This window comes from Sturnira hondurensis, unplaced genomic scaffold (genome assembly GCF_014824575.4).
Source record: "Sturnira hondurensis isolate 20B ecotype Veracruz unplaced genomic scaffold, ASM1482457v3 Scaffold0016284, whole genome shotgun sequence".
Classification (NCBI taxonomy): Eukaryota; Metazoa; Chordata; class Mammalia; order Chiroptera; family Phyllostomidae; genus Sturnira; species Sturnira hondurensis.
This window is the reverse complement of record NW_028088915.1, coordinates 7340342-7412430: the sequence shown is the minus strand read 5'-3', so window position 1 is coordinate 7412430 and position 72089 is coordinate 7340342. Positions and strand designations below refer to the sequence as shown.

General features: G+C 44.5%; 1 protein-coding gene across 1 annotated transcript; it reads left to right on the top strand.

Moving 5' to 3' along the window:
* The first annotated feature begins 11831 nt into the window (after positions 1 to 11831).
* Positions 11832 to 51614, top strand: PROSER2 (proline and serine rich 2). The gene is made up of 4 exons (XM_037066014.1): positions 11832 to 11985; positions 29465 to 29684; positions 47962 to 48214; positions 50097 to 51614. The coding sequence occupies exons 2-4, from the start codon at positions 29547 to 29549 to the stop codon at positions 51125 to 51127; spliced, it is 1422 nt and encodes a 473-aa protein (XP_036921909.1). The 5' UTR covers positions 11832 to 11985; positions 29465 to 29546; the 3' UTR covers positions 51128 to 51614.
* Positions 51615 to 72089: the final 20475 nt, after the last annotated feature.

Below are 72089 nucleotides of genomic sequence, written 5' to 3'. Positions count from 1 at the left end.
CATCAGAGCCCAGAAGGGTGGGCAGCCGCAGGCTGGTGCTGAAATGTCACACTGCCTTGGCACACGTGGATCCTCCTGTTTCAGTTACTAGATACTTTTCACTTATTTAAAGATATCCTGCCCATGCCACTGTACGGGTATCTCTTTGCTGGGCAAGTGCTCAAAGGCCGTGTATTTAAAAAATATGTTTAAATATCCTCCCTCTCCCCGCCCAAGTTTTATGGATTTTTTCCCAATGAATTGGCTAAAAACTATTTTGCCAAAAATCATAGTATGTTATTCTATTACCTTTTTGCTTTAATAATACACTACTTGGGGTGGGGGGAGGAGTTGTGAGTGAAATGATGAAGGGGATCAAAGGTACAAGCTTCCAGTTATAAGTCAGTCCTGGGATGTGACGTGCAGCATAGCGACTGTAGTTCACAACACTGTGCTGCATATTTGAAAGTTACTAAGAGAGTAAATCTTCAAGGTTCTAATCACACACACACACAAAAAACCACTGTTACTCTGTGTGGTGATGGTGTTAATTAGACTTACTGTGGTGATCATTTCACAACGTATACAAATACCAAATCATTATATCGTACACCTGAAACTAAGATAACATTTTATGTCAATTATATCTCAATTTTAAAAAATAAAAGAAACTGCTTTTATAGCAGCTCAACCTATCAGGCAGTGTCCCTGAATTTATGAAAGTTTATTATTGAACAAAGCCAAACACTGGGGATTGGGAACCAGGTCCTTCCCCAGGTTCTTTTGGGGCCTTTCAGTTCCTCCTTCTGAAAATGGAACAGATAATGCCATCTAGTCAATGAATCAATCAGTATCTGAAAAGTATTTTAAGATGAAGGCATGAAAAATTCTGTAATTCCAGACTATAGACATAGATCATGTTAAGCAATAGGAGTATTATAGAGTGTAACCTGAATTTTCTTAAGGCAACAAGGAATTTACAACTTAAAGGCACATTTAAGTGAATGCATTTATGAAACAAAAAAATTATTTAGCCCTCTTAAACATGTTTAAACCATGTGGAATTGCTTAACACAATTTTTTAAAACAACGTAAATTAGAATGACTTGCTCTTTATCATGCCATCCCACACATGACATTAGATGACTCCCTCTTGCTTGTATATTGTATTTAGCTCTAGAGCAAGATCTTAATTGCTTAAACTATTCAATTTACGAATCCAACCAGGCCTATTCCTCTCCAGAGCTCATAGGACTTCTTCCCAGGAGAGGAAGAGAAAGAGAAAGTCAATGAAAATTAGAAGAGTTAAATTTGCTATTTTTAGTAAACTTGGGAAATGAGCTGATGAAAAACAAAGTTCAAACTTATTATGGAACTGTTTGTTTATCAATTATCCCTACTACCTTCAAGTCTTGCTGGAATATGAGCATATTTAAATACCTGTTGAGAACAATTATTCTCCATCATAATACATTGTTCATCAGGGGGCCCATCTATTCCTCCTGGGAGCACCTGCGTGAAGCGGACTGTGTTCCCCAGCCAGCCCTGCCCCTCACCTGCATCTCCTTGACTCCCTTTGTGTCATCCCTGTCAGTCCGCCTAAGCTTCTAAAGAAACCAAAGGAAGACATGAAGATGTGCAAAACGATGATGCGGTTGAACATGAATCCTGTACTATTATGCTCTCCTTGTAGCTTCTGTGGTTTTGCTCGAATGTACAGCTTTTGTCCTAGAGGAGATGATGCTTTACATATGTTCACTTTACTCAAGGAATGATTCTGTTTTTGACGTATTTGATATCTGGAAGCACAGAATCTTTTCACAAGTATGTAATAGTACTTTGTAGTAGGTGTTTAGTAATTCTTTATAAAACACTGCACGAAAATGTTCTGATGCATTCAGTCAAAATCTTGCTGGATTCTGATGTTCTCCACTTTTCTCTGGGAAATGCAGCTTCTATTTTTTGTTGTCCCTGTAGCCCTCCACCTTATCTCCTTGGCTGACTGTACTCAGATGAATATTTAATAAGATGAGATTTCCACATTTCTAATGTTTATTGCTATTCCTTAAATGCTCATAAAGGTTGTGCTTTTCCCCAGTAATAATTTAATAACCTTGAAAATAGTAAACAAGGGAGCACAAATCCCTTAATTGGCTTTGTACGGAGAAAATGAATGAAAAAGTGCTGCGTACTTGATGCGCACTGACTCCTGAAAAGCAGCTCTGGGGAAAAGCAGAAAGCAGTCAACTCCACCATCACTCTGCCGCTTACTGCATGAGAGTTTCAGCAGACCACCGAACCCTCCGAACCTCAGTTTCCTCATCTCTGCAATGGGAATGACCTCTTCCTTCCAGGACTGATGTGAGAACTAAATGTGTGTGAATGAGTTTTGTAAACTATGGAATGGTATGCAGATATAAGGCATTATTATTAATTATACCCCTGAAATGGGACAAAGAAGGACTAAAGGTCTTTAAAGAGCTTAAGGAAGAAGGTCAGGGATCTGAGAGAGAAGATTAGGAGCTGAAAGAGAAACCAGAAGGGCCACTTAGTGTGGTGAACATAGGTAGCTGGTCCCATGAATACAATAACATATATGAAGAACGAGAGACCTGATACCATAGGCTGATGTCTTGTTTGTGAATATTACATAATCTAAGCATCTCCATGGCTTCCAACTTCCTGAGGTCATTGTTTTGCTTAATATCAAAATGAAATAACTTAAATAATCATAATAGCAGAACCCCAAACACTCTCCCTTATTTCCCTAACATATTTGGAAGCACAGGGGTTTGCTTTCTTATCCTCACTGTAACCAGTTTCTCTGCTGTCCTCTGACTTCAAACCATGACTCCTAGCTCTACTTTAGCTGCCCTTGCTTTCCTGACATCATAAGATATGAACCTCTTTGTTACCCCAAAAAGCTGCTGGTGTTATAAGGTTGGGGAGTCACAGAAGGCATTACCATAAAATTTGCAAACACTTCACATTTAACATCAGACATCATTGCTCCCTTAAAGTCCACTTATTTCCCACAAAAAGAATGTCTTATAACCATGTTTCTCCATACTGCCTGGCTTTCTATCATGTTTCTAGCTAGCCCTCCCCATCCTCGCCCTTCTAGACCCTCCCATTTCTTTCTTCAGGATCCCATACCCCACCCCCAGATGCCAGGGAATTACTCCTATTTTTGTATCATGCAGAATAATTTCACTTTTAAAAAAAAGTCTACACTTCTCCCATTCCAAGCATTCTAAGAAGAGAGCCTGGACTTTCAAAACCAAATGGGCTGGTGGATGCTGATTTTCAAATCTAAATCCAAAATATAATGTTTTCAGCATATATGCTTTATCATTTCAAGAAAGGTACAAAACTGAAACAAAAAAGACTTGTGCAGTGTATGGAGAAGGTGCTATGACTGATTGAATGTGTCAAAAGTGGTTTGCAGAGACTTCCGCCAAGATGGAGGCATAGGTGGAAACACTGTGCCTTCTCCCACAACCAAGTTTGGATACAACAAAAGTTTTGGAGAACTAAGACACACCCAGAGACCAGAAAACCGAATTAGACGGAAGTCTGACAGCTACGAACCATTCAACGGGACAGTAAGAGAGGCAGAGCCAGCAGCGGAGCAGGGTCAGGAAGGACAGACCTAGGAGCGCAGGCAGCCCGGACCTAGTCGGGGTGCGGGGCATACTGACCAAGGTCGCACATTCGCACGCAGTGAGACGGGCCACGCAGGCCCCAGGGGATGAACCCAGTGGTGGAGGGCTGACAGCGGTGGCACACTCGCGTGCAGTGGAGCGGGGCACGTGGCCCTGGTGACGGTGGTGGCTGCAGTGCTGGTGGGGGTTGAGGAAGCGGGCGGCAGAGGGAAGCCATTGTCCCTCTTTGACCCTGCCCCCACATACAATGTCACAACCCAGCGACTGAGTTGCCCTGCTCTGGTGAAAACCTAGGGCTCCGTTCCTTCTACTTAACAGGCATGAACAGCCCAAAAGATGGTGCAAGAACTCAAAGTCCCAGAGCCAATAACTCTAAGCGACCAACAGATTGCCAGCCTCTCAGAAGCACAATTCAAGACACTATTTATCAGGATGCTCACAGAACTGGTAGATTACAGTCACAAATTAGAGGAACATATGAAGGCTAAACTAATTGAAATGAAGGGAGATGTCCAGGAAACCAATAGTGATGGAAAGGAAAATGGGACTCAAATCAAGGGAGTGGACCAGAAGGAAGAACGAAACATCCAACCAGAAAATAGTAAAGAAACAAGAATTCAAAAAAATGAGGAGAGGCTTAGGAACCTCCAGGACATCTTTAAACGTTCCAACATCCGAATTATAGGGGTACCAGAAGGGAGAAAGAAACAGCCACGAGTGGAAAACATATTTGAACAAATAATAAAGGAGAACTTCCCCAGTCTGGCAAAGGAAATAGACTTCCAGGAAATCCAGGAAGCTCAGAGAGTGCCAAAGAAGTTGGACCCAAGAAGGAACACACCAAGGCACATCATAATTACATTAGCCAAGACCAAAATGAAGGAGAGAATCCTAGAAGCAGCAAGGGATAAGGGGACAGTCACNTGCTTCTCAGACAAGGTCAAGTTCAAGGAGTTCATCATCACCAAGCCCTTATTATATGAAATGCTAAAGGGACTTATATAAGAAAGAGATGATGAAAAATATCAACAGTGAAAGGACAGCAAACACACAGTTATTAACAACCACACCTAAAACAAAAGCAAACCAAGAGGATAGCTAGATCAGGAGTGGAACCATAGAAATGAAGAACACATGGAGGGTTAGCAACAGGGGAGTGGGAGGAGGAGAAGGGGGGAGAAGGCACAGAAAATAGCATAGATGGTAGGTAGAAAATAGATAGGGGGGAGGGCATGAATAGTGGGGGAAATATAGAATCTAAAGAAGTTGAGACACGTGGTTATAAACTAAGGGGGGAGAAGGGTAGGGGAGGGAGTGTGCGGGTGGAGGGGAATGAAGGGGGGAATAGAACAACTGTAATGGTATAATCAATAAACTATATTTTTAAAAAAAGTGGTTTGCAATGTTTTGCGCTGGAGATTTCCCACTGGACGATGCTCCCTGGTCAGGTAGACCAGTTGAAGTTGATAGTGACCAAATCAAGACATTGATTGAGAACAATCAACATTATACCATGCAGAAGACAGCCGACATATTCAAAACATCGAAATCAATAAAGTTATTGGTGAAAATGAAAAATATGTCTTTTTATGGAAAGGACCATACAGACTTTTTGGCCAACCCAATACCTTTGGTCCTCAGTTGCAATTTTCAGACAAGAGGGAGAAAAATCCACATTTGATTATTCACAGTGGATGGTAGTAGCATCTGGTATGATTTCCCTCTTCTTTTCCTGTTGTCCATTCTCTGTGGGAGAGTTTTTAATAACTCATTTACCCATTTAGAAATTGAAATAAAATATGTTAAGCTTACCAAAGAATTGCCAATGAGATTTTTCCTCGTCGTCTCCCTCCCCCCTCCCTCCCCCCCCGCGCCAATGGAAATACAGGTCAGACCCAGAGTCTGAGAGCCTGGTGACATTCAGGTGGCCTTGATGGGAATTAAGTTGTTAGGTCTGTAAAGCTGGACGTCAGACTGGACTTTGTGGTCCTGTCTGGTGATTCCTTTGTCCTCGTTTCCTGCATTGCAGCACTAGATAAAGTGCTCACTCAAAACTCAGGGAATCCTCAAGTTCAGGGTAACATCAAAGAGGAAGTCATGGGTTAGAACAGAGTTGTATTTTTAAAAAGTCAGCCCTCAAATTTAGAAATATGCTATCATTAAATCTTTTCACTAAAATGGGTTTTCAAGAGTTCATCTTAGCAGAAAGGTAATATAAACTATCATACAAATGTTAAGTACTCCACTCACTATACTCATATTTCTTTTTTTGTTAATTGTACTTTTTCCATTACTATTTAATTCCCTTATATTTCCTTCCCCCCAGCAACCACCATATTGTTGTCCATGTCCATAAGTCCTTCTTCCTTTTTGCTCAATCCCTCCACCCCCTAACCTCCACCCCAATAGCTGCCATCCTACTCCCTATCTATGAGTCTGTCTCTGTTTTGCTTGTTGGTTCAGTTTATTCATTAGATTCCACATATGAATGAAATCATATGGTATTTGTCTTTATCTGACTGGCTTATTTCACTTAGCATAATATTCTCAAGGTCCAACCATGCTGTCCAAAAGGGTAAAATTTTCTTCCTTATTATGGCCAAGTAATATTCCATTGTGTAAATGTCCCATAGTTGTTTTATCCACTCATCTACTGATGGACATTTGGGCTGCTTCCATATCTTGGTGATTGTAAATAATGCTGCAATGCATAGTGCTTATATTCTTTCGAATCAGTGTTTTGTATTTCTTCAGACATATTCTCAGAAGTAGGATCACTGGGTCAAAAGGCAAATCCATTTTTAATTTTTTGAGTGAATTCCGTACTGCTTTCCACAGTGCTACACTAGTCTGTATTCCCACCAACAGTGCAAAGCGTTCTCTTTTCTCCACATCCTCTCTAGCACTTGTTGTGTGTTGATTTACTGATGATAGCCATTCTGACAGGTGTGAGATTGTATCTCATTGTGGTTTTAATTTGCATTTCTCAGGTAATTACTGACATTGAGCATCTTTCCTTATGCTTATTGGGCATGCATATGTCCTCTTCAGAGAACTGTCTATCAGGTCCTTTGCCCATTTTTTAACTGGATTGTTTGTTCTTTTGGTGTTGAGTTTTATAAATTCTTTATAAAATTTGGATAAAAGCCCCTTGTCAGATGTATTGGCAAATATGTTCTCCCATTCTGTGGGTTGTCTTTTTATTTTGTTGACGATCTCCTATGCTGTGCAAAGACTTTTGAATTTGATGTATTTCCATGTGTTTATTTTTTCTTTTGTTTCCCCCGCCTGGGGAGATATGTCCAATAAAATATTGCTATGAGCAATGTCCAAGATTTTACTACCTATGTTTTCTTCTGGGATCTTTATGGTTTCAGTCTGACATTTAAGTCTTTGATCCATTTTGAATTTATTTTTGTGTGTTGTGTAAGAAGGTGCTCTAGTCTCATTTTTCTCCATGTATCTGTCCAATTTTCCCAACACACCATTTACTGAAAAAAACTACATATCAAGATTTCAATGTCATGTTTCACAGACCTAGAAAAAGTATTTTTAAAAATTTATATGGAACCACAGAAGGCCCTGCATAATAACAGCAATTATGCTTTTGGGGGGCCAAAAAGGTAGAAAAATCACTCTACCTAATATCAAACTATACCATAAGGCCATGGTAATAAAACAGCATGGTACTGGCATAAAAAGTGATGCATAGATCAATGGAACAGAACAGAGAACTCAGAAATAAACCCACACCTTTATAGTCAATTACTATTTGACAGAGGGAGCAAGTTCACCTTTCCTTCCGAATGTGCTACATTCTATGTCTGGAACAAAATGGGACTGGGTCTCACTGGCTCCTGCTCTTACCTGACATTCATATCAGGCCAATTTCAGCCCATAATCAAATATCCTGAAAACAAAGTTCACTCCAAAAGCACTCAGGAGGAATGCAGGTGTTAGTAAAAGGCTGGCGGAAAGATGGTGTGTTAAGATAATTACACAGGAAATTTCCTAAGGCTGTTCTTTAAAAGTCTCACTCTCCCTCAGCAGCTAGCAGCTTTATCACATTACCCTAGACATTGCAGGCGTCCTAAGCCATTTCCAGAATAGTCAGTTTTACATACTTTATCTGTAAACCAAAAACTAGGCCAGAGGTGAACGGAAGCAAAACAAGTTGTCCTCAACCAAATTTCAACCACCAATTACTCCTCAGGTTTATCTCTGGTGGAATGTATTCCATTTTACTATTTTTATTTATAGAATCACTCATATTCTACCTAGGGATTAACAGATTGTTGGTGAATAGCCAGTATAACATCTGATTCTTGAGTGTATTGCCCCAACCCATCCCAGAATATAAATTCCATGTAGACAGGGAGCTTATGTATGCCATTCACAGTTGTGTCTCCTAGATCTTACCCACAGTAACACCTGGCACCTAAAAGACTGCAGATAATTTTTGGAAGAAGATTGAATGGGTACCATATACCCTTTTCCTGTTTGGACTTCAGTCACTGGGCAGGTCCTAGAGCTTGCATGAACAGAACTTGTTCACCAGGAACCTTTTAGAGTTTGGCTTCTTTTTCAGAACTTTTATCATTAAATTTTAGGGATAATTTACCATTTTCATCCATATTTGTTTCTTCCATTTATGTTTCTCCTTCAAATACTGACTTGGAACACAGACAAGGTAGCACATCATCTACTTGCTTTCAGGAAATATGGAATATTTCTCTATTATTTTTTAAAAGTTTTCTTCTAAACTCATCACCAAGAGTCCTTGTTGTAATTTTCTCATCTATGGAAGTTGAATAATTATTTATTTTTTTAAATCAAGAAATTTCACTAGCAAATTATCCCTGAAGTACATCAATCTCCTCTTCCTTCTATCCATTATCTATCCAATATCTATTGTATGTTTGATATAAACCAAATTCTGTTCTATGCACATTGGCACTTATGGTCTCATATAAAAAGTAATATGGCCCTGGGTGGCGTGGCTCAATGGATTGAGTGCTGCCCTGCAGACCAAAGGGTCATGGGTTTGATTCCCAGTCAGAGCACATGCCTGGGCTGTGGTTCTCTAATGTGGAGCACACGAGAGGCAACCACACATTGATGTTTCTCTCCCTCTCTTTCTCCCCCCTTCCCCTCTCTAAAAATAAATAAATAAAATTTTTAGAAAAAAATTTAAAAAATAACCAAAATTTAAAACATAAATAAACAAAAAATATATGTATTTGTCTGTACTGACTTATAAAAGAAGAGTCACAAAAAAACTGGAACATATACAATGCTATAAATAAGCACCACATAACCATGTGTTATAGAGTTGTACACTTAGAACCTATATGGCTGTATTAACCAATGTCACCCCAATGTCAATTAAAAAATTTAAAAAGTAATAATTAAAAAATCACATAATCAGAGCCAGAAACAGCATCTATCTTTTTGATATATTTACTTCTAATTTGTCTATATATAAATGCATTTTCCATAGCTGAAATAAAAATTTTATGTACAATTTTGTAATGTCCTTCCCCCACCCTTAACAACAATTGATATTTTGTTGTATTCATGAGAAATTCCTCATTTTAATAGCTGCATAATAGTTTTATTTGAACATCACCTAATTTCAGATGTTTTGGTTGTTTTAAATTTTCTGACATTATAAAAATAGACAGTGTATACTTTATGCCAAATTTTTGTGCTTATTTCTGATTATTTCTACAGAATCCCTAGCTATGGAATTATAGGGTCAAAGTATAAATATTTTAAGGCTCTTGAAACAGTTCACAAAATTGCTTTCTAATAAAGTTATATCAACTTATACTCCCACTAGTAATGTATAAAATCACCTATTTAACTGCACTTCTGCCAGTAATAAATATTAGAATTTAAGAAAATATTGTCTAAGTTAATAGGTGCAAATATTATATATTATTTTAAATTTTTATATTTTTAAATTACTAGGTAGTCCAAACACTAAAAATATACCTACACACAACACACACACAGCTAACTACTAACCATTTTTATTTTCTTTTTGAGTAAATTTTTTCATTGAGTTATTAGAGTCTTCCTGTCAACTTGTATGTACTCTCGTATTGAGGATAAAATTAACTATCAGGTTTGTTATGTATACCTCTGCAGGAGTTTTTTTCCTTTTCTTTTTTTTTTAGATTTTATTTATTTTTATACAAAGTGGATGGGAGGGAGAAAGAAAGGGAGAGAATCATTAATGTGAGGTTGCCTCTTGTGTGGCCCCCCTGGGGACCTGGCTTGCAACCCAGGCATGTGCTCTGACTGGGAATTGAACTGGTGATCCTTTGGTTCACAGCCCATGTTCAATCTACTGATTAAATTTTTTTTTAAATCTCACTTTATGTCCTTTCTCTTAGTCCTTTTGTACATGCTCAGTTGGCACAAAGGTGTCTAGACAGGGGTGCAGATGGGACTGGGAGCCAGCCTGAGCTCAGGCAGTCACGCTGGGCCCTGGCTACTACCCCTGCAGCAGCCCAGAAAAAGGGCCACCTGTTTGTCATTCCCACGAAGATCTGGGATGTGCCATACTAGCACAGGCTGGCTTCATCTCCCCTGCCGTGTCTTGGTTGAGGCCCCAGGCTCATTTTCTTCCCTGTTCATTTCCTGCCCTCCTCTTGCCGTTTTCTTTTGACCTTCTTCCTTCTTAACCTCATCATCTTATTTCTCCCTTATTTCCTCTCCTCCTGTAAGAAAAGGTATAGTGTAAAAGTAATTTTTTACACAAAAGATGAATACATTAAACCTAAAATTTTAAATCTAAACTGAGCTGAAATATGTTTATACGTTAAAAGCTTAACCAAGCAAAAAGTACACTAATAAAAAGAAAAAAAATCAGAGAAGCACTTATCAGAGATTGCCTTTATTACCTCTCACCTAGGGGTGTTTGCTATTATTTAACCTTTACTTAGCCAATGCATGGTAAATACATAGTATTTAACACAATAGAGAACATTATTGTAAAGGAAAAAAAGGAACGTAAACAGAAAGCTTAGGTCCACTATTCATCAAGGATTAAGGACTGATGGAATTGATTCTCTCCTGGATTTGGTTCAGAAAGAGGGGGATAATACTACTTGCCTAATTAACTAGCACGTTGGGTAGATTAGAGTGCTTTGCCAACATTAATTAGAGATGCTGGGAGTTAGACGAGGCCACTGTGTTATTAGAGAAAAAGTTTTCTTCCCTTTAATCAGGTATCTCCTCCTGGGGAGGGCGAAGGGATGATCTAAGGACGAAGGAATTGGGGCTCAGCCCTGAGGGCTGCCAGTGACTCAGCCCTTCTGTGCCACCAAGCACTTCCTTCCTGAGTTTTCTGTAAAATGGGGATAAACACAAAAGCATTTTGGAATACAGACGATTATAATGTCCGCCATTTGAGTACGTAACAAACCCTGCAATTAATAAAAACCCGTAATCCCTCCCTAGTGGGTTGTTCCAACCCCATGGAAACACTGGTAACATTAATTTCCATCACCTTATAAGCTTTCCACACCAGCTATTACCTCGGTCGGTATTTCCAGTGATAGAGTCGCGAAGAACATAGCACCGAGCAATGGGGTCAAAATACGCTTGGGCGAGTTTCTTCACCTCTCTGAGCCTGTTTTCCTCCGATCCCTCCTCTGTAAAACGGGGGCAAGAAATCAGAGGGCTGTTCTGAGGACTAAACGAAATAACGTGTGCACGTTAAATGCCTTGTCCGAAGGTCATAAGTATTCGATACATAGAGGTTATTATTGTCATTAAATATAATCTCTCGCAGCTGATGGGGCTGGAGGCGGGCAGCCAGGGGAATGGCCTGCTTCTTCAAAGCTCCAAACGCTAACTCCTATTGCTTTTCCCCGTGTGCTTCACTCGGAGATGGCGGGTGGAGTTTCACTCCCGAGGTCTCCGCTTCAAACCTCACTCCGGGACCTAGGCTGCTCGCGAGAGGCGGCTCCAGGCTGCACCGGCGCGGGGACCTGCCTCTCTAAAGCTCCGAGCGTGCGCTGCGTGCGTTTGAAGGGGCCGAGCCCGGCTGGTGAGCGAGCGCGCGCCGGGGCAGGAGTAGCGAGCGCGCGGCCGGGCGGTGCACCGCGCGCGTGGGCGCGCGCGCGTCGGAGAGCGCGCGGCAGGCGGGGAAGCGCGCGTGAGTGCGCGCACAGCAGGAGAGTGCGCGGTGGGACTGCCAACGCTCCGCGGGGCGGCGGGGGACTGTTGGCGAGAAGTGCGCGAGCTGACCGGCTACCCAGCGGCGCGAGGGCTTCGGGTGGCGGTCCCGGAGGACACCTGCGGTCCCCAGCGAGGGGGCTCCTGCCAGGTGAGTGAGAACTTGTCTATTGCCGAAGGGGTTGCAGCGGCGGGGTTACGTCCTGCCGGCCGGTCCCCTCGCCTGGCACGTCGGAGAGCCGGGCGGTACTTGGAGTCTGGCGAGGGAAGCTGAGGTCCGGTGGAGAGAGGTGACCCCCTGGTCTCGCGACCCGCTGCCTGCGTTTCCCACGGTCCCCTGCAGTGCAGTCCTTCCTCGGATCTCTTCTTGCGCGCTCCCCCTCTCCTCCACATCGTTTGTCCGGTCTCCTGGAAGTGAGGAAAGACTGGCGCAATGCGAGGCCACCGCGAGTGAGGCCGCCGTAGTCAACCTGGTGGCCTCACTCACGGGAAACTCGACCCCTCTTTTGGGGTTTCAGGGGTTAGCGTGCACCCTCGGTCGCGGGCTTCGGGGAGGGAGCGGCGTTGTCCCGCTCCGAGGTTGTCCTGTTGGGGGTCCGCGGTACGTGTTTGGCTTTGGGCGCAGAGCGGTCTGGATGCTCCTAACAACCCCCTGTCCCCACCGCTCTTCCCGGACCCGTGCGAGGGAGTCTTCGCCCCACTTGCCGCCGTGGCCCTCAACGTCCTCGGGAGACTCTGCCCCTTAAGAGGCGGAGAGGAGGGTGGGGGCCTGATCTTGACAGGAGGTGGCTAAAGCCACCTGTTAAACTTAGGTCCTGTTCAAAATGACCAGTAGATTTTTGTCCCCACCCCGGTTTCCCAGCCCCGGACCCCCACCAGGTAACTGAATCACGCAGGCAGGTGTAGGATCTGCCAGTGAGCCTGGGCAGGAGGGATTAAAAAGAGAAAATGTGGTCGATGTGATGCAATTTAACAAAAGGCAATAAACTCCAGAATTTCTCAAGGCTTTGAAACTTTCCCAGTATTGTTTTATGGAGTCTAAATTTAAGCATCTAGTTTCTTCTTCTTTTTTTTTAACCGCAGGCACTAACCTCAGAAAACTTTTAACTCTTTGCCAAAGAGTTGGTATAGAGCAGAAAACTTAAAAGTGAATTAAGGAAGAAAATGATTTTTTGTGTTTTTCCCTTCAAACAGAGTAAAACGGTCAGGTCTGTTGCTGGAGACTGTAGAAAGAAGGATCCTTCTAGCTTCAATTTCAATGAAGAATACATTTTTTAAAACGTGTATATCTGAAAGGTATAGAAATACTAAACCAGGTGTAAGTGTGAACTTGGGGAAAGTGCTTGCAGGAGAAACCTTTATTAAAGACACTTTACCTTTTTTTTTTTAAGCACTACACGCGTAGTGCTCTAGCATGCACTGCGAAGTTTGCCCTCCAAGTTCCATGTCTGAATGTTACAGATTGTTTTTCTAGGTGGAGGAGGTATTTTCCTTCATGAGGTCAATGTGGAAATACAAACAAATGCCCTATTTATTTGGGATTGGGTGGGAAGGGTGGAAGTTGTCTAAAATCTCTCTTGCCAAACTTGACAACGTATGTATGGAATCTTGTGTATTTTCTTGCCCAGACCAGTAATAGCCATTTTTAAGTGACTGGTTATAGATATTGGTAACAGCACTTCAAATGAGCTTTCCTTTGAAAACTCTGGATGCTGATCATTTACAAGTAACACATTTTCTCCATTACTAGAGACCAGAAAGCCAAAATGAAATTGCTAATTTAGAGAAGGCTGGGAAGAGGAGAGAGAGATGCTTTTAAGAAAGATTGAGTGTGTTTGACTCCATAATGGCCTCTTTTGGCAGGGGTGGGGGGCCGGGGGGATTTGCCTGTTTTGGTAGCAGCCCTGCTGTTCATTAATTCACTCAGCCATATTTGTAGACTAAGCGCCTATGCTGTGCCTGAGCACTGAGCTAGTCACTGAGCATATAAACATATCTAGATAATGACCATATGGCTCAAACTGATTAAAACCAGATCAAGTAAGCCTTCCTCAGGAGCTGAAGATACACCTGGTCCTGGTTCCAAAGTTCTCAGACACCTTAGAAGCCTATAGTTGTCACCCTGTGTTGATTCTAAAGATCATCTCAAATAACGACAAGAGGTGGAGTGGAGCCTTGAAGCCCGGAGGGAGAGAGGTGAAAGGCTTGGGTGGAGCAGAGAACAGTAGATTCTCTGGAACACAAACTTCAAGTGCATCTTATCTACATGGCTGTGGGACAGCTGCCAGTGGCACAGAGGCCATTGGGGGTAGGTGCCAGGGAATCCCAGGAGCATCCCAGAACTTGAGCTCTTCCCTTGGCTGCTGAAGGGCAGCATTTCGTTTTCGTTTCCATGCTTTTTCTGGTGGCAGTGGTGGTGGCTTCCTAGCTGTGCTCTAAGGAGGATGGGCCAGGCACCTCTCCCTCTGCTCTCTTACAGCATTCCCCTCTCGGATCTTTGAGGGAGTCCAGGGGCCCTTGTGCAAACGCCTCTGTTCACATTGACACAGTGGGGTCAATACAGTGGAGTCATTGGCAACAGTCTATAGAGAACTACCGTGACATTGCACCTGTCAGTAATGCCCATCTCCTTCTTTGGAACTCACAGTATTAATCTTGAAACCAATTTTAACAAAGTAGGTACTGGGTTTATAATCCATGAAGTCAGGTAAAGGAACTTGTAGGGCAGAACACTCCACCTAGCCTTATTGGAACAGGATGTGATAACTCCTTATGAATGCATATCTTCAGACCGGATATTTCCAAAGACCCTAGCACCATGAAGAAGTCATTCATATTCATGCTCTTTCTCTCTCATTGTATAATATTAAAGTTATCATTTTAAAGTATATAAATTAGTAGCATTAAGTATACTCACATCATATGTGCTTATTTTTTTCTGTAGAGGTCTACAGATATTCATTATTAATTGCATTATTCCTCACTAACTTTGTGTCTTAACATATCAATAACTGAGATACATTGAAAGATCCCACTATAAAGAGGGATTTGGCATCTCTGGTATTCTGAAATCACCTGTGTATACAACTTAATATTTTAATTTCTAACAATATGCTTCTATAAGTTTATATTGTTAGATATACAAAGTCTAAAAGGAATTAAACTTTTATAATTACAGTTACTTTTGTGACAACTGAGGTTTTTGCCTTAAAGTCTGTTTGCTTCATGTAATGTAGCCAAGAGTGATATTTTCATTGTTGCTGTTGTTAATATTTGCTTGATGTATCTTTTCCCATCCTTTTTATTTTCTTTTAAGTATCTTCACCAGGGCTCCAACTGATGTGGTTCAGTTGGTTGGGCATAGTCCCCCAAAGCTAAAGGTTACTGGTTCGATTCTGGGTCAGGGCACACGTCTTGGTTGCAGGTTTGGTCCCCAGTCAGGTGCCTATGAAAGACAACCAACCAATAGGTGTTTCTCTTTCACGTCAACCAGTAGATATTTCTCTCTTGCATTGATATTTCTCTCCCTCTCTTTCTTCCTCCCTTCCCCTCTCTCTAGCAATAAATAAATAAAGTATTTTAAAAATTATATATCTTTACTGAGGCATAACTGAAATTCAGTAAACTGCACATATCTAAAGTATAAAAACATATTCACAATGTTGTGCAACCGTCACTGCTGTCTAGTTCCAGAACTTTTTTATCAGCCCAAAAGGAAAACCCATACCCATTAAGCAGTTGCTCCCTCATTTCCACACCACTCCAGCCCCTGGCAACCACTAATCTGTTTTCTATCCCTGTGGATTTGTCTGTTCTGCATATTCCATATGAATGGAATCATATAGTATGTCACCTTTTGTGTCTGATTTGTTGCACTAACAATACTTGCAAGATACTATGTAGCATGTATCAGTACCTCATTCATTTTTATGACTGAATAATATTCTATTATATGGATATACCACAATTTGTTTTCCACTCATCAGTTCATGGACATTTGGATTCTTTCCCCTTTCAGCTATTGTGAATAATTCTGCTATGACCATTTGTTTAAACAGTTGTTTCCAGTTCTTTTGGGTCTTTACCTAAGAGTAGAATTCCTGAATAATATAATAATTCAGTGTTTAACCTATTAATGAATCAACATTTTCCATGGTGGCTGCACCCTTTTCACTCCCACCAGTGATGTAGGAGGGGTTAAGCTTCTCCACAGCCTCACCAACAATTGTGATTTTTGATGTTTTAACTAATTGCCACCCTCGTGGACATTAAGTATTGGGCTGGACAAAAAGTTCATTTGTTTTTTTCCATAAATGGCTTAGTTGCCTTTAACTTTATGTGAAATGGTTTTTATTGTATTGTGACAGCTGTCATATTAGTGTGCATTAAAAAACTTATCAAAATTGGTACATTTTAGTGTAGCCATTTTAATATTGAAGATGGAAGAAAATGAGCAACATTTTTGGCATATTATTGTTTATTATTTCAAGAAAGGTAAACACCCAACTGAAACACACAAAAAAGATTTGTGCTGTGTATGGAGAAGGTGTTGTGACTGATGATCGAACATGTCAAAAGTGGTTTGTGAAGTTTTGTGCTGGAGATTTCTCACTGGACGATGCTCCATGGTTGGGTAGAACAGTTGAAATTGATAGCAATCAAATTGAGACATTAATTGAGAACAGTCAACATTAAACCACACGGGAGAGAGCTGACATGCTCAAAATATCCCAATCAATAAAGTTATTGATGAAAGTGAAAAGTGTGTCTTTTATTTTATGGGAAAAACTAAACAGGCCTTTTGGCCAACCCAATAGCATCTCACTGCGGTTTTGATTTGCATATTTCCCTAATGGCTAATAACATTTAGCATCTTTTCATGTGCTTGTTGGCCACTTACAGATCTTCTTTGGAGAAATATCTGTTCAGCAACTTGATTGTATTTTATATTAAGCTTTAGTTATTTTTATAGGGCTCAGTTTGTATGTTTTTTCCCTTGTCAGATCTTCACTCTGTTCTTTTGGCTTTTTTTTCCCGTTTTCTCTTTCAGGTTTCTGTTGCTCCTTCTAGGAGACTAGTTGTCTGACTGGCACTTTGAAATATTTAATATTCTGCAAACTTTAGTCATTGATCCAAAGGCCTGAGGTGTTCATCTATCCATTCAGTGATATTTGTAGACTGTCAGGGCACCTACGGTGTGCTGAGCACTGAGCTAGTCATTGGGCATGCAAACAGAATCAGTCCTCCAATGCTTCTGTTTCCCCTGTTTGCAGTTTACAATTTATCTTTTTCAATTAACAGGTCAGTAAGAGACTAGCAAAGGGAAAAAGAGCAGTAGTAAACTGGACGCGAGGGGATCATCCCCAAATAGCTGTGTGATCCTAGGAACTTTCTGGAACGTGGTTCCCTGGTTGGTAAAATTTGGGGCAGGACTAAGTGATATCTCAGCACCTCCCAGACTCTGAAACTGGAGATTATGAGTTAATGATCACCACAGCTTTCCTTTATAAATCTATAATTTTGTGAGTGTATTTACAATAATTTATTTTGTTCAACCTACTTAAAGGAATTTTCTTATGTGAAAAAATGCTGATATTCTTTTATATTGTACTAGACTAAACTGGTAAGTTTGGTTGATTTCTGCCTTGCAAAATGGTGCATATGGGAGCCCTGGCCAGGTAGCTCAGTTGGTTACAGTGTTGTCCCCACATGCCAAGGTTGTGGATTCGATTCCTGGTCTAGGCACATATAACACTCAACCAACAAATGCATAAATAGGTGGAACAACTAATCAATGGTTCTCTCTCTATCCCTTCCTCTGACTCTATAAAAAAATCAATGAATAAAAAAATTTTAATGGTGCATATGGTATTTTCTGTACAGATTCAGAGGGTTTGAAGAGCTTTTGTGAACATTTAGGATCCTACTATGCATAGCACAACAGGGAGTATAGAAATGAATAAGGTGTGTTCCCTGTACTTGAGAAACTATGATTCACTAGAGCGGAGAAACTTAATGTCAAGTGTGAGTCCATAGCAGAGGCCCACAAGTCTTTTGGGAGCAAAGGACAGGGATCCTTTTTTCATGGTTGTCACACAGTCTGTTGGAGAATGTATGATTGGAGCTGGGCCACAGGGGGAGTGTACTGGAAAATTAGAATGGCAAAATTGTGGCTTCGATTAGCATAATGAAGAATTTAGCCTTGACTTTGGGGCATTAACTCCTGAAGGAGGGTGAGCAGGGTTGTGATAGCAGATCTGTATTCTGGCTTTACTGTGCAGTAAACATTTGTCTGCTGAAGGAATAACTTGACGTTGGGTGGGATGTTCAGGGTTGAGGAAAGGAGGATAGAAAGACAAATAGAGGAAAGATGGCACAGACAAGGAAGGGGCACAACCCAAGCATGTGCCCTGACTGGGAATCGAACTGGCGACCCTTTGGTTCACAGGCCAGCACTTAATCCACTGAGTCACAGAGCCAGGGCTTAAACAAAAATTTTATTTCAAGAACACTTCACTTTTTTACAATGTTAATTATCAGTTCAATTCCAAAAACATTAGGTTATCCATATAAAATTACTGATATTCAGTTATTTTTGATCTTCATAAATGACATCTTCATATGATTCAGTCTAGTAAGTGTAGGCTCTTAGGCTTTTGTACTGTGAAGGAGACCACCAGCAAAATGCAAAGATAACTTACTGAATGAGAGAAGATATTGGCAAGTGATATATCTGATAATAGGTTAATATCCAAAATATATAAAGAACTCCTACAACTCAACATAATAAAAATCTGATTAAAAATGGGCACAGGGCGTGAATAGACGCTTCTTCAAGATGCTAAGTGTCACTAATGATCAGGGAAATGCAAATTAGAACCACGATGAAATATCGCCTCACACCTGTTAGAATGGCTATTGTCAAAAAGTCAACAAAGAACAAGTGTTGGTGGGGATGAGGAGGAAAGGGACTCTCATGCACTGTTGGTGGGACTGCAGGCTGGTGTAGCCACTGTGGAAAGCAGTGGCAGTTCCTCAGAATATTAATAATGGAACTACCTTATGACCCAGCAATCCCATTTCTGGGTATTTATCTGAAGAAATCCAAAACAGTAATTTGAAAAGATATCGGCACCCCCATTCATTGCAGCATTATGTACAATCACCAAGATGTGGATGCAGCCTAAATGTTCATCTGTAGATTAATGAATAAAGAAGATGTGGCACCTATGTACAAGAGAATATTACTTAGCCATAAAATAGAATGAAATCTTGTGATTTGGAACAACATGAATGGATCTAAAGGGCATCATGCTAAGGTGGAAAAGGTCAGACTTACAAAGACAAATACCATATGAGTTCATTTTTATGTGGAAACCCCCCAAAATGAACAAACAAAATAAAACAGGAAGAAACTCCTAGATACAGACACCAAATTTATGATTGCCAGATTTGGTCTAGGGGTGCAGGTAGAATGGTCAAATAATGTGAAGGGAATTGAGGATAAAAAGCCAGTTATGAAGTCAGTCACAGGGGTGTAAAGAATAACATAGGGAACGTAGTCAATAGTGTTGGCCTTGTGGATGGTGTCCGCTGGGTCCTGGACTTACTGTGGTGATCACTTTTGTAAGACACATAAATGTCTAATCACTGTGTTGTGCATCCGAAACTAATATAATATGGTATGCCAATTATAATTTTAAAATAATTTTTAAAAGAGTAGTCAGTGAACTTGAAAATTCACATAAAAATGCAGCATTCTAAAATGTAGTACTTCTTAGGGCATTCTCACTTCACCAGGGTGTTACTTTTGTCTTGGTTTCCCAAGGTGGTGAGGTTTACCAAGAGACGGTTGTTATCACTTAAGCAATTATCAGACTCCAGCTGAGTTACTTAAATTTGCATGCTTTGTTTTCTCCCAGAGAAGTTACTCTACAGTCCTTGGACTTCTGATATTAGTGTCATTTTAAACGTTAGTTGAAGTCATCCAGTCTTTTCAACAAACATTTTGTTGTTCCCATCTCTTGAAGAAGTGCTGAAAACCTCTTTTGTCTCCTCTTCTCTGTTAAAACTAGGATATGAGCCCTGGCTGGTGTGGCTCAGTGGTAGCACTGGCCTGTGAAACCAAAAGGTCGCCAGTTCGATTCCCAGCCAGGGCACATGCCTGGGTTGCAGCAGGCCTGGGCCTCAGTTGGGGTTGCATGAAAGGCAACTACACATTGATGAACTGCTCCCTCTCCTTCTCCCTCCCTTTCTCTGAAAATAAATAAATAAAATCTTTAAATAAAATAAAATAAAACTGGGGTATGAGTTTGTGCCCCAAAGCCTGGATTTAATTGAGTGATTTGAGCAATTTCTTTCTAAGTTTCCAGGAAGTATTTAAGAAGAGTCTGAGGAAAAGGGAGCGTCTGTATACACACCCACAGGTTAAAATGTATTCCATTTCCCCAAACAGGGCTAACCAAGAGATTCTGGAAGATAGGGTTCAAGTTTGAGCAGTGGTTTTGTGTAAACTGTGCATTCCCCCAGCTTGGATTTAAATCTGTTCAATTTGAGATAAGATATGTAAGCCAGATGTCTGCTTCTAGTCTAACCCAGGGTTATAAATTTCAATGCTAAATGAACATGCTCTTAGTCAGCTTTGTTTTTGTTATGAAGATGAGTGAAAAATTTAGCTAAGAATTTGGACCTACTCAGAAAAAAATGATAAAACAAAAAGCTGTAGTTATTACTTCCAAGTAAGAACTATTACTCGTTGTCTCACCAGAGTAGCATTTAGTGGGTGCTCTTGTAGTATTTACTGAATAGATAAAGAGAAAGCACATAAACTTGTTTAAAAAGAACAGTGGAAACTGGGATTTTCTTCTTTTTTTAATTGCTAAGGAATCCAGAAATTCAGTTGGCATATAGAATATCAATTTTTAAAAATCAGCTAAAAATAAAACTTTGAAGGATCTGTCTTTGCAATGAAAGTAGGTTTTCCCCTTGGCGGTATTTGTTTGCTCCTCCTGGGTCATAATGTTTTGTTGCTGTCACCTAATCTGAAATCTAACCGGGTTGTTTGCAGGTGAAGTTTCACTTTAGGAAAATCTAATTTCCACATCTTCTGTTCAATGATAGATTGCAAACTGGTAGTAGGAGACTCCTTCCCTCAGGGCCTGTGAGCCAGCCGACCGAGGTGAGGCCTCTGTGTGGACCTTGTTGCTTAGTGGAGACAAATCAATTACTTTCATGTGGCTTATGGCCCTGAGGAAAATACTGCCTCCTATTAATAGGTGAAACTATTCACAATTGAGACAGTCTGAAATTAACCTTGTTTTTCTACATTGTTCAGAAAGAGCTTTAAAAAAAAAGATCTAAAATGAAAGCATGTAATTGCTCTGGAGAAGTTAAATTACTAGCCTTTAAAATGTTTAATTGTATTTAATACCCTTGAGTGCCTGTTAGAGCTTAAGGTCCTAAACTCTTGCAGAAGACACTTCAGAAAAAAAAAAAAGAAAAAACCTATCAGAAAAGTCAGCATCCAATGAAACAGATGCTAAACCACTGAGCACCTCAAATTTGAAAACTTCAGAGCAAAACCAACTGCACTGCCATCCCTCCCAGTACCAACCAGCCTCAAGCCAGGGCGGGTTTCCCTGGGATTTACAGTGCAGGGTGACAATCCTAGTTTGCCAGTTTACCTAGTGAATATTTTTGGAAGCATTCTTTGCTTTCCAAGGTTATTGTTTTCTTGATATTGAGAAAGAGTGCAAACTAAAGAAAAGTTACTACGTATTTATTTTATTTCAGCCTGTTTGTGTGGAGACACATTTTTTAAAAAGAGTTTTTATTTATTTATTATTAGACAGGAAGGGAGGGAGAGAAACATCAATGTGTGGTTGCCTCTCAAGTGCCCCCTACTGGGGACCTGGGCCACAACCCAGCCATGGGCCCTGACTGGGGATTGAACCAGCAACCCTTTGGTTTGCAGGCCGCCCCTCAATCCACTGAGCTATACCAGTCAGGGCTGGATACCCATTTTTGAAGTTAATTTTGGTCATGGGTTGCATCTGTAAGCATACATGCATTCATTCTGATATTACATCAAGAAGCATTACTGATTTAGTGGATCTGGAGTATCTATTGGTGCCAGTTTTTTCATGCATTTTTGGTGAAGCTAAGAGAAGTGTCTCCCCTGTGGCTGTGAATAAAGTTATCCCCTGATCCTCTCCACTTGCCCTTGATTGAAATCTATAGGTCAAATGAGTGATTTCTCCTAAATCTGAAGGGTTTGGTCTCATATACAGTAGAGGGCATAAAGGACGGCCACCACAATATGAACGTGTTGGAGACACTCCTAAGTGTTTAAGCTTTTCTTTTAGATCAAAGGTCATTTTTTTTTCTTTTAGATCAAAGGTCTAGAGGAAACACTTCTCTTTTTTTTTTCAGAAAAAAAATAAGGTGGTTTTTAGAATTTTAGAATATGTTTTGTCTCTAAGTAATGGACATTAAGTCTATATTTTGTGACAAATATTTTTTCAAAATTCTGTGGCTACAGAGAGAGAGAGAGAGAGAGAGAGAAAGAAAGAGAGCACGAGCACTTTACCTACAAGGAGCTTATACTCTAATTGAAGAAAAAAGAATGACATGCATAAGAAACCTGATGTGATCCATTGTGGCTGAGTGGCAAAACGGCATTGTGTGGTTAAACAGATGCTGGTGCCAGGGGAGAGGTCAGTAATGAGTAGGACTGTGAAGGAAGGCGTGGCCAGGTCTGGTGCAGTGTCTGAGCCAGGCTCTGAAGACTGAGGGGGAAGTGAAGGGAGAGGCAGTCAAAACAAGGCTCGCAACAAAGCAGAGCATTTAGGGGACCAGGCTGGATAAAGGTTTATATCTGGAAGATAAGGTTGAAGAGATAAGGTTAGGGCAGGTTCCGAAGAGACACTTAAAGCCCTCTGTTCTTACAGGTAGGTTCTTTGGCAGCATAGATTAGGAAAATGAAAAGGGCCAATTTCGACAGGCCTGGTACCAAAAATAACCCAGGATTGTTTAAGTACTACCTGCAATTCATGGGTGAATGTTGTACTATTTGTTTTATGTTTAACAATGTTTTGGAGAGTAGAAAACTTGGAAGAACATGAACAACAGGACAAACCACTACTTTTACCTCGCTGCTAGGTCAGTCAGCAGATCTCAGGTCTGTGTGCACCTTCAGGACGCTGGGGGATGGGCCGTCACAGAGACCATACTTTGTGTGTGAAATGGGAGCTAGAGCCGAAGTGTGGTCAGAATGACCAGATGTGCTGTGATAACTGGAGTGAAATTATTTTTATGGAGTTTGTCTGTACATTATTTTAGGGAAGATATGAAATGGTTAATTTAGCTAAGAATGGTGTTAAAGTCTCCAAGTTGAACAATATAAAAAAGAATTTCAGTACTCAGTTTTCTGTCAACTTAGGAATTGGGTTAATGAAACAAGACAAAAGAGTCTTGGTTATCATTCCTAGCTTCCTTACTTAGTTAATGTCATTTTATGGTATAACCACTTTTTATTAACACATGTTACAGGAACGAACACAGGACCAGGTAGAAACTATAAAAGCAGGGTTTCCGTCTTCTTTGTTCCAGTAAATCAGAGCAGAGCCTCCCACTGCAGCGCATGTGGAGACGAGCGAATGTTGTCAAGAGCTGCTAGCATTAGGGCCGACAATGACTATTTTGTACTTACTGACTGTTTCATCTCAGAGTGTGTACATTCTGCTAAAGATGGCCATCCTCTTTATTTTCACCCACTGCCTCACCATATGAAAAAGCCCATTCACGGCTCAGAAACTGTTCCCACTGTAAAGCTCCTTCATCTTTAATGTTCTTGAAGGTCAAGAAAAACCTACCTTTTGATAATGGCTTGTTTGTTAAATCATACTAGGATTTCTCATGGTATAGCTTTAAACATAATTTCTGTCCTAAGACTGTTTTTCTAGATTTGGGAACACCTCTTTATAAAATTCCTGTGAGTGCAAGTAGGAGAGAATGAGATGATCAAAGAGTTGGGCTTTGGTGGAGGACTGACTGCCCTCGTGTAGTGTCCGACATGGATGGGGGAGGGGGGTCATTTTAAGGAGCTTGTTTCTACCCCTTTCCCCGCTGAGCTGTGCTTCCGCCTGTGCCTTGGCACTGTCATTGACAGTGGGTGACTGGACAGGGATGAGGGGCTGTAAACCTGTGCCATGGGGGTCAGAATCCTAGGACCCCCACCTGGATCTTCTCTTTCACGAAGAGTTTACCTTGGCAATGAGTCGGAGCTGTTCTCTTTCAAGGTGCACTACAGACGTGCTGAGCAAAATTAGTTCCACATCACTTGGTTAAGATGGATAAGTTTCCTATTCATGTTCAGAGCTAGCATAGACAATAATCACCCCTGTGATTTTGCTTAGCCTGCCTGTTGGGAATCTAAGTATTTCAGGATATAATTCCCTTCCCCCTACCTAGACAGGACCAAGTCTAATAGTTGAATGTGAGGGAACTTACTATGTTGATAGTTCCAGCTTAGATTCTTCCATAAATTGGGTCAGTTCAACCTTTTCCTGGTAAATTTTCAGCTTGCCTGTGATTCAAGAAAAGTTTATCTTCAGGGTTTCTTTCTCTTTCCTGTTAAAACCATGCCATCTTCAGCACTTCCCTCTGAAACTGCCCCCAGGTTTCTAGATTGTGTTCTCTTCTTCCCTTGTTAAATCAGAACTCATCTGTCCTACAGACACTGGGCCTTTCGAAGGCTCCCAGGTGATACAATGACCTGACAAATCACAATTCTTTAAACCCGAATCTTCCTTTTCTGTTTTTCCAGCAGTAGGAGTCAGGTGTATGATAAGCAGGTGGCCATCCATGAGTAACAGACCAGGCGATTCTGCAGGACAGTGGAGTGGTGCCCCCACGCACCCACCCACCCCCGCCATGGGCATGTGTTCCAGGATGTACAATAGAGGGTTGTGTCTGGGTTAAATTTATATAAATGGAATTGTGCTAAGAACACAATTATAACTTTTTATTCAGTACATTTTGAGGTCCGTGCATGCCATTGTCAGTTTGATTACTCCTGGCTGATGGATGGTATTCCTATTCCACAGTAAAAGCATTTACCAGGTTTTCGCTTTTTCTTGGAGTTCATAGTGTGTTGTGAACCAAGACTGCGCCAGCACTGCTCATCTGCAAGCCACATTGTGATAGCCGTCCTCACACATGTTTCCCACCTTTCCTGAGAGAAGTTTCTGGAGTAGACTGAGCGGTGGGATTTGGGGCTCACAGGACCTACTTTATCTCACTAAATACTGCCAGATTAGCCTACAGAATGGCTGTGTTCGTGTAACACGGCCAACAGTAGCACATGCGGGTTCCAGTTCCCCACAGCTGGTATGTGTTATTGGTATTTGCTGATGTTTGTTATTTTTTAATTGTCTGATTTTTTCCAATACCGTAATGTCTTTGCAAATACAAGTAATGTCTTATGTTAGTTTTAATTTGTATTTCTTTTGTTTACTGGTAAGGTTATACATCTCTCGTATACTTTTTAATCATTTGGGCTTCCTCTGTTGTAACTGCCTAATCATAATCCCTGTCCTTTTTTTTATTCTGATGCGTTTCCTTTGTTGATTTTCAAGAGTTTTTCTTATATTCTAGCTATAGATTCCTTTTCTTAGACATAGTAAACGTTTTCTACCAGCCTGCCACTTTTCTATTAATGTTGTCTATGGTATTCTTAATTTTATGTAGGTAGATTCATTGAATTTTTCACCTTATGATTTGTATTTCTGAGTCCTAATTAATAGGAAGGTCAGTGGGGCAGAATAGGAAATTCAGAAATTTCTAGGGCTAACCCTAGTTGTCACCTTTCTGTGCAGTGTCTGGCCCTCTCAGGCAGCACTGCAGGCCTCTGTGCTCCTGCAGTCCCTGCGATGCACACTTTTGTCTGCCATTAGGGCTGGTGCCGTATGGCAGAATTACTTACCTGGAATCTACTCTGTGTGAAGCAGGAAAACTCCACTGAAAGAGTGTTCTTAGTCTAGAAAGGAAGCTAGAGCTCAAACTGAAGCAAGTACTGATTGATAGCATGAAATTCTGAAGCCTGTGGGGAGTGCGTGAAAGTTGATTGCCTTTAGGAGAGTGGTGACATTGAAGTTGTATTTCAAGATCAACCAAGCAGAAAAATAAAGGAAAAATACAGAGAGGAGTGAAAATGCAGGAACAACTAGATGGCTATTGCAGTGATGTAGGCCTGTGGTAACATGGTGCTGAACGAGTGGGACCAGAAAAGAGGTGGATGCAACTGACATTGCACTGGAGGAATCAGCAGGCCTTGGCAGCTGATTGTGAGTGACAGGCAGAGGGAGGAGTCAAAGAGGCCTTTGTGTGTGATGAAGCTGAAAGCCACCCTGCCTGTGGACAGGTTTTTGACTAGCATAATTCAGCCACGGGGATTGGCAAAACCAGAATTTTCAGGTGACCAATGGAAAGATTTAGTTACTTGGGCTGCTATGTAGACCTGATTGTGGCTATTTGGAACTTAGATGGAGTGAGGGGATGTTGGAAAGAGGGCTTTACACGTACCATCCAGGTCAGATGGTCAGATGCTCCGAGTCTTTCTGGAGCATCCCGGGGAAGATGAAGAAGAGGAGCTGCCTTCTTCCTCTCTTGGCTCCAGTGCACTCCAGGGGGTTCACTTGCCAGCCCCACCAGGCCCCAAGCACCTTCAGGTTGGACAGCTACTGCCTCCTGACCAGCCATGCTCAGCAGATGTCGGTCTAGAGAGACTGTAGATCTCTTGTGACCTTCTCCTTGTTCTCTTTGCTCAGTGGATACTAGACTTTATGAAAGAAAGATGTGACTGGTAACTGATGAGAAATAAACACAGGAAGTATAAGAAAATGAATAGAAAAACACATGTGGCTCACATTTCTGCTCCCGTTGTGTTAGGCTGGTCATGACTTCCTCTCGATGCTTGTTCTGCTCTCCTGGTAGAAGTCAGTTTCCTCTTCTATGGGGCTGTCTTAGTCTGACCCTGGTCTCACTGTTTACAATGTGCACCGTTTGCAGACCCAAAAAATTATCCCTTGATTGGACAAGGAGACTAAGTATTGAAGGTGCTGATGACCTTCAGAGACTCAGAGCTGTGGTGACTATTGTCAGGCCCCTGTGTTCCTTGTCCCCTGCTTCTTTGTCTCATCACATTGCCTTTCCAGGGCAGAGCAGAGAAGAAGGCTGCTTCCTCCCCCTTTCTCTTCACAAAATGGCTCTCTCCACAGTGGACCTCCCAGGGAATTCTGTGTTTTTCATTCCTGGGAAGTAGGACGTGGGTTTCCCATTGTTTACAAGGTCAAAGAAGACTGACATCCGGAGCCTGTGAAGGGTGTTGAACCAAGGTTTTCACTTTCTCCCCATAACTTCTGCCTTCTGTAGAGTTCTGGGGAGCCTTCCCATATTCTTTCAAAAGAATAATTTATAAAAGTCTAAAGATTATAGTTTTACAGTATCAGAATAGCTTTTAGAATTATAGTTACACAAGAAAATGGTGTGCTCTTGAGTGGTGTGGTAAATTACTGCCCTCTGATCATACTGTGAGGGCCTTAGTGTACGGCTCTGACTGCGCAGACCTGTAGCCAAACCCCACGGCCTTGCCCACCCATTAGGCAGTTCCACTGGGTCCCTTCGTTGTGTAGGTGAATGGATATTCACTTCCTGTTCATTATGTCACTGTTGTGTGGGGGAAAGACTTCACTGCTCCTCAACCACCTCCTTTCCTTGGAGCAGTGATTTTACTTAGTTTAGGAATGAATTGGAGCCAAGTCAGTGGGCAGGAATCTACAGACCAGAAAGAATCCAAACATTGCGCCACCACCCTCTCTGCATTTTCGTCTCACCTTTCTTGAACCCAGCTACTCATAGGGATGTAGCTGTGACTTCCACGTCTGCCTTCGCCTTGCTTTGTCACAGACCACTGTCATCAGCACACTTAGATGTCCACTATGTGGTGTTTGCACTAAATTCACACTAGGCATTTGATTTAACTAGACCGAATACTGTGGAGAGTTTCACAAAGGATATCTTCACTTCTGAGTTGCATATTATTGACTATGTAGATGATTTACATAAAGTGTGTANAGCTACTCATAGGGATGTCGCTGTGACTTCCACGCCTGCCTTCGCCTTGCTTTGTCACAGACCACTGTCATCAGCACACTTAGATGTCCACTATGTGGTGTTTGCACTAAATTCACACTAGGCATTTGATTTAACTAGACTGAATACTGTGGAGAGTTTCACAAAGGATATCTTCACTTCTGAGTTGCATATTATTGACTATGTAGATGATTTACATAAAGTGTGTATTGCTTAGACTTTCTTATTATTAAACAAATTTTAAACTCTTAACATTTCCTTAAGTCTTTTTTTTCTTTTTTTACCATTTGTAATGGCAACTTACATAAAGTGAATGTACTCAGAACCTTCTGTTCCCTAGCCTTGCTCTTAAACCACACCATGTGACTTGTGCTGATACACCTGAAAAATGAGGAGAAATGGGGTATGGAATAGTTTCTTTTTTAATCTGTTCTAGTATCTTCAGAATTTCTCTGAGAAGATTTCACAGTAGTCTTAAATGACAAGGTCCTCCTAAAGGTGTTCAGTACTGATTATGCTTTCTCCACAAATTGTCATGCTTTGTTAAAAATTAGCACACATCTGAGTGTATATCCACACATACACACATGCACCAAATTGTATCTGTGGTCATTTTAGCCCCTCAGTATCATTAAAGAGGCTCATAAGGCAAACTGGCAGTATTTTCATTTTAGGAAGGATGTGAGCATCTATTGCTTCACTTGCCATAATATCAGGTCACTTGTAATCAATAGGAGGCTTGTTCCCTGTTGGTCTTCCTTGGTGTTCTAGGAGATTTTGTTGAACTCAACTGTTGTTGAGAAACTGAACTAAACTCCTGTTAACAGAGTCACAGAATTGTATAAAATCGAGGGGCTTATTGGGGACAGTATCAAAGTCTTTGTTCCCAAAAGTAAAAACATGAACATCCTGATAATATTAACTTTTGGGACCTTAATAATTTTATGTAGAAGTTGCAATAGCATCATGGCCTCCAAAGAGTTTAGGATCTTGGTAAATTCAACCAAAGCTGCATTAGTAATTTATGAGCTCTTATCACTTCACCTCGACTTTGAACTGTCATGAAGCTGGAGAAGAAGCCATAATTTTGTGGTGTCTAGCACAGAAAGAACTAGAATTAATAAACCACACAGGGAGAACCCGAGTCTGAGTATGAAAGAGCATGAAAGTACAGGCCCTAAGCGCCAAGGAAAGTGCCAGAACATCATTCTATCAAACCATCTGCACCAAAGTAATTTTTAGTACATCTGTCTTTCCTTAAAAATGATTGCAACACCTTGATCATGGAGACACTTTATATAAAGGAGAAATGGAAGTGAGCATCACCAACCAAGTTGATTTAGAGGTTCCTAATTCTCTTTGTCTTAATGGTTGAGGTCGTGAGTCTGGACAATTCTTACTGAGCCTTTCATTTGAGAGGATAAGGCATTTACCCTCCAGGCTCACCAACCCTTGTTGCTTGTGCTTGGTTTCTCTAGAAGTAATCCACGACTTCAGAATGGAACGCTGGCGCCTTCCCCACTTCCTGTGATCAAGCCATTGGCCACCGTTTCTGTGGGGATGCCTGTAAACCACCAGAAATCAGACTCTTCGGAGATGGACTCTGACTTGTCGCCCAGTTGCAGGCTCAGTGACCTGAGCAGAGGGGGCAGTTTGGAGAGTCGAAGTAGCAGTTCCCGCTCCAGAAGTCTCACTTTGGTGAGTGATGGTTTCCTTTAATGCTTTGATGTGCGGTTATTGTCTGGCTTGGCTCCAGCTCCCTCCCCTTTAAGGAAGATCTTATCAAATTCTTTTGGGTTAACTAGCTTAATGTTTTTGGAGTATTGCTTTGTGAAATGGCATCTAAATTTTTAATCATCTTAAATTTGCACAAATACAGAACATGATCCACAGCAGTGAAGGGAATCTCACTGCAGCCAATAACACGGCTATTGGCTGCAGGGAGGTGCCTGACTGCAGGGCCAGATGCTTTCAGTTCAAATGACCTGAAGGAAGAGGAGCTCCTCACAGGGTAAAAAACAAGTTCACTTTAAAACAGATTTTTCACTCCTTTACAAATATAAATGCTTTCGTATCCCTTTCTCTCAGAATCCAGACTCCTACGTATCATCAATAGGCTTGGGAACTTTCGTAAAAAGAGTTAGTTTTAAAGTTAAGGGATGACCTTTTAGCACTCCCCGGCCCTCAGTATTCATCTTTCAGGATGGAGACCTTTATATTCACACAGGGCAGGACAGGAGAGAATTAGCCTTTGGCTAGTAAGGGTCTATTGTTCATCTCAATTCCATCTTCTAGTGGGACCATTTTCTGTTGGATACTCTGAGCCCTAAAATTAACCCACATTATGCTGAATATAATAAAGAGAGATATACACTACAGAGGGCAGTTAATAGTAAGATAGAATTTAATTGATTTTTACTTGCATATTTTTTAACTCATCATGGAAGTCTGTAACAAATAGTATTTGATTGATTCACTGAAAGAAAAATATACTACAAATTACTCTGAAAATCTGAGAACCCACAAATCCATAAGAATGGAGAATTAGGTACTAATTTTTTAATTAAAAACTATATAAAGAACATGTTTTAATTAAAAGCTATATAAAAACATGTAGGAAAGACAAATTAATACTCCAGTAGTTTGTGAGTATGTTCTTTACAGCACGATCGCAAGGCAGCCGTGCTCCGATATGGAAGGGCACATCTAAGCTTGTTGCGGGCAGCTCCGGGCAGTGGTCTAAAAGGCTGCCCTGTGTGTGTGTGTGTGTGTGTGCGCGCGCGCGCGCACGTTCTACTGAGTGACCATCAGATGGCCGAGGTGTCTAAGGAAATGGGTGTAGTGCATCAGGAGTCAGGGTGTTCGAATTATTTTTTTGCCTTTCACATTCATTTTTATGTATCCAGTCCTCTTTTGATAGAGAACCAAAATAAAATACATTGTCCATCTCCTCTTGGGGGAGAATGTGATCCCAAGTTGTCCAGTGCTTTAGCCTTGGGGAAGGAACTGTGCTACTTTTCAATCTCCATTCTAGTGTTACAGGGTCTGTCCTTCATATTAACCAGTTAATGCCCACTTTTCCCAAACCCTATGTCATTGCTCAAACTCACATGCTCAGATTACACCTGATTGCTCTCTGCAAGCACACCCATTGCAACAGGGCATTCACTGACTGCTCTAGGTGACCTGCTCTGTCTTTTGTGTGTGTGGTTCATACATCTGCTCAAGTATGGAAGCACTGTCCTGGGTGTCATGGACACTGCGGTGGGGCCTGCATGCTGGTGACTGTGATCCATTGTGACAGGACCAGCTGCTGCAGATTGGCTTCCCTGCGGCACAGTCCGAAATGGAGGTTAGGCCTGTTTTGGGGATCAGTGTCTGGAAGGAAAGGAGGCCGCACTGAGTGGAGAGGGAAGTCAAGCTGTGAGGTAGACCTGATGAGGGCCTTAGCTCTTGCTTGGAGAGCTCTGGGGCTGGGATAGGCCCTCAGTTGTCCTCAGTTGGGTCAAATGGCGACTTTGTACCCCCTCAGTGATCAGCCTTTGGATGTAGAACCCCTGTGGAAGGAGGCATGACCTTGACAGTTTAGCTCAAAGCAGTCCCCCAAAAGACTGACAGCTGAAGGCCACCTTCCGTCAGCACTCCCATCCGATGGGAGACCAGTTCCTTCATTTCCAATGGGTGAGCTGGGCCAAGTGTCACACTGACTGTCACAAAAGTTGAGCAGCAAGTGGAAAGAGGTGTCTTAGAGGGATTGAAGCTGCTGGAATGCCTGCAAGATGTCTTATCTGGAAGAGGCAAGTCTGGAAAATGAATTCAGGGAGCTTACAGGATATTGCCTTATAAAATTCAACTCTTCCTAGATTGCATGTGTAGGTAAATAAGACCTTAAAGTCTGTCATCTGGCGAATTTGGAGAATACGCATCATATTGACTCTTTGTCAAGATGTCATACACAAGAATACATCTTCAGAGACAAAAGCTCTCATTTGAAAGGAAGCCTTGTGTTGCTTTCTTCTTTACAAACTAATCACTATCCTGAAAATCAACTAGACTAGTAGAAACACAAGGGTATCAGAGACATGCTTGGGTTCAGATTCAAATTTGTCTCCCTTTGTAACCTGCAAAAAGTTATTTAATTACCATCTTCATTAGTTTTTTAAAAGGGTGAGAAATATAATAATTCTTTCTCAGGGGATGCATGTGTGTGTGTGTGTGTGTGTGTATGCACACGCACACAAACAGTTAAATGTCTAGCATCTAACAGTGCTTATAACACCAGCTTCTCTTTTCCAAGTGCCCTGTAGCTTCTGGTTGATCCTAATCCCACCTCATCCTGCCACCATCATCTTGTTTGGATCCACTTCCACCTGTTATACCTCTGTCTCTTATGAGTAATCTTCTGAATTTTGTTCTTTGATCACTAAAGATGAGATGGTAAAAGGAAAACGCTCATCTCCCCAATATCTCGCCATTTCTTAGTTCTGCCAGTCTTGCTATGGGCATCACTTTGAATTTAAATTAAAGAATGCCTATCTTCTACAGTTCTTTTCTCTCCAGTAAAAGCTTAAAATAATACTGTGATGTGTTTGATTCGCCTATGTGTTCATCATTGTGTAGGACGAAGTGGAAACAGCATTACAGATTCTACTTTTATGAAGCATATAACTAAATTATATTCTCATGATATGTGCTTGGTTGCGTGCAGTCATTCTGCCTCATAGCCCATGTGGCTGCCTGTGTCTCTGTCTGCTGGAGAACACACTCCAGGACTGTTCCAGTACCTTCTCGTTAGACCTGGTGAGGGTTTCCTAGCATTTTCCTGCATGGAAAATCATAGGGCTAGCTTTAGTTGTCGTCAGTTGTTATTCCACAGCTGTGAATTTCCCTGTGAATAGAGCAGGCTCACTGAGAAAATTTGACATTTACTTTTCAATGGCAACTAAAGTTTTCCAAACAACCATGGACCTTGGGCCTTTTACCAAGCCTTCTCTTATCATCCAGTTGCCCTTGAACCAGTGAAATATCTATACTGGTACAAAATCTATAAACTTTAAAAAAAACTTTACCCTCAAACTCTACGTTTTGGGGAGTCTAAATTTGGAGAGAAGCTATATGTTTTTATTCTAAATTACTGGGTCTTTTTATGACTTGTCTCTTTAGAGGGAGAATCAACCTTAATAGTTTCTCTACTTGCTGTCCTTTCATTCTTGACCCCATAAAAGATGAGTTACAGTGTTTTTAGGCCTCTAAATTGTATGGTATTAAATGTACCTCTTGGAGGGCTCTTTAAGTAAAAGATAACCTAGTTCCAACCAGAAGTTTTCCTTTTAAGCAAAGGCTTATTTTTAAAAGAAGGTAAAAGACTAATGCCTGAGTTACATGAGAATATCCTCAAATTTTTAAACACCACTTGAAATATTGCCTAGGATATGAGAGATCTTTGCTCTTTAGGAACTTTTCTCCTCAGCCAATGCAAATTAAAAATTAAAACAGCTGCTTAAATAGGATTGCCATGGCTATCCCTATAGGGAAGTGTGTGAAGTCTTTGTCACTCAAGAGAGTCAGTGTGTTTATGTGTTTTGTTTTTCTTATGAGGAATTTTTCCTCTGAACCTTTTCTAATGAAAGGTATAGTTAGAACAAAAACAAACAGGCCAAACCCTGAAATACTTGACAGAGAGGATGTCTTTTGAATGTGTTTTTTCCTTTGAAATTTAAGATGCTTTCATACAATCCAAGGCAGCATACCTTTGCAAAGTTGGTAGTGTGGTTTTGCAAGTACTACCTGCAGAGGTGACACAGATTCAAATAAAAGGTTCAGGAAGGATTCAGAGACCTTCATAGTGACAGTTCTTTAAGGTGGCAAAAGAAGTTTGGGGTGTGAGGATACCTTTGTTCTTAACCCCTTAAGGCCAGTATCTTGAACACTTGTATAGCTCTTAAACACTTGGGTGCCACCACCAGGGACGGGATGTGGTCTCCTGCCAGAGTCCATGGGTCTGTGTTCGGCCTGTGGCCCTGCAGCATCTGGAGCTCCCTCTATGGAAGAACATGCTTTGGGTAGGTGAAGAGTGGGAAGCTCTTACTACCCGTAGTTCTTCAGAAATTAAGTGATGTATGTGCTTCTTTAGGGTGGATTGGAAAAATCCAGAATCCCCAAACATACTTCCTGTTCATTTTGATCTGTAACATGGGCAAAAAACAATGGCCCAAATTCAGTGTTGAGTTTCTGGAGATTTAATAGTCAGTGAACTACCTTGGAACCCTCCTTCTCGCTCAGCTGACAAATGTTGTGGCCCAAAAATCGCATACTGAGTCTGTGCCTAGATAGCAGTTGTCGGCTCATGATTAATCTCTTCCTTCTCCAGAGCCTCTGAGGTCTTTTGGCCACACCCATGTAGTCATGGAGTGAGAAGGAAAAGCCAGCCATGGTGAACGCCATCTTCATGGTCAGCTAGGACTGGGGTCTCAGGAGTACACTAGAAATCTGACACACTTGTTGCCAGCTGATCTCAAGGAGGGAAAAACAGAATAAGGAGTAGTGGACTGGTCAGTAGTGATGCCGTCTTCCTTTCAGTTCTGTCTCCTTGCCCAGATGCAACCCAAAACTTGCTGGTCAAAGCGGTCATTTTAAGATGAAGCTTACATAGCTTTTTAATAAAAGTTCAATAAACATTTAATAAATGATTACTACATACAACAATTGATAGATGATGGAATAAAATCCAGTTTTAATCTTTTCAGGAACTCACAGTTCAGGGGCAAGAGAGCCGTGCAAAATTCTAGGACAGTGTGGCCCAAGCTTACAAGGGGTCTGGGTGATGCCACGCACTTACGGCAGTGGCATCTCAATTAAGGTCTCTATCACATTGCCAGTTCAAAGTTCAGTGCAGCCACGGAGCCAGCTGTGATCCTTCAAACCCATTATTCTTAGATCTGTAATCAAAGCTGAACCCATATCTCATCCCTCAGTGGTTTGTTTGTGTCTCTTTCCGGCCAGAAGTACAGGTTTAAGTTAGCCCTAGTGAAAAATTACAACAATGACTAGTTGGAAATAACCGTAATTAAACCCTATGCTGAAGCTGTGGGAAACACCACATGCACTCAGGGTCTTTCTCATGAGGCTTCCAAAGTAAGCATAGCATTTAGAGCTGTGTGAGGAACCACAAAGGGGCAGACTCGTTCTCTTCATCCTGCCCCTATTCTGTTTCAGCTGGAGAGCATTCTCTCATCAGTTTAGATTATTCCATCAATAATACCTCGCTCAAGTGTCAGGGAGATCATTCTGGTGTCCGTGAGAAGAAAATGTGAACATCAGATCACACTCCTCCAAAACAAATACCCAAGGCTGCCTGCCTTGGAGGCTGTTGGTTAAGAGATCTCAGGAAGTATTTTTACAGTGTGGTGTTGCGACAGTGGGGTGGGGGGAATAAGGGGATGAAATGGTGATGGAAAAAATACAATGAAAAAGAAAAGAAATATTTTTAGGCTTGACAGTCTTTTTACAATGTTTGTTTGCCTGCTGGTTTGCTCAGAATAAAGATGAGCTGTGCTGGTTCTTTTTTCCTCCTTCACAAAGAGCTGCCACAATGGTCTCACTCTGCGGTGAAAGCAAATATCTCTGTTTAAAAGAAAAACGAAAGAAAAGAAAGAAGCCTAAGAGCTTAATTAATTTAGTAGTTTTTGGAGGGAGGGGTTAGTTTAGTGTGAGTATTTTAAGCCTTTTAAACTTTTTGCTCAAACAAACAAAGGTTTTTTTCTATCATTTCCCCCCAAATGAAACTCCCATCCCACATCTGTGCTCCCACAGGCATATCTAGGCCCTCAACTTTTATAACTTTCGGCAGCATTTGCCGAAAGGTTTGCCATCACCTGCTCTGGGTGCTCCTCTCTGCGCTCCACTGGGACGGCGGGGGGGGGGGTTCNGGGGGGGGGGCATCTCCCGCCCTCTTTGTGCGGGGGCGCAGGCGTCAGCTCAAGTGGGATGTGGTCCTCCCCATCGAGCCTTGTGCAGCCTGCACACATTTCCTTTAGCAGGTTCAGCACTTTGAATGTTCTGCTCTGAACGTAGTAGAAATTCATTCCTCACAAGCATACATATTAGGTAGAAATGTACATCCTTTTTCCCTTGAAGACTTGTACCCTTTACCCGAGGTCAGCATGGCAGGCAGATTAGGTGTAGTGTGGTTTCCGATGGAATTCTTTTAGCATCTAGAGATTTGTAGCCTTAAAGAGCTTCCTTTTGCTCCACAGCCCAAATTGGTGCATTAAAAACACCATTTATGGGAAGGAAATTTTTAAAAACTTCTGCCGTCAGTCTGTTGCTACCTTCCAAAGAAAGCTACTGTTTTTGTTCATCCTCATTTCCTGTCCACTTAGTTCTTCAGGAAGCAAGGTAACAAGTTCCACTTCCAAAAGCACCAGTGAAGCAGGCACCGTCCCTGCTGGGACTCGGGCTTTCTCCCCTCCTCCATGTGGGCCTCTCGGCTGCTGCCTTGCCTTTTTTTTTTTTTTNGCTTCCTTTTGCTCCACAGCCCAAATTGGTGCATTAAAAACACCATTTATGGGAAGGAAATTTTTAAAAACTTCTGCCGTCAGTCTGTTGCTACCTTCCAAAGAAAGCTGCTGTTTTTGTTCATCCTCATTTCCTGTCCACTTAGTTCTTCAGGAAGCAAGGTAACAAGTTCCACTCCCAAAAGCACCAGTGAAGCAGGCACCGTCCCTGCTGGGACTCGGGCTTTCTCCCCTCCTCCATGTGGGCCTCTCGGCTGCTGCCTTGCCTTTTTTTTTTTTTTAAATATACAGCTTCATTAAGATATGTCACATACCATACAATTCACCCATTTAAAGTATGCCACTCAATGGTTTTTAGTAATTCAGAGTTGTGCAACTATCATCACATTAGAACATTTCCATCGTCCCCCCAAAACCCTGGCCAGTGAGCAGGCCCTGCCCACTTCCCTCCGACTCACAGGCTCTGTGAGTTTGCGTGTTCCTGCAGCCTTGCTTTTCATGGTCTGCCTCTTCCCCAGGGCCTTCCTCTGTAATGTGCCTGTCTGAGACAGGCAGCAGCAGCGTCTCCTGGGAACGGGGAGTACACAGGAACGCTCTTGGACAAGGGCCACGTGCCTCTTTTCTGACCTTGAATACCCTGCTCCCCTGCCCTTGGCACCAGGGTTTTTCCCTGTTTCTACTTTCTTTGCTCTCCCAGGTGCAAGCAGAGTCCAGGTTCATTGGGAGGGCTGCTTTGTATTTGGGGAATTAGGCAACAGACCTAACCCACAGCATTTTTGGCCCTGCCCCTTAGGTGGGGCTCAAGGCCAGGCTGATCACAAAGAAGGTACTTGAGGATACATTCCAGTCACCCTACGCATTTCCCGGCCTCTAACCTTAGAGAGACCTCCGACAGGTGGAGGATGCAAGAGTCTGCCTTCAGGACCTGGGACCCTGCTCACTGAGCAACAGCCTGGTTAAAACTGGCTTGGCTCTCACATTACACCAGAACACTGAGGTAAAACCCTGAGCTTTAGGAATGCCAGGGTAAGGTGTGTGAGGCCTGTGCAGGTGTCCAAACATGGGTCTCGGAGTAATATGTGACAAGTAAGGGAAATAAGTAGAACACAAAAACGAGCACAGTACTAGTTCTAGTCTTGGCCCCTCTATGGAATAGTTGTACAAGCCTTGGAAAATCATTTCATTGCCTCTGAATCCAGTTTTCACATTTTCCAATGAGGCAACTGGACCAGTTGATCTCTGTGTTATGTCTCTCAGTCTATGAGTCTTACACTTTTTGACAGAACATGAACAGTTGTGTAGGACATCCGTTCCTAAGCTTATTTTCCAAATGAAAGCTTATGTTGGGACTTCTTGCTTTTTTAGGTTGGATTAAATGCATGAGTTTATATGCTCCGTTCTTTCTTTTTTCTCTCCCTTAATGTGGGAAGTCGGCATGTGACTTAAAGTGCGGGCCAGTTGCCCATTTAGTTCTGCCGTCTATACAACCAAAGGGAGATTATTATACCTAGCCAAGGTTGATTATAAAAAAACTGAGTAACCCCACTGAAACACTGAATGGGATGGTCAGAGAAGGAGGGAAAGGGCAGAGAGCATTAATTATTTCCCTAAACTTTTAATTCAGCAAATAGTTGTGGTAATGGATTTGTTGTTGTTGTTATCATGGTATCTTAACAGCGTGTGTGACGGTTGTAGCTGTTAATTATAGGGGTCTGTGTCACACTGAGAGCTCTGGTGGTTTGAGTCGCAGGGCTTCTTTGTTGAGTCACTGTAGTAAAACCACTGCGAATGGGGACAGGGTCATCTACCCAGAATAAGGTGTGGCGAGAAGAGGTGAGGCAGGAAGGTTCTCTGCCACACACTGTGCCCTCCACATGATCCCACCAATCTGCAAGAAAATCCAGAAGACTCAGAAAATGAGTGGCAGTGCTGGATTTCTTATGAAAGTTTCATGTGCTCATCGCCGGAGGGCCAAAACAGACAGACCTGGCGAGGAAGGGTGACATTTTGGTCACAGTGACCATGTGCTAGACACCAGACGACCTCAAGTTCCAGGGACAGTTCACAGACATATCAGACATGAATTTTCCTTTATGTGTTAAGTCCAGTGGAGGTAAAAAGCCTGGGTGATGAACAACTACAGTAAAAAATAAAATTTTATGTGAATTGATTACACTTTTTACTTTTTTATTGTTGATGCTATTCCACATGTTCCCCATTTCCCTCCCCTTTGCCCCTTCCATCCAGCCCCCACCCCCTGCCTTTGCCACGTTTGTAGTCTGGGTCCATGATTGTACTTTTTGTTAAAAAGGTTTTATTTATTTATTTTTAGAGAGAGGAAGTGAGGGAGAAAGAGAGGGAGAGAAACATCAGTGTGTGGTTGCCTCTCCCACGGCCCCCACTGGGGACCTGGCCCACAACCCAGGTGTGTGCCCCGACTGGGAATGGAATTGGAGACCCTTTTGTTCGTAGGCCAGCACTCAATGCACTGAGCCACCCAGCCAGGGCGGATTATACTTTTTCAGTATCTCTGAAATCATCTACTTGTCTCTATTACCATTACCACTACACTAGTTTAGGTGACCTTTAGCTCTTACTTTAAATGTTTTTCCTATATTCAGTATTTTCAACCCTATAACCCACATGACTCTCCAAAACACATATCTAACTACCCCTTGTCCCTTTTTGTTTAACTCTCAACCCATTTCTTTTACATGATTGATGTATTTTATTTCCTCTCCAGAGTTTTTCCAGATCAGACCCCCTTCCCTAAAAGTGTGGATTGATTCCCATGCTGTATGTGTCCATTACACTCACTTCCACACTCTAAAGTAGTTGCCTCTTTTCTTATCCATAGCCCTCATTAGATGATGGACCACTAACAGCAAGAACATTGTTGACACCATTGTGTTTACATTGTGCAATGCTTAGTAGATGCTCAAGTCTTTGAATGCATGATTCGGGAGATGCTGTGAGAGTAGGCTGGAGGTGTGGCGATGGTTAAACTGGGCCATGAATGATAGGTAGGATGTGGCTCTGCAGAGATGGGCATAGCAAAGGATTCAATTTAATTATAGGGCAAGAGCTCGCAAACCATAGCCTGTGGATCAAACCTGGTCCCAAACCTGTTTTCGTAAATAAAGTTTTACTGTAGCAAAGGTAGGCTTATTCATCAATATATCTTTAATTTGCACACTACATTGACAGAGTTCAGTCATTGCTACCATAATAAAGCTTGCTAAGCCCATGTTTACTATCTGCTCTTTACAGAAAAAGTTTGCCACCGCTGCAGTGGACTGTAAAAGAGAGAGTAGTAGGTGGTGAAATTTGAAAGGAAAGTAGGTGGGGCCAGATCAGGAAATCTCAAAATAAAGTACAAACTTCTTAGTCATGTGTTCTATAGATGTAGAGGATTGCTAAGATTACGAGGCTGTTGTGTTGTTGTTTTTTTAAACCTATTCCTCTTTTCTTCGGTCCAGTGCTCAGTTAAAAAGTTAAATCAGGAATATTTTGTGCCCATTTTCTTTTAAAGGATCTTGCCAATGCCCCTCATACTGACCTTGTTATTATAGTGAATATCAAAGGTCTCGGGGACTATACAACTGCCAAATGTGTATATTAATAAAATTACAGAGATCTAGTTAATATGAAATTGTTCTAATTGCAGTTGAAAAAAAACCAATTCTTAAAATCAGTATGTTCCCCCCACCCCACTCCCAGCAAGTCTCAGGAAAGGTAGAGCAAGAAGACATGCTATGAACCAAAATCTTAAGGCACATTGTTTCAAAAGTTAAAATTTTTAAAAGTTTTACAAAATCTGATTACAATAAAAGGAAAATAATAGGCCAGCCTGTCTTATGAGTATAATGCAGAAATTGTAGACAAATCAAATTAGTACACCAAGGAAAACACGACAACCAAGCTGGACATGTTCTAGAACACAAGGTTGGTTTGATATTTAAAAATCAATCATTGGAATTTAGTTAATTAACATGATAAGAAAACATATATGAGCAATCTCTCCTCAGTCTGGGCACCACTGACATTTTGGGCCAGATTAGTCTTCATGGGGGGAGGTGGAGGTGCCTGTGCGTCGTAGGATGTCTAGCATCTCACAGCACTTGCACAGTTGTGACAGTGAAAAATGTCTCCAGACATTGTCAAGTGCCACATGAGGGGTAAAGTCACCGCCAAGTAAGAACCACTCCATAAAGGAAGAAAAAGCACCTGACAAAATTAAAAATCCATTTATTATTTTAAAAACAAACACTTAGCAGATTAGAAATAGAAGAAAACTTTCTTAATCCGATAAAGATCATTTTCAAAGAAACCCCCAGCAGGCATTAATGGTAAAGTATTGAAAGCTTTTCCCCTGATACAGGGACAAAGGTGCCACTTCCATTCACCTGCCTGGGGACCCAGCCAGTGCGACACGGCAGAATGAAAAAATGAATGAATGGCATAAGAATGGAAGGGAGAAAATAAAATTCTCTCATTTGTAGACACTGTTGTGTATATAGAAGATTGAAAAGAATCTATAGATGAACGTAATTACACAGTAAATTTGTTAAATTTGCATAAGGTCAGTATACTTTGTATTTCTATATGCCAGCAATAATTAGAAAAATTTAAAAGTGATACCACTTATCATTGCACAAAAAAATATTAAATACCTAAGAAGACGTAAGATGAAAATGATAAAATCTCTCACTGGAAAGCACAGAATAGTGAGAGGAATGAGAGAACCAAGTCAGTGCCTGTCACACTCAGTGCATCCGTATCACCCAGAGGCTGTGCTGAGACACAGACCGAAGGCCCACCCCTCAACGTTCGTGACTCAGTAGACCTGAGATGCCACACAAGAACCCGTGTTTCTGACAAGTTCCCAGGTGCTGCTGCTGCCGGTTGAGATCGCACACGTTGAGTTAGCACACTCTCAGCGCATGAGGGCGTATTCTTTATTTGTGGATTTGAAAATATTGTAAAACATCAGTGCTCCTCAATGGGCTGAGCTTCCGTGCTGTCCCAGAGTGCCAGCAGGGAGAAACTGACAAGCTGACACCGAAATTCTTACGAGATTAAAAGGGGCCAAGAAGAGCTAGCACAGATTTGAAGAACAGCAAAACCAGAGGGCCATACACTACCAAATATTGACACTTACTATGAAGTTATAATAACTAAAAGTGTTTGTAGGTGTACAAACAGACAGGTAGACAGATGAACATAAAAGGGGATTTGCAAACAGACCCGCACATGCACTGCCGCCTGATTCACGGAGACCTGCGGCGGGGAGGGGGCGGCGCGCAGTCGGGGGCCATTTAGAAGACAATGAATCTCGACCTCACACTGGACACAAAGTTCATTCAGGTGGATTGTAGCACTAAATGTTGATGAGTAAAGGCAGGGATGCTTCTGGAACAAAACACTGGGGAATATTTTCACGACCACGCAGTGGGTAGTGATTTCCTAAGCAGGACATGAAAAGCTCCAGTCATGAAAGAAAAGATTGATACAGTGTACCACATTAAAATTAAGGACTAGTTGTCAAAAGACCCCACTAAGAGAGAGAAACACAAGCCAGTGAGAAGATTGTTGCAATAAATATATTCGAAAAGAGATTTATCTCCAGTGTGGATAATCCTATAAATTATTTTTAAGACAATTTACAGAAAAATAGGCAAAAGACTTGAACAGGCTCTTCATAAGGGGAACTCTGAATGGCCAGTTAAATATTATGGAAAACAATTGCTCGGCACCATTAATCTCCTTAGGACTGGATTGGGAGTCAGAACGAGACACTCGCACACGCCTGTCACACAGGGTCTCAGAACACGCAGCCCTGCAGGAGGGACCGTGAATGGGTACGGCCACTCAGAGTGCTGTTTGGTGTACCTACCAAAGCAGACACATATCTATGACCCAGCAATTGTATACAGGCTCATGTCCAATGGCTGTGTATTGCATACCTTCCCTAGCAGTCTTCTGTTTTTTTGGCTCACCTACATGCCATAGATATCCCTCTAGCAATATTCACTCTATACTCCAACCTAACCCTTGCTGCAGAGTTTCCTGGGTTGTCATTCCTTCAGCTCCTATGGCCAGGCTAGTTTGAGAAGTTTGCATGTATTCTTGTGTTAATGATCCCCCAAACATGTATACTGTGCCTCAAACTAAAGGCAAACTACTCAAGTTGTGGAGACCTCGGCCTAGTGATGGGCCAGGGAGTTAGATGCTGTGGGATGTGTTGGGTGGGAGGGCATGTGAGCCCGCTACAGCACGGCGCGTGGAGCATTACTCTGTGCCACGTGGGGCAGCTCGTAGTCACCTCTGCTGTCCACCGTATTTTTTGCTGTTTTATCAAAGTTCATGAGCAAAGTATTGAGGCAAATAGTAATTTTATAAGGTTTATGGAAGGCACCAGTCTTCCATGAATCCCTCTCCCATCCCACCACAGGCAACAGCTTTTAATTCATACCCGTTTTTTGTTGTTCAACGTTATTTTCCCCTATTCTTAACATTGAATATGTATGTTTTAAGCATTTTTTTATGTGTGTACGTACAAAGTATGCATATATTTAAATCATCAAGACAACTATTTTTCTGTATGCATTATTTCACTTAACATTTTATTCCTGGAATCTGTAAAAGCCAGTTAACAAACACAGCTATCACAGTCAGTAGTCACAGAAAAAAAAACTACATATAAAAGCAGTTATAATAACTATACAGGTAAAAAGCAAAATGCACAGTGACTTGCACATGTTATCCATGAAAAATATGTGTGCATGTGGGCAAACACTGGAAGGGAACAATGAAACATGAATATTTGGCGGAGAGGAAGAAAAGCATTCTATCTTTTTGAAAACACCATTTTAAGTGGCTGTGTAATATTCTATCTGTGAGTATGCCATGATTTATTTAATCATAGTACCCTCACTATTGAACATTTAGTTGCTTCTTGTTTTGCTTATTTTCTTGCCACTATACATACTAATATAACTAATAATTTGTGTGTCTATGTGTGTGTACTGCTATAGGTAAAGTGACTCATAAGTATATGCTTTCACAGCTTTAGTGTTTTTCTGTGTTTAATCATTGTTTTGATTTTATTTGCTTTCTTCATGTTCTGTGTAGCCCTTTGGCCTGCTCTGAACTGGACTGGTCACTCACTGCAGGGCTGACACCCTGAGGCACTACCGTTATCCTGGGACTTCCTCCTACCCTCCTGTTTCCTGGCTCCCATATCTTTTCTCGGTTCCCTCCTTCATCTAGGGAATGACCCTACTCCCCACCCCCTGCAGCAAATTCCTGAGAAAGGCAGATGTGGAAGATGTGTTGTTTAGAACTGGCATGTCTCCAAAGCATCTTCATTCTACCTTAACTTCAATTTGGTTAGGTATAAAATTAGGGTTCTGAAGTTGTTCAATTTTTTTTAATTTTAAATCATTTTTTATTTTTCAGTTACAGCTGACGTACAATATTACATTAGTTTCAGGTGTATACCCCAGTGACCTGCAAAGTTTCTGTTGAGAAATCAGTTGACAGTCTTATGTGAGCTCCTTTGTAGGTAACTGTTCTTCTCTTGATGATTTTAAGTTTTTTCTTTGTTTTTAATATTTTGCATTTTAATTATGACGTGTCTTAGTGTGGGCCTCTTTGGGTTCATCTTGTTTGGGACTCTGTACTTCCTGGACCAGTATGTCTGTTTCCTTCATCAGGTTAAGGAAGTTTTCTGTCATGATTATTTCAAATAATTTTCCACTTTCTTGCTCTCTCCTCCTGCACCCCCATGATGTGAATGTTAGTACACTTGAAGTTGTCCCAGAGGTTCCTCACACGATCCTCATTTTTTTATTCTTCTTTTTGCTGTTCTTATTGGGTGTTTTTTACTTCTTCATATTCCAAATCACAGTTTAGATCCTTGGTTTCATCTACTCTACTGTTGATTACCTATAAATTATTTATTCCAGTTATTATATCCTTCATCTATGATTTTTTTCTTACAGTTTCCATGTTTTTTTTAATGTTGTTGAAATGCTCTCTAAGTTCAACTACTTTTCTCCTAAGTTCTTTGACCATCCTTATAACCAGTCTTTTGAACTCTGCATCTAGTAGATTATGTCCATTTTGTTTAGCTTTTTTTTCCTGGAGTTTGTGTTCCATTCTTTCATTTGAAACGTGCTTCTTTGTCTCCTCACTACGGCCACCTCCCTGTGTTTGTTTCTATGTATTAGGTAGAGCTGCCGTGTCTCCTGGACTTGGTAGAGTGACTTCATGTAGTAGGTGTCCAGTAGGGTCCAGTGGCACAGCCTCCCCATTCATCCTAGCTAGGGATTCCAGGTGTGCCCCACCATGTGGGCTGTGTGCACCCTCCTCTTGTAGTTGAACCTTGATTGCTGTTGGCACATCAATGGGAGGGATTTACCCCCAGGCCAGTTGGCTGCAAGTACTGACTGTGACCACTGTGGAGGATCAGCTGTGCAGGGGCCCACCCTACAGAGCAGAATTTACTTCAGCAGGGCTCTGATGCCTGATGATTCTGCCCCTTGAATGTGTCACTTGTGGAGGTAGTTGGTGGTGCTACAATGAGGTCTGAAGCTGTCCACTAAGTGTGCTGGTTCTGATGCCTCCCAGGAGCTGTAAGCCAATGTTAGCTACCACCTGTGTTCTGCCTGGTGCCACCTGGCATGAGCTATTGTACAAAGCAATCCAAATATAGCTGCTGCTTATACTGAGCTTAGAGGTGCCCAGGCTAGGCCAAGCTCTGAACCAAGGCTGTCTGCTGCTAGTGCTGGGCCCTGGGCCACTTAGGGAGAGGTATGGGGTATGCTGAAGCCAGATGCTTCTTGTTTGAGAGATTTTAGGAAAGTCTGAAGCCTGAGCCAAGACGGTCTGTTCGTATGGAAAAGCCACTGCAAAAAGCTTGGGTGGGCCTGCAAGTTGGGTAAGGCAGGGTCTCAGGGAATCACTAGGGCAAGGCAAACAGTGATATCCAAGTTGAGAAAGACTCAGATGTAGTGTCTGCCTTCTGGCTCTGAGTAGGGAAGGCTCACCAAAGGAATAATGGTCTCTGGGAGAACTACAGTCTGGGAGAAGGCTGTTCCTGCTGTCAAACAATTGAGTTCCTCCTCATAAGCCCCTAGAGCTTTTTGAGCTGCTGCCCCAATGCTGGAGCTCAAAAGGAGTGTGTCTAAGTAAGTCTGTGCACAGTTCCTTTAAGAGGTGCTGCCTGGGTCTCAAGAAGCCCTCTATTTCACTCAGCCACAATGCCCATTGATTTTTAGAACCAGAAGTTTGGGGAACTTCCCTTCCTGGCACTGGAACCCTGGGCTGGGAGGCTTGGTGTGGGCCTGGGTCCCCTGGCTCCTCAGTGGGCCCATCTGCAGCTAAGATATCCCTCCCAATTTTTATCTGCCACACTTGGGTGTGGGACCAGCCCATTCTGCATCTCTACCCCTCCTATTAGTCTCAGAGTGGCTTCTTTATACCCCTAGTTTGTAGGACTTCCATTCAGCTGGATTTCAGGCAGTTCTGAATTGTGATTGTCATATAATTTAGTTGTAATTTTGATGTAGTTGTGGGAGGATGCAGGTACTGTGTTTACCTACTTCATCTTGACCAGAAGTTCTGTGGATCATTCACAACTTTGAAGGAATTACAAGATTGTCTTCTGGTTTCTGGTGTTGCTGCTGAGAGGTCTGGTGCTGTTTTGACTCCTGATCTCTTGTTATGTGGCCTCTTTCTTTACTCTGAGAAGCTTTCAGGATCTTTTCTTGGTCTTCAGTGCACTGAAATGTCACAGTAATGCACCTTGGCATAGTTTAGGTTATTCTGATGGCCCCTTTTGATCCTTCTGTTGGAGGACACTTTATTTATTTTACTTAATTATTTTGGTAATTCCTTGCCTTCAGTTTTTCTCTGATTTCTTTCTCTGGAACCCCCATTATTCAGATGTTGGACCTCTGACCATTTTCCTCTAGTTTTCTTTTTTTCTCTGTTTAAAAAATTGTTTTTTACTTTTGTTGTACTTTTCCAGTGTCTCTACTTTATTTCCTAGGCTTTTATTTCATTTTTTATTTCTACTGTCATAATTTTAATTTCTAAGAGCTCTTTTTTGTTTTCTAGCTATTAAATAGCATCCTATTTTTTTACAGATTCAATATCTCTTCTTATCTCTCTGAGGATATTAATGACAATCTTTTTGAGATTTTCATTATTCTGCATAGTTTCTTGTAAGTTGTTTTATTTTTGCTTTGTTTTGATATGTCTCCCATGTTAGAGGTTTTTCTCAGCTACTCAGGGATCATTAGCTCTATGCAAATATATATGAGTAGAATGTTAAGAACATGATTAAAAATTATCTGCTGGAAAAAAATTGCTGGGTTTTGCTGACTGGTCTGTAGATTGCACTGGTTTGCTGATTGCACTATAGAGCAATGTAGCTGAGCTATTTTACTGGGGATCTGTGGTGTCAGCCCTTCTGGCCCTTGGACCATTCAAATCCCCAGGGAAGACTATTCCAGTCTTTCGGGCAGAGTATCAATTTGGTCTCATTTACTTCCCATTTTCAGTGTGGTCCTTTATGTCAATGCTACCTCATGTTGCCTACTTCAAATCTCTCTTTTATCTTCTTTAAGAAAAAAATGTCTAGCTTTCTACTTGGGTGACCTAATTGCTTTTGAAAGAGCCTTTTAACCTGGTATGCTCTTGTCAACATCATCTTTGCCACACTTCAGAACCACTCAGCACCGCCAGTGCTTGGGCCTCAGGGGTGCCTCCCAGGGCTGTTTGAAGCCCCCCCAGGACCAGGGGAAGCCCTCATGTACTCAGCAGGTTGCTTAGTGGCTTTCCCTGCTGCTGACTAAAACTCATCTTTCTTGGGTCTGCTGAGTCAATTATGCCTATCTTGCTATCTAACTTTCCAAATTTTGTTGTTATCATCTCTTTTCCTATTATTTTTGTCTTCGTGGTTTGTGCCTTTTTAAAGAAAATAAGTCCCATTGTTGTTAGTGAGGTTTCTGGAGAGAGACATAAATATATGGTACTTATGTCTTCCTCAAGCAGAGATTTTCCACATTGCTGTTACGAGAAAGCAAGTGTGTCTGAAAGCAGTACGTCGCAAATAGCGTTCCCAAGGAGGCACCGAAGAATTGCTTTCTCATCATCAACTCACTAGGAACCACAGGAATAGAGCTAACAATAGGGCCTAGGATCCTTTATTTCTGTATCTTCTTGACACCCTCCTTTCCATACAGGTGAAAGGGTGAGGGTCATACAGGCACAGGTGTGTGGGTGAGGTAACCCACACGGCAGACTCTCCCCACGTGGGAAAGTTTCGAGTGCGGTAAATCCTGCCCTGGGCTCTGTAGCCACCCAGACTTGGTCCTGGTCTTTTTTCTTCAGTGAAACTACTATTTGTTTCATCTCTTCCATTCCCAATCCCCAAACCTATTATATAGGATGATGAGAGCCTGAAGTACCTCACGCATGAGGAAAAGGACGTCATCCTGTTTTTTGAAGAGACTATTGATTCCCTGGAGGACGACTTCGAGGAGCAAGTCCTCTGTGACAGCGGGGTACACTGCCACTCCCCACCATCCCTGGAAGGGAGCACTTCCAGCCCCTCGGAGCCAGAAGATGTGATCGACTTAGTGCAGCCAGGACCTGTGGCTGGGGAACCTGAGCACCTTCCGGGTGTGACTGAAGCAGCAGGTGAGGAGCGAGGCCCTGTCCCAGACTCTGGCTTGCTTTGTGTGTGTTTTACCCAACACAGGCGCTGCTCTGTGTGTCTGCCACAGTGGAGGTGGGGCTTATCTGGCTTTTGTAGGGTAGTTTGTCCAACTACCGTATTTTGCCATATATAATACGCATTCTTTTTGCCCAAATTTTTGAGGGAAAAATAAGGGTGCACGTTATTCATAGGTAGTTCTAATTCCGTATCTATAGAAATGTTTTTAATTCTTTTATTTGTGCTCATGTGTTAAAAATGTAAGCAGTAACGATATCTGTATGCAAAATAATACCCTGGAATACAATAATCTGTTTTGTTTCTATAAATAAATAAGTAATTTAATGAAAAAACTGAAATGAAAGATTTTATTTTCCAGAAAGCTTGGGCCCAAAACATGGTGCCCATTATACACGGCAAAATACGGTAAGCAGATATTTTCTTAGCCTATTAGGATTACAACACATGAAAGGAAATTTTAAAAGGACTAGAATTAAGAATGAGACTAATTGGCATACAGATAGCTTGTCTATCAGTATTAAAAAGAGAGAAAATAGGAAATAGCTTCCAGGTAACAATTCATTATAGAAAGGAAACGTATGAGGTACTTGTATTTTAGCCCTTGAAGTTTAATCTCACTTTTTGTGCAAGATTCTACCCCTGTGGCTGCAGCATGACTTCCCACAGTGGGCATTTGAAATGAAAAGTCAGCTCGTTCAGGAAAACAGGAAAAGATCAGAACAAAAACTCAGCTCGGCATCCTCTTTGTACCTTTGCTCTCCTCGGGGCAGCTTCAAAAGAGAGGGGAGCTCTTCGTCCTTCGAGTCCTACGACGGAGCCGAAGGAGAGGGCGAAGGAGAAAGGTTTCCCCCTCGTTAGAAATAAATGTGGTCACGGGAATAAGGATTGGTAATGATGAGGGAAAACCTAGAAAGGAAAAGAATGTAGCTCTGCTAACTGCAAAATACTGCCATTTGTCATGAGCCTCTAGAAATATTTTTTTCCTTTTTTATTTGTAAGCAGTGCTGTGTGTTACACCCAATTTCACATACTATGGCCATAGATTCCGGAGCTTAGATTGCAGCCATCTCTTTAAAAAGAAAAGACTTAATATGAAATCCCTATTTTTGTCACACTTCTTTAAAGTATACTTCCTAAAATTTGAACCAGCTGTCCCTTTTAAAATGTCAGATCATATAAAGATGTCAAGGAAAACCCATTTTGAAAGTAAGCCACCTTGCCCTTCACTTCCCTAACATGGTTTTTCATAACAGTTTTAAGTGCCTACTCTGTACCAGGTATCGCGAGATTCCGTGATACAAAGATAAGTATGACACAGCCTGCAGTTCTACAGCAGGACACGGGTGTGTGAACTGAAGGGCAGAAAAGGGCTAGACATCCTGTGGTCAGTGTGTGTCCTGGAGGTGGTAAATCCCACCTGGGCCTGTCAGGAAACATTTCCTTTGCACAGAGGAAGCCGAGGGCCTCGTTGGTGTGCCACGCCACCTTCCAGCCTCCATTTCCCCTTTGTAAACATCCCTGCTGAGGCAAGTTACTTTTCCTCCTATTGATGCCTCAGGAGGATGGGTCCTCAGAAGGTTGCTTTTGCCGTGTGCTTCCCAGGTACTGACCTTTGCTGACCTGGCAGTCTTTTACTTTCTCCTCCTGTGGTTATGAGAATCGTGTACTCTGTTCTGTCTCATTGACCCAGGCGACAGAGATAGAGGGAGTTTAGTTCACAGGAGGTTCTGCTGAAGTTGGAATTATGTCCATTTGAGACCCTTTCAACTTAGTGGGAAGGAAATGTAATGTGTTTATTTTTACATAAGATCATATAAGCTTATGAGGATTCTCCCTACTTCTCAGGGGCTGGACCTGGTGGAAAGGAAGACATTCCTGCCCTGGAGCTCGGGACACAAGGTGTAGAGATATCTCCTCAGCCAGAGTCCACAGTTCCAGAGGCCCCTGCTCAGCCACCTTCCCCACCCGTCCCCGCGGTGCCAGCCCACCCCAGGAAAGAGCTGCTCTCCGCTTCTCCTCCGGCAGAGCACCCCAAACTGCCCCGCTCCATCCCCACTCCACTTGTTATCGCCCAGAAAATTTCTGAGAAGTTGGCAGGAAATGAAGCGCTTTCGCCCACCTCTCCCTCAAAGGAGGGCGGGCCTGGAGAATGGAGGACACTGACGTCCACGGCCCCTCGGAACGGAGACCACTCGTTGTGGCACAGACACACGGCACGGCCTGCACCCAAGGTCCACCGCTTCCCAAGCAACATCAGTGTGACCAACAGTGCCGGGAGGGAGTTCAACAAGACTATCTCCAAGGCAGCTGTCAATGTGCAGGAGCGGAAAGCCCGGGTCCTGGCCAACATTAATGGTGTCTCTTTTCTCTCCTTGGGAGAAATGGAAGATCGGGCCCAAAAGGGTGATCTCCCTGAGCAGAAGAGAAACATCTCACCAGAGCAGGGGACACATGACCACAGCAAGCCAGGCCCTGTCCAGGAAGCCATGTCCGCGTGGGCAGGAGGGCAGCCCAGCAGTCAGCAGTCCAGAGGCGTGCAGACGGAGCAGACCCCACCGCTGGCCAATGGCTTCCAGAGCATCCACGATGTCCTGAAAAGTGAGCCTGGTGGCTTTTTCTCTACTGGGAAAACTGTCACCTTCCATCCGGACCCGGCTCTCACCAGTAAACTTGCACGCCAGAACGCCAGCAAGAGCTTGTATGAGCACCGGCCACCAGACTGCGGCCAGGATGCTAGGAAGCGGTCAGGTTCGCTGCCCAGGGCAGTGGGGTTCAGACCCCAGGGCATCACCGTCCAGTTCGCTGGCCGAGGCTCCACTGAGGAGGCCCGCCGCGAGGCCCTGCGGAAGCTCGGCCTGCTGAAGGAGACCTTGTGATGGAGAGCAAGTGGGGGCTGGAGGAGCGGACAGCCAGCCTTGCTCGGCCCAAAGTGGCGGTGCGCTGTGAAGAGTAGTCACAACCATCCCGACGGCGGTGCCCTGCTGAGGACCAGCTGTGACAAGTACCAGGACTCAGGAGTGCGGACAGGGGGCTGACAACAGTAAGGGCTGCCCCCTCCCATCCCACCACTGAGCTGGGATCTCCCTCTGTGAACAAGGGCCAGCCCCATGTTGTCCCTTTTTTCCATGAACTCAGAGAATAACCTTGAAGACCTAAAGGTTTTTGTGATTTGTCACTTCCATCTACTTTAAGGATTCAGGAGGATGGGACTTGGGTCTGATTTGTTACTCTCGAGTCTCTGATCCCGCCGTTGACCCCAGGCATACCAACGCGAAAGCCAGTCTAGGTCTCTCATACCCAGTTCTCCGAGATAGGGGTTTCCTCTCCTTTTCTAAGAAAATATTAAAAACTGTTAAATTTTCATAGTGTCTTAAAATACATTTTTGGCTTTTTGTTTTTGAAGGGTAAAGGACAGTATGTTAGCCCTAAATATGCCTTTGTGTCTTGATATAATTTGGTTTGCCTTGTTTTTTTTAATTGAAAATTGAAATGCAACACTTAGAGTAGCATGCACTATGATTTTGAGTTATGATAGTGGAATAGAAAGGGTGAGTTTGGAAAGGGTGGTCATTTCAAGAACGCAAGTCTCATCACACTGACGGGTCTGTGTCACTGGGAGACGTGTGTATGAGCACTTGCTGTGTGTATACATGTACATAATGTTTATAGAAATATGTTATACATATATATAGGTGCTTTGTGGGCACATACATGTTCACCATCACGTATACATAAGCTTCCTAAAGCCCTGTACTCTGTATAGGCACAGCCACCCCAGTGGGGACAGATGACGTAGAAACTGCTACTTCCTATCGTGGAAGTCTTTTAAGGACACGTGTGTGCAATATTTTGGTGAGTCCATGTCTTAAAATTCTGCAGTGTGTCTTCTGTTCCCAGTTAAAGTAATATTCCAAGTAAGGTTCCAGATAAGCAAAATCGCTTCTCTTTTTAGTGAGGAATATTTTCAAAGATTTAATTTATTACCTAATTTTAGTTCTGCATTTTCCAAGGTAGCTAGTGAACAGGAGGAAACAAAAGATTCTTCAGATCCCGTGTGTTCTGTGAGCAAGATCTCAGGATTAATTTAAAAGGGAAAAAAACAGTGAACTGGGTGACGCTGCATGAGAAGGACCCCTTTGCCCCCACACCGTCCCACAGCTGAGCTGGCGCCACAAGCGTTATTATCCGAGCTGTCTAAGGTCCATGTCTTGAACCTCTAGTAATAGACTGGGAAGGGCCACCCTTAGAGACCACGCCCTTTTGTTATTATGTCTCAGCCCCTGTCACAGAATCTGTTTCTTTCCTGTTGAGTATTATTTAAATTCAGATTTTTTAATGTGCTGTGAAGGATATTTTTCGTAGTATTCAACTTGCCTTGTAAGTTACATAAAATGATTGTAATTTTCTTTTCTCTTTGAACTACAGTATTTAGTGTCTTGGCCAGCCCTTGTCCTCCTGAAATTATATCATGGATTCTTAATGGTCTTAATTTAAATGTTTTTAAAGTAGTTTTTATCTTACTCCTGTTTATATTGGATTTTGTTAAAGGGTTCTTGAGGGCTGGGTCATCTTTTTACAAAGTGAGATGCCCTATACTGTGTTTAAAAACAGAGGGTCTTGATATGGCTGACATTCTAAATACCCTTTATCTATGAGGGTTCTTTCTTTTTATCTTATTCTTACTTCATCGTGATTAAGGTGAACTTGACTATATATAGTATATTTTGTTCTCATAATGACATTTTTGAAAATAAATTGAAATTCATCTTGTGTATAAACAACTTTGTTTCTACATTTTATGCTTAATTTCTTTTAAATGGTTATATTCGTATATTCTTTCCTTATATTTATTCATAATTTCTACTTCCTGTTTATCTGTAATTGTACTCACTATTCCTCTGGTCATTTCTTGTGCCCAAACGCTAGAAATTAAAGCCGTACATGTTGTACAAGGTTGAAATCAAGGCCGCTGATGAAGTCACCCGTCTGTGTGTGCATTGTGTTAACAGAAACGGCCGGTTTGCCGAAAGGCGCTAGTTTTCTCACCACACTGCATGGTAGGACCTTCTTAAAGGGTCGCCAAAGGAATTTTAAGGACCTTATGAAAAGGAAAGATGAATCCTAAGTGCCCAGTTGTTTTTTTTCAGGTGATACTTGTAAATCAGTCTCCTTTTTTTGAAACTCTGTATCTTAAAATCAGGGGAACATTATTTTGCTTCTAGGAATGTAGGTACAAACAGCCCATCCAGCCAGAGTCTCACCTAAAGCCTGGAATACTTTGCGGTTGCCAGGGTAACAGGGTCTGTTCAGTCCCTCCCCTGTTCCTCCCCTCCTCTCCTCTCCTGTGTTTGGTTTCTGGTGTGCACACTGGCCTTCACAAAACAAGCAGAAATGTTGATTTTTGCTTTTCTGTCACAGCTCACATTCTCATCCTATGAGGCTGGCTGAGGAGAAAGGCGCAGCCTGGGGCCCCTTGGGTGCACGTCTCTGAGCCCGAGGACGTGCAGGGCACAGGCCCAGCCAGCGCTGTGCGCTGGCTGCTTGTCCTGACTGTGACAATATAGGATCCTTCCCTCACAATCCCTGATGGGGGTTGGGGGAGCCGGGGATGGGGTGGGGAGCAGCTCTCCACGAAGGCTCCCACTTGAAATCAACTTTCATGAAGAGGTTCGTGGAGTTGAGAAGCAAGGTCTTAACAGAGCAGTTAGGGTTGACCTTTTTATTCGTAAAAATCAGAAATGTATTCTCCATTAAATTCCCACAGCTTTGGCTATGTGAAATCGGTTCTTTGTGTTTATTCAAGAGTAATAAACAGAACTAAGACAAATATGAAAACATTTTACTCTTATCAAGGAACTCATAACTGCTATGCTGTTTTCCTAATGAGGTGGCAGAATGAGGCACTGTTTCTCTCTTAAGTGTATTTTATTGCCCTGAAAAAACAAGCTTAATAAACTTTTTTTCCCCTAAACTGCTCCTGTGGGTTCTTAAATGTTGGCACCAAATCCGTGTGTTCTCTGGAGGAGCAGGGCTGGTTGTTTTTTCCCCTTTTTCCTCCTGCCCCCACCTGTGGCCTGGGATCCAGAGCTCCTGGGTGGCAGCAGGAAGGGAGGAGTGTGGGGGAAGGCTCACCTGTGAAAGGTTCGTGTTTTCATTGAAATGACAAGTCACCAAACAGGTTTTGTTTCTTCTCTTCACAACAAGGCCTTTTCCCTGCTTTAAAGCATGGGGAACAAGTTCCATATCCTTTTCTAATCTACTCGCTGGACAAGCCCTGCTTTCAGATATCTGAGAAAAGAGAAAGCTGAGCTCTGGGCTGCGCCGTCCTGGGAAAACTGGAGCGCTGGGGCTGAACTTGAAATGGAGGACCGCCTGGGCGGCCACCACCCACAGTCCCCCTCCAGCGCCCGCTTTCCCTCCTGCTCCAGAATCGCCAGAATCACCCTCTTAGCTGGGGGAAAACGCTGGGGGGTGAAACCCCGTCCGCCTGCACGAGGAAAAGATGATAACTTTGGAATGCTCCCTGTCCCACACTAGTTAGCATAAAACGACCAGCCTTTGTGTGTGACAGCTGCCGTCGTTTTGTAAATGTCTCTTCAGTCAGAGAAAGGTGGCTCTCCTACACATTCTATATGCATAAGACTAAGGAAATGCCAGTCACTGCTGTCATCAGCAGGATCATTCTCCCCCCTGGTCATTGCCCAGCTGGGGGGCGGCCGATGATCCCCGGAGCCAGGCTGAGCCTGCCTGGAAGGTACCATCATGTCAGCCCTGTCCAGCTTGCTCTGTACAGATTTTCTTCAGGCTCACTTCTTACCTAAGTGGCCTGAACTTTCTTTTGAACAATGAGCTAAAAGGTGGTTTCCGGAAATGACCTGGAAAGCCTAAGTGACAAATATAGTAATTCTCTGGTCTGGCCCGGGGCAGACCCCAAATCGACCTAAGGAGCAGGTGATGGAAGCAGGGCCCACCCTCTCCAGAGAACTGAGCAACCCTGGGCTACTGCCAGTATGCTTTTCGCCACCTCGTTCCTTGTCATCCTCATGGTCACACACAGGTCCTTCTGCTCCGGACACACTGGAATCAAGAGTGAAGCCGAGTCAGGAGGAACCCCCAGTCTCATTGGTTGAGCTCAGTGTAGGTTTTCCCAATTCCTGCTGCTGCTTCAGGACCGTCATAGCCAGCCGTTTACCAGCAGAACATGGCTTCCAAGTGAGGTTCAGTGAGCATTTCAAAGGGGAAACCCACCCAGTTTTGAGGAGGGCCTCGGGGGTCTCCTTTCTGGGTGCTGGAGCTCCAAGTGTGGTGGCTGAGGTTCAGATTCGAGGATCACCCTCACGCCACTGCCCCTGCCCCCAGGAAAGGTGGCAGCTGTGCTGGCCCAGCTGGGTGGCAGCTGCGGTTAATGGAACTCAGTCATTGATAAACAGGTCACACTTCATAAACTTTGAGTATTTGTATGTGAAGCAGAGCTGCCAAGGGGAGTAACCTAAGTACTAGAAATACTTTTAAGGGGTGGGGCTGAATGAACAAGGAATCCATGTATCAGGTGTAAAGGGCTCCAGAGAACAAGGAGCTCTGTGCACACGTATGCTTGCACGTGTGTGTGCTTGCACGTGCCTACACACCAGCCCCTCCAGAGACTGGCTGGTTCCCAAGCTCGGCATTCCCCATTTGGCTGGTGGTGGTGGTGGTGGTGTGTACTCACCCTGAGCCCTGAGCCCTGCCACAGAGGGCTTGTCCTCGTCTCTAACCACATGACCAGGTCTTCGTGGCCTTTATAGAATTAGGTATCTCCTCATGGAACCCACACCCCTGACAAGTTACTGGGACGGCAGTTCTGCATGGTTCTCTTGGGCTTCCAATTAGCTCTCCTGTGGTACAACGATTTCCTGGTCCGTGAAATAAGATTAAATGTATCTTTTTACTTGGCCATTTGCTTGGTGTCTAAGCATTTCGAATTTGGGGGCAGTAACTTCCGTCAAAGAATAGGAAGGCTCAGGAGGGCCCCCCACCTTCCTGGTGGGGTGTGCCGCGCAGTGGGGAGGGCCCTGTCGCCCGGGCTTTGTCCTCTTGGGTTTGCTCTCCAGACTCAGGCGCACTGATGGTGCTCTTCTGAATTCACAGCCCATGTGCTCGAGACCTGCCAAAGCTCCGTATTTTTCAGTCCAATCTTAAAGGCCAAGTGAACTGAATTTAAAATGATCATAATGTAAAACAGTTGTTTGAAAGTTGTCTTCATTTGAGAAGCTTAAGAGGCGGAGCTGAATATGACAACATTTATCCATGTGTTCAGCACATTGTTGCTCCATTTCCTTCCGCTGTGAGTGATGCTGAATGTTATCACTTATTCCCCATGACCCGCTACTGGGTGAGGCTGCCGTGCCCACTCACCGATGAGAAAATGCAGGCCTCTCTCCTACTCACCAGGGCCCCTTGGGGGCTACTGGGTGTATGCCCTGGTTGCAGTGGCTGCAAACTCCCTGCGTCCCTGCCTTCTGTGAGCCTGTGAAGCTGATGCCTTCTGGCTGTGCCTCTCCTGAGTGTGTGGGACTAGCCCTCCTCACGGTCACCCAGACTGCCATCTCGTTCTCCCACAGAGCTTTTCCTGACTCTAACAGAGCCATCTCAGACCCATGTGCAAGACTGCAGTGCATAGCACAGCTGGATGAGCTCGGGGGGGGGGGGGGGGGGGGGAGACCTGCCCGGCCTGTTCCCTGGCAGGCCTTGGAGCTGTGCGTGTCACTGGACAGGCAGGCATGCTCCAGTGGGAGGCCAGGACCCGGCTGCACTGAGCAGCGGTGCCCTGAGCAGGGCAAGGCAGAGTGGCCACCGCCGAGGCCAAGCCCTGGCCTGACCTCCAGCAGAGGCCGCCAGCTCGGATGGGAACACCTCAGGAGTGTGCTTGATGTCACCATTCTACATCTCGAGCCACATTCCCGCCATGACACGCTTGCAAGGCAAACTGGTATTCCCTCTCCAATCGTGTCATGAATTAGCACAGCTCTGTCAATATCTGTTGGTGGCACTGTTGAAGTTTTTGTCTGCATTTTGCTGGGAATGGGCCTGCCTCCGGAGAGCTGAGCATCTCCTTGCCTTGTGAGCATATACACCTCATCTGGTAATACTTGATCACCACTTAAACCATGGTTTTGAGCATTTCTTCTAGGAATTTCAGTGCCAGTTTGGGCAAGATTTTTAAGTTGCTCAATTTTATCTTTTAAACATAAGTTTTTTCTCAGCTCATTCACCCAGCTCAGACAGTCTTGATTCCAAATGACTGTTTGCTCTTTCTAGAAGCCACGTCCACCTTCAAAGGTGTGTTTTGCTCTAAGTGTCATCTGCTTGGTCCCAGACTCCACACTGCAACCTGCAGCGCTTTAGAAGGAGCAGAGACAGCCCCTAGGACCGAGCCTGTGGAACCTGCACGCTGAATGCTGGAGAGGCTGTGGGGGCCGCCTCCAGGAACTTAAAGGGCTGCTGTAAAGAGAGAACTTGACAGTTCTCTGCGGCCACAGAGGTCACGTGGAGCGGTCTCCGCTCCTATGGGAACTCTTACAGCATTTAGAGCTGGCAGAAAATAGAAGGGCTGTGCTCCCAGACGTGAGCTCCACCCCCTGCCGCGGAGGTGCAGGCAGTGACTATGGAGTGCTCTGCGCAAAGGAAGCAGCAGGAACGCACTGTCACCCCTTCCAATTCCAGGATTTCATCATGGATTCACGTGGAGCAGGCCTTGCTGTTACTCAGGCCTGAGTCTGAGTCCCAGTCCTGCAGTTGTTAACGGTGTCACCTGACCTCCCTGGGACTCACTTTCTTCATCTGAAAAAATGGGGACAAACCATACTTGCCTCACAGGGCGTGGTAAGGCTGAATGAGGCCACAGGTGTCAGGTGTCTGCCTGGCACACACTTTCACTGTCACCCCATCACTGCCATCATCACCATCATCATCACCACCATGACTGTCATCAGTCTTCACCACTGCTATCATCGTCACCATCATCTCTGCCACTGCCAAGGCCACACCATACGTCCTATACAGCTTTCTGGAATGGCCTGAGCGAGCCCCGCAGCACAGAGGGCAAGCAGGCACCAGGCCAACAGCCTCATTCAGACACCGCTGACCACCATGGCCCCATGCTCACGAGTCCAGTGCTTACTTCAGTTACCTTAGCAAAGAAGCAGTTTTAGATTTAAACTCCCCTGCCTACTGAGAAGCAGGGCTTTGCCACTTTCTAAAAATAGGTCTCGAGTTTATTTTCCTTCCCTGAGGCTGGGCAGGTCTGGCTTCCTGCTTAGATACACAGCATCGGAGCACTCCCCCATCCAAGTCCACGCTTTTCCACCTCTCCTTTCCTCTCTCCTCTCGGAGCTGGGCCCAGCCCTGCCTCTGAGGCCCCCCCCTCTCCCGCGCAGGAGGAAGTGCCCCGCCCAGCCTAGCGCCCCAGAGACTGCAGGGAACACTGGGGGATTGTCCGGCCAGAGCCCCTTGGCCGCCTTGAGGAGGAAGTATTTATTCTGGGTTGCTGGGCTGGCCAGCCTCGCCCTCAGACTTTCCACCCTACACAGCGCACTCCCACCCAGCCCCTCTCCGCCTTGTCATCCAGAGCTCCCAGAGAGGTCTCTGAGAAGCAGGTGGAATGCTCCAGATCCCAATTAAACCTGCCTTGGGTCAGGAAGCCCCTCAGCATGCCCCCTCCCTTTGCAGCATCACCTCCACCTCCCTCTCCTCCGTGCTCTAGGTAGAGGGACCCGGTAACTCTTCAAGTGGCTGCTTCTCAGCCTGTGCTGGCCAGCACCAGCTCTCCTTCCAGAATGGAGCAGCAGACTCTGCCTCCCTGCCTTCCTGCCTCCCTCTCAGAAATGTCCTCCTGGAGCCTTCCTCTGCAACACGACCTTCACTTCCTTCAGCCGGAGGCAGCCCAGCCTTCTCAGCACCCCGGTGGCAGGAGACTGTTCAGAGGCCACTGGGCACCACTCTGAGAGGACAGCGTTCTGTGGGAAGTCTGGGGTTAAGGTTCAACCTTAGCTCTCACCACATGTGTGCACTTACGGTGCGTGAATGAGAGATTCGTAGACTAAATGAGACAATAGATGTGTAAAACTTCTGAAACGGAAAGAGCAGTCAGCTCTAGCAGTTGGCTCCCATAGTGTGGGCCCCTGGCTGGCAAAGTAAACATCATCAGAAAACTTGCAGAGCCCTGATGGGTATGAATCAGTGGGTTGGGTGTGTCCTGCGAAATGAAAGATCACTGGTTCAAGTCCTGGTCAGGGCACATGCCTGGGGTACAGGCCAGGTCCCCAGCTGGGGGCAAGCAAGACGCAACTGATAAATGGTCGTCTCCTTCTCTTTCTCCCTCCCTTCTATTCTCTCTAAAAAATAAATAAATAAAATCTTTTTAAATAAAAAAAATGTAGAAATGAACATTAGCAGACTCACCCCAGATCTCCAGAATGAAAACTCTGGGGATGGGACACAGGAATCCAGTTTTTACAGGTTTCCATGTGATTCTGGCGCACTCACTGGGCTTGTAGACAGAAAACAGACCCTTTCTCCTAAGGTGCGCAGCTGGGCAGAGTAACCTCAGAGGCAGAATAGGTGCTGGCTATAATAACCTAGAGGATAGGGACCAAGTCCTGCTTCTCGTTGCTTTCCCTGTGTCTAGTGTGGCATCTGGCACACAGTAGGTATTCAATTAATAGCTCTTCCATTGAATAGGTGTGTGAATAGTAAGAGACAAAAGTAGATCAGGAGCCTTATAATAAATGCACATTATATTTACAATTTAGAAAGCAGATAATCCTATTTTTGGAAAGGGGTGGGTAGAAAGAGAAAAAATAGACTTGGGCCACTTTCTTGGTCCCACCCATGACGACTGTGTGGGAGACGATTGGTGGGAACCCTTGACAAGACAAGGACCTGCATCCCTGGGTCTCCCTGGATGGATCAAGAGGTCACGAGTTTGCTGTGGCTGTGTTGGCTGTCGGTACCCAAACATTCATCCTACCCGTGCTTGAGTTCCTATTACCTGTGCCCCAGGGGCTGAGGACACAGTGGTAAGCAGGGCACACACAGTCCCATCCTCCCGAACTGGCAGTCCAGGAAGAAGAGAGACAAATAAGGTATTTGAAAGAAGGCATGATAGTACTATAAAGGGGAAATACCAAGGCCTGGGGACAGAGGAGGTGGGGATGTTCAGGGATGACTTCCAGTCAGAGGAGACCAAGCTGACTTGAAGGGTACACAGAAGTTAAAGTGACTAAATGGTGAGAGATTCCAGGCAGATGGCATGGCCTGTGCAAAGACCCAGGGGCAAGTTGGAACTAAAGCAGTTGGGACAGGCTGCACCTGTGAGGTATAGTCACTGCTCTAAACCTCATGTGGAGGGGAAGGGGGGGGGTGTGAGCCAGGGTGCAGTCCCCGCCCATGCAGCCTGCAGTCCACCTGTCACTCAGCAAACACTCGGGTATCTTTCCAGACACTGGGATACAGCACAACAGAAGCAAAGCACAAGACAGACCTACTCTTAAGGAACTTACATCCTAGTGGTGAAGACGGAAATGAACAACAAAGCCAACAGTGCTTGGGAGAAAGGTATGAATGGAATGCGGGACGGGTGGGCCCAGGAAGGGGAATGCCGAGTCATCACCAGGCAGGTCGAGTCAGGAATGTGCCAGCTCACCCCTCATGTTGCCCCACCACTCAGGGCTTCAGCCAGATGGTTCCAGCATCATGGTCTGCGATCAAAGAAAGGGAAAATTGCCATGTTTTGGGGGAGGAAGGAACAAGACAAAAATAGTTCTATGCTATGCTAAACTAATACTATATCAGTACACCTTATTTTATTAGTATAATGCACCACTATACATACCATACTATGCTACAGTACTGCACTACATTCTGCATATCATGTGTGCTACACTATGCCGTACATACATTGTTTGTGCTACACTATGCTGTACATACATTGTCTGTGCTACACTACACTGTGCATACACTGTGCTACACTATGCCGTACATACACTGTCTGTGCTATACTACGCTGTGCATACTGTATGCTATACACACTACACTATACCTGACACATAATCCACACTTAGAAATGTTCGTGGAACTGAGCTAAGGCTTCTCCAGCTACAAATGGGGACTCTTTCTCTTCTGCTTGTCCTTTGGGGCCTGTGAGATAAGATAAAATCTATAAGGTCTGTCCATAAAAATCCAGCCATTGTTAATGTAATGAGAACCGTTCACACAACATCGATGTAACCTGGAAGCCAAGGAGAGCGGACTGGAATGTGTATGTGTGAACCATGATGACTTCGCTGCACTAGTCTGTGGGGACCATAGATGCTGTTGAGTGAGCATGTGTCCTGTGTGGCTGTCACATTCAAGATGACCGAGTGAGTAAAGCAATGAATCTGCATCATATTTCGCATTAAGCTTGAACTTTCCTCCACATAAACTATTTGATGATTCAGAGGCTGCGGCTGTGGGCACCTAGTGACTGACAGCTTCATCAGGATAATGTGCCGCTCATGCATCACGTCTCATGCAGAGATTTTTGGTGAAACATCAAATCACCCAGGTGACTCAGCCAATCCACAGCCTTGATTTGGTGCCCTGTGACTTCTGGCTTTTTCCAAAATTAAAGTCACCTTTGAAAGGGAAGAGATTTCAGACCATTGACGAGATTCAGGAAAATGTGATGGGGCAGCTGATGGTGATTGGGAGAACTGTGTGAGGTCCCAAGGTGCCCACTTTGAAGGGGACTGAGGTGTCATTGTCCTATGTACATTGTTTCTTGTATCTTGTGTCTTCTTCAGTAAATGTCTCTACTTTTCATATTACATGGCTGGCTACATTCTGGGAAGACCTTATGTACTGGTCTTTGCATCTGGTTCCTGGCACAGAATTCCCCAAAAAGAGCACTAGGAGCATCGTGTGCCCTAAAATTTGCCCTATGACCATGTCCCTGACACAGAACTCCTAGCACCTCATAAACTCCCAGGTGAAAAGAGCACAGGAGCACCTTGTTCTAATGAGGTGAGTCTGGGTGGACTCCAGGCACCAGAATGACCAAGCCCCAAAGTTTGGAATTTCAGTCCCACCCCCATTCTCCAGGGGGGCGGGGCAGGAAACTGTGTTAATAATTGCTCACGCCCACTGGAGGAGGTCCCCACAGAAATCCCAACAGGGGGTTGGGAGAGCCTCGGGGCTGGTGAGCACACCCACGTTGCTGGGGGGCGATGTGCCCCATACCCCGCAGGGACAGGTGCCCCTGTGCTCTGACCCTCCCTGACTGCGCCCCGTGTCTCTTTCTCTTCATCTGGCTGCTCATCTGTGCCCTTACCGTGTCCTTTCACAAACTGCAAATTCGAGCGTTTCCCTGAGTCCCGCGAGCTGCTCTAGCGAATATTCAAACCTGAGGAGGGGGTTGTAGGAACCTCCAACCCATAGCCAAGTCAGACCTGCGGCCCTACTACTCGCACTTGTGAAGTGGAGGCAGTTTCTTAGACTGAGCTCCTAACCTGTGGGATCTGACATGGTCTCAGGTATGTCTAAGTGTCATGATTGAGTTAAATTGCAGGCCACCCAACTGGTGTCACAGAGAATTGCTTGGTGTGGGGAAGGCCCACACACATCTGGCGGCAGCGGAGCTGTGCGTGTGGTAGCCGTGTGAGAGTAAAGGAGGGACGTGTGAGCAAAGAACTGAGTTTTTCCCGACAGAGGCCCATATGCTGTGCTCTGAGACTGCTGTTTCCACAGCTGGGTGTCTCTCCATCCAAGCACCAGGTCTGTCCTGATAAGCTGAGAGAGCAGTGATAAATAACAGGGCCAGGGAGGGGTGCTTGTGGGAGAAACCACAGCCAGACTAATGACAGTTAACTGGAGCTTTAACCCCCCAACACCAGCCATACTTGCTGATCTTCTAATGAAAGAGGATGTTTGGTAGGTGAGCCTGGCAGGCCAATGCCTCTGGAAGCGTGGGGAGCGGGCCCCAGCCAGCTAGCTCTGAAATGGGGCTTTCAATAAAACCCACCTAGATTCACGCTCTGCTTCTGAAAAACTGTTTGGGAGGGGAGAAATGTATTGGGGGAGCCACTACATACAGAGAAAATGGAGATGGGCCCTGCCACTGACCAGCTATGCAACCTGGCCCATGTCACCTCGCACATCTCAGTCTCCTCATTGAATTAGTCAGGGTAAATGAGGCTATGCTGTGGTAACAAGTGAACTGCATGATCTTAGTGGCTTAACAAAATAAAAGTCTATCTGACTCACAGGCACCTTGTGGGTCACGCACTTCTCCATCCTATGGCCACAGTACCAGCAACATGCGGCCTCCAGAGTCCCTGCAGCAGGGAAGGAAGAGGCATCTGGAGGATCTTGTCTGAAAGTGGCTGACATCACTCCTACGGTACATATCACTCGACTGAACTCATTGCATGCCACACCCCACCCTGAGAGGGCTGGAAATGCAGTCCCTGCCCAGGAAGAGGAAACCATATATGGAGAGTGTGTAGGCCCACCTTCACCCACTCAGCTGATACATCCATGAATTAATCCATCACACTGGGGGAGGAGCACCTCATCTGTGCCAGGCCTTGTGTTAAGTGTGGAGCTACAAAGATTCCCTGGTGCTCAAGCAGGTCAGTGGGTGAGACAGACAGAAGGAGGCGGCGCTGCCGTCTGCACAGGTCTCATGTGAGCAGCAAAGGAGGCAGCCGACCCAGCCTGGCAAGGGGGAGGGCAGCGCCTGCGGGTTAGTGTTTAACAGCTGACTCTGAAAAACCGTGTATGCCTATTACACGTGCATGTGTTTGCTCTCAATTTTACTGGCATAAGCATGTGTAGCACCCAATGCACAAACAAAGGTAAAATGTACAATACTCTACACTGTGAATCCCACAGAGCCACTGGTTCTCACAGAATGCATTCATTTTTTGCCATACCTAGAATTCAACCATGATTTGACAAGTGGACTTGCACCACCATCAGCTCTTTCCTCACTAAATTTATTGTCCTTAAACCTGATATGTAATCTGCTGGTAAACTATGTCTCATTTTTCATATTGATTGTATTTATTGCACTGAAACCTCTTTCATCTTCAGCAGGATGCGTTTTGTAGTTTCACTCAGGAGTGGGGCAGAGAGGCTGATGGGGGCGGAGAAGGCGGGTTGGGGGTAAGGAGGGGCGGAGGAGGAGACAGTGGTGGTGAGCAGGGCCTGCAGGGAAGGTGGAATGAAAAGCGAAGGCCTGGGGCTGGGGACGCAGGCTGGCACCTAGAGAGGGTTTCTCTGCAGGAGGAGCTGTGCACGCAGGCCGCCTCCTCCAGTGTCTGTCAGCCACTCCTGGGGGCACAGCACAGGCTGGGGAGAGACAGAGCCCCACGTACAGTTCAAGTGGTTAAGCACCCAGCTTTCCGACACCAGAGAGGAGGTGGGCCAGGCCTGTGGCAAGAGGGCTCACTACTTTTCATGTGGTCGACCTCCTGGAATTCCAAGGCCCAACCCAGAGCCACCTCCCAGGTAAGAGTCTCCGCTGAGGCTGCTGTGTGTGGCTTTTCCACAAACCAGTGTACATCCACCTCACGTTCCCAGCCAGCACACCTTCCTGAATCCTTATCCCTAACCCTTAACCCTCAGCCCTCCCAAGCCCTCCCATCCTCTCATCTTCTCCTCCAGGGAGACAGGGACAGCCGCCCTTCCCTGGAGCCGGAAGCCAGGAGGCAGCACAGGCCCAGGCTGCCCAAGTGTGCACAGAAGTGTGTGTGGCCCCGGGGGAGGCCAAACCACTCCCTGGAAAAGCAGCCCATGACAAACAATCCTGACACTGAAATGTTCTGGAACCCTTATGATTCTTTCCAATCTTCCCTAAGACAAATAACTTGGGGAATAATCTTTGGCCATGAGGAATGAGGGGAAGAATGAGGGCTACAGCACATGTGATTTTCACGATAGCATTTCCCAGAGAACAGAGTGGGCAGTCCTGGGTCTAAGTGCTGTTCTGGGCACTCTATGTGCCTGCCTCTGTGTTCCAGAAGGACAGACAGACAGATAGACAGACAGACAGACAGAGTTCACATATATAGAAGGACATATTTCATCCTCACATCAGCCCTGTGAGGTGAGGCAGGTACTTTACTGGGGGAAATGAAGCACAGAGAGGTTAGTTAACTTCCAGAATCCCACACAGTAGGGTGTCAGAGCTGAGATTTGAACCCCAGCAGTCTTGCCTTTAACTGTGATGCCAAGCTGCCTTCCCACACACCAGGGCCCTGCCATTGGCCCTCTCCCTCTGGGACTCACAGGAGTGGGAGTCATGTTTCCCACGGCATCAGATCCAGGGCTGGCTAGGATTGTGGGGGCCCCTTCTTTAAGACAAAGACTGCAGAACTGTGACTCCTAATGCCACGGGCTTTGGAAGTGCCTGTGTCAGTGAGGGGCCCTGAATTTTAAGCTTCACTGGCCCCTGCCCCTGGAGATGACCTCCAGGATTGTCCAGTGTCCGACTATCACTGTGAGGGCTTCCTGGAGACCTTTCTGTCCTCTGGCACCTGCCAGGCTGCTCTCAGTCCCCTGTGGAGACCAGCACTGGATTCCTGGAATCGGGATTCTTGGGGGGCGGTGGGAACAGGGCGGCGAGCTGGGTGCTGCTAAGTGAAGCGTGGATGACTCAGACCAGAAGCTGCTGGCACGGGGCCTGCTTTCAGAGAGCATGAATAACCAGGGGAAGATACAGAAAATTTCCTGACCAGCCCTGAAGCTGGCAGAATCACTCGGATGTAACCCACCCGGGGCGACGTGTGAGACCTGAAGCTGACATGGAAGCACAGAGGGGAAAAGCAGCCGCTCCTCCCTGAGCACTGCACAGGGCTCTTCTCGTTCAGAAGCACTGCTGCATGGGCTTTGGAAATCATCACCCCTGACCAGAACAGTCTGTGCTGTCAGAGGCTCAGATAGACTTCCACCCTGTCCCCTCCCTCACAGCTTTGTCCCAAAGCCATGAGGTGGGGACCAAGCAAAGTTAGGAGTCCAAGGGGTTGGGGGCTCGATGCCTGGTGGGGAAAGGGGTGAAGAGAGCTGCCACGGGGCAGGCGACCTGTGCTTGGTTGGGTCTCAGAGCCTGGGCTGGAGGCTGGAGGGATGGTGTCCTAGTGGAGGAGGGAGCAGCATAACAAGAAGCTAGTCACATGCAGAGGGAAAGACCAAATAAGTCAACATATTAAGGGTAACAGGAGCCGCTTTCTCGCTACCCAAGTAGGGGCTACAACACGGCAAGGAGAGGGCCAGTGACCCCTTTGGTGTCGGGTAGAAATGGCCATGTGGATGTACACTCAGGTTTGTGGTCCACATCGACAGAAGTGGAAATAAACACAGATGTCAGTGTGCGTAGATGCACGTCCCCAAGCTCAGTGCACTGACACTGTGATGTCCACGGCACACCTGGTGCCCAGGTGCGGGTTTCTGAATGCTGCTGTGAGAGAAAAAATATTTCAACACCTGTCAGGGACAGCGGGACACACTGTCACCAGAGGGCTCCTGCAATGAGGATGTGGAAAGTGGGGGAGATCGGACTCGAGTCCAACGCCAACAGGGCCAGCGGGGCTTATGACCCAGGAGCAGGGTGAGGGTCAAAGGACGGAAATTACTAAGAAAACACCAAAGGGGGAAGGCACTCCTGCTGGGCCGACTCAACAGAGTTCTTGTTGAAGGCAGGCCAGGTAAGGAGGGAGGAGGAATCTGACCAGGGAGTGAGGTAGTCAGCTACCGCAGGGGGCTGTTCATAAACTGACCTAGCAGGGCTCTCGCTCAAACTGCCTTCGACAAGGACAGAGCGCAGAGCAAGGCGGGCCCAGAGCATGAGGAGGAGACCACCCCCTCTCCACGGAAAAAGACCAGGGCTCCTGGGAGGGAGGGCCATTCCAGGACTTGGGCAGGGAAACTACGAGATGAGCCGAGGACATACTTCTGTGCCAGAAAGTCAGGAACTGCTCAGAGAATGGGGGACCTGTCAAAAGGCCACATGGCAGCTACAGCGAGCTCCTACCAACTAAATCCGGGACAGTGTGAACACCAAGATAAATAAGGCTAATAATGAGTCATAACCCAGGGGATGAAATAGGAAACCACGAGTCCACATATATGTTAATTGACTAATTATATTAATGAGGTATATGTGCATACATTTAGAATTCATTAACTATACTTATTTGATGAGTAACTATCTTCACACAGTTTCCAAGTACCTCCCCACAAAATACTTAATAATTATAAGAAACAAAAGTTCACTTCATTGCAGAACTTGGCAGGCAGACCTTCATCCAGGGCTCAGTCACCGCAGTGATGGAACCACAGAAACCGCGTGCCCCCGGCAGGACCCAGGCAGAGCAGAGCGCTGGTCCCGCTGCTCCTCCCCGAGAGCCACAGCCTGAATCACCCTCGGGTCAGAGACTCTGACTCCTGGGGCAGCTGAGTCTGCTACGCTCAAAAGTGTTAAGATGAGTAACTTTCAGTCAATAACAGACTGAGAAACACATCCCAGGTCAAAGGAGACTGAAGGGATGTGACAACTCAATGGGACACGTGATACTACACTGCACCCTTTTGCTAAAAACAACTGGAGTGGGAAGATGGGAGACTTGAGTGGGAGCTGGACGCCAGGGGGCCACACTTGTCTCTTAGAATGAGGAAGGGTCAAAGCTGCTGTGGTCCCGTGGCGGGCGTGAGACAGCCCAGACTGAGCGCAGGCCGGCTGGCGCCAGGCACACGGGAGCTGCGCTGGGCTGGAAATTCTCGGGCCCACATGGCAGGGGTTTCTTCCCCTTCAGTCGTGAGAGGAGACATCAAGTGAAAGGTGGCAACCATCTTGGGAAAATACAATCTGCCAAAAATAGAAATGACTAAAAGAGTTTTCCTGGGATCCTGAGGACCCCTCATGGTGACGAGGCCTGGTGGAAGCAGCCATTGTCCTCTCTGTTTCACCTGTGGAGAAACTGGTCCAGGGCCGCTCTGCAACCTGGGAAGCACAGTGTGGGAACCAGAAGGCAGTCTTTCCCCTGCCCTCAGGGCTTTCCTCCCCCATCAGCTGTTTTTACCAAGAGAACCTTAGTTCAAATAAAATAGAACCAGAGCTGGTCCCATTTGTCTAGAGGCACTAGAACAGGTCAGCCAGCTAATAGGAAAGGGGGCTGCCTGGAATGGTCTCCTCTTCCGTTTTCCTACAAACTCAGCCCCAAATGTACTCTTCCCTGTGACCCTGAGCAGATGAAGTCTGGTGTGTGCTGAGCCCGTATGGCAGGGTGTTTATTACACACGGGGCATGACGACCATCACACCCAAAGGGTACCTGGGAAGTCTGAGGTTTGAGGTGCACTAGGATACCAACTTGCCTGCTGTAACAAAGAGACCCAAATAACATTGCCTTAAACAAGACAAAAACCTACAGCTCTGTCATGTAACAGTTCAACTGGGTGGGCGGAGCCAGAATGGCAGCTCCACAACCATGAGGGGTCCTGGGCCCTTTGACTATTTGCTCTGCCACCTCAAGATGTGCTTCCATCTTGAGGCCCAGAGTGGCTGCTCCAGTTCCTGCCATCATGTTTGCATTCCTGCCACAAGAAAGGCAGCGTGTGGAAAGGCAGGGGCACACCACTTTGCTTTAATGACATGACCCAGATTTTACACATCCCTCACTTTCACGCATATTTTGTTAGACAGGACTTTGTCACATGGCCACAGACAGCTAAAAATGAGATTAAGAAACTAACAGTGCTAAAGTAAATACATATATACATACATACGCTGGTTTCTCGAGATCGTATAAAAATCTTTTGCTTTAAAAAAAAGGACATTGTACTATGAAAAGAGAATGCACATTGGGGTGTCAACAAGCAACTCTGCCGCACCGGTGGTGCCTTTTAGCTGCTCAGAAAGAACAGGGAGGCCTTTTTCCCGGCCCTAGCACTTTCAGGTCTCAACTGAGCCCGGTTTCCTCTGCTCAGCAGGGCACACTGGATCTGAGCCAGACTGGACTGGTGTCCACCCACAGCCTTTCGCAGGAATCTGTCCTAACATTCCACATGCTCCCTATTGTCTAGTTCACATCTGTTCTGCTTTGGGCTTGGCCCCTGGATTCTCCTGCTCTGCCATCTGGGAGAACAGCTGACGGGGTACGTCCCCTCTGTACACTGAGATGCTTCCTGTCCCCTTCTGGCCAGAGAGGGGTGATAAGAGACGGGTGCCCCCCAGGAGAACCAAGCCTCCCTTCACCAAGGATGACTTCTCAAGCTCAACAACCAGCCTGCAGAGCAGCCTGGATGGTAGGCAGGAGTCTGAGCCAGCGCCACTGGCAGGTAGAGAAAGGTAAAAATCATACCTGCCCACGTGTGAACCCAGCATCACTGGTAGATGCCCAAGAACAGTGGGGACACTATCCTCAGAGGCCAGCTGAGAAGCCAGCTGCACATGGGACTGGCATGCACGGGCTTTTGTTTTTGTTTTTTGGTGCATATAGTTTGGAGCATCCTTCCAGATGGAGAAGGCCCCATCTGGCCTCAGATCTTGGTCTTTCAGGACAGCATCAGCAGAGGACAGACACAGAAACTCAGAGTCCAGCATTTAACAACTCCATAAACTGCAGGGCAGTGGAGCACGGTGGTGAAATACATGGGCTCTGGAGTCAGAATTTCTAAATTCCAGTCCTGGCTCCATTGCTGTTTAGCTTGGGACTATGGGTGAGTTCCCAGGTGTCTCCTGGCTTGGTTTCCCATCTCCAGAATGGAGATCACTGTGCTCCTGTGAAGGAATTGGTGAGTAATAAATGAGCTAACACACATCACCGTCTGGCCTGTGGAAAGCTCTTGATGGAAATTAGCCACTCCTTCCCTTAATCTCTCTGAATCTCAGTTTCCTCAAGATAGAAATAAGGAACTACTTCTGCACTCAGAGCAGGACATGAATAATTAATTCTTGCATCTAGAGAAGATTCTCTGTGTATGCATGTTTTCCTTCTTTGTTCTCTGTTTTCCTGGGTCTGGCTTCTCTATAAACAGGGGGAAGACAAATGATGATCCCTGCAGACCCCCCCAGGGAGTTCATACCAGCACTCGATCCAGAGAGGGGTCCCTTGAGTACCTGGCTGGCCTGGTTTGCTTTTCTGCCCATTGTGCTGTGTTCCGGCCAACTTATGACCACGTGGGTGACAGAGTGCAGCCAGAGCCAGAGGTCAGAGGAAGGCAGGCAGAACGCCACTGCGCATGCTAGGTCAGAGGCTCCAGGTGGGCGGTGGACCAGGGAGCCCTTTAGGCCTCACGAGGAATGTCATCGCCATCAGCCCTGCAGCCCAGGGTGCTGAGGGGACACTGGATGGAGGGAAATCAGGGGATTTCCAGAGGAAAAAGGAGGATTTCAAAAGGATGATTCCAGACCCATCAGGGGCTGATTCTGTCCTTGTCCAGTGCCGGGACTCAGGCTCCCAGAAGTGAGATCAGAAGGAGTCCTTAACAAAACCTTAGCGTGCTTTTATTTACTTATTCACATCTTACCATAAATGTAATTAATCTCATTCTCCCAGTGTCCATTTACTAAATATAATATTGGAAATATTAAGAGTAGATACACAGTCATCTGAGAGTAAATAGAAGCTTTGGGAAACAAAAGCAGATTCTGTCAAAAGTCAGTCGCTGTGGCTTTGACTTTGAGACAGTAGGGAACTTTCAAAGACGCAAGGCACGCTGGTACCAGGCAGCGGTGCAGAATGAGGGCAGGGTCCTGACCTGAGGAGCTCCGGCCACATCCTGGCTCCTGACGGCCCCAAGTGCAGCTCCCTGACTCTTCGCACCCAGCTCTCTGTGTGGCCCGTGCGGTGGAGGCCCTCCCTCCTGGTTTCCAAATGTTCTTTTTCTTTCGTATTTTCAGTCCATCTGTGTGATCGCTGTAGTGTTATTTTGTCCTCGTAGCCTGTGCTCTTCACTCAGGGCTCATTAATAGTTTTTCACCTGGATCGTGAGAGTTTTACACCAGGCTCAGTCACGTTTGCTCTTCTTGAAACGTTTAGGTCCTTAAGAAAACACATGCTCAAAAATGCAGAGCATCCATGTGGCTGCCCTTTAAGTTCTGTATTCGGTTCAGAATAGGTGATATGGGTTTATCCTTAGAGAAGGTCTAACCTCAATTTCAAAAATATTATATAAATGTTCAGAAAAGCATGTAAGTTTTGTACACCAGCAGTCACTACCAACCTCACGTGTCAATAAGGCTATCAGGGGCCAGAGGGGGTTGTCTTGCCTTCATGGAATGTTCCCAGAGTTGGTGGCTGGAGTAGTCCTGTGGGACCTATGCTTCTCTGAGCCTTGAGGAAGTAAAATTAACTGCTGTATATGGAGAAGACTTCTTATTTTGTCTTTAAAATTAAGGCAACTTCTTTCTATTCTATAACTTACTTGAACTGACTTCAATAGAGAGTTGTTTTCTCATTATCTAATAAAACAGATGCTCAGGAAGGTGTGCCAGGTTATGCTATGGTTTAACCCCTGGCACATCACCAATATCCCCAGAGACTCATGATTCCAGTAAGACCAAGGTCACGTCAAGCTTGCAAAAAAGATGTAAAAGGAGGTTAGAAAATATCAAAGTGCTGTCAGTCATTTACACTATAGTCTAAACACATTCCCTTCCCTGAAGAAAAGTTTCAAGGTTGGGAGAGAGGAGAAAGAAAGAGGATCATTATGGGTAAGGGCAGCAGAAGGGACAAAGAGGAGGAAAGGGAACTGGGATTAGCCAAGTCAGCCTTCACCTCTGTGCCTGGCCCAGGGCCAGCCCTGATCCTCTGATATC

Coding starts and splice junctions, on each gene's coding strand:
- PROSER2 (XM_037066014.1), top strand. CDS start 29,547: ATGCCTGTAAACCACCAGAAATCAGACTCTTCGGAGATGGACTCTGAC. Junction 29,685..47,961: donor GCTCCAGAAGTCTCACTTTG/GTGAGTGATGGT, acceptor CCTATTATATAG/GATGATGAGAGCCTGAAGTA. Junction 48,215..50,096: donor GGGTGTGACTGAAGCAGCAG/GTGAGGAGCGAG, acceptor CCTACTTCTCAG/GGGCTGGACCTGGTGGAAAG.